The following is a 72,089-nucleotide window of genomic DNA, read 5'->3' as shown; positions in this document are numbered from 1 at the left end:
AGATGGTGTAGTTAAGCCAGTTCATATTGTAAAATGGAACGTGGCTGAGATTTTGCCCGACGTCCTTACATATGAAATTCTTTGAACCGCAGTAATTAGGCATAATCCGTAAAGGAGCTTGTCAAATGCCATCATAAAGTTGACATAATACGGAGTAATGAAATTCTTGGGTCCGTCTGAAATCTGCCACCCTTATGGCATCAATACGGATGACAGTTTTACGAATTTTTGCCTTGGCTTGCAGTGTACAGCAATCCACAATAGAGAGTAGCGTTCTATAGCACGAGAGCAAAGGGCCCATACTTCCTGAATGACGACACCAACAGACTTGTATTGTAGATATCCTATATTGAGTATCCTCGGAATACGATACAATTTTACCGGCTGCTGCTCATAATGAAATGCGACGCCTAAAGTACAATTATCAGTAAAAAAAAAGACGGGTACAACGTCAACATCCAAAAGCCGCCCGCACGAGGAATCAGAAAGGTAAAAGCGATCAAATAGACTGCTAGATGTGGTAGTAAAACAAATGCACCGGACATGTGTAGGACACAGACGTAGTTGCGAGAAGTGTACCATGTCATCGAGGGACTGATCCAGTGTCCGGAGAACACAATTAAAATCACCACCCAATATAATCTTTGTGAGTGATGTACGAAGTAGATAAGGGGTTTCCTCTTTGTAGAAACGCGTAAGCTCCATAGAACAGTCAGAAGCAGAAGGGGACTCGAAATCAAGTAAAGCTCAAGAAGGAACATCCTGTACCCCTACCATCTTGGAAAACTTCGAAATGGAATTCCTTCCCCACATAAGAAGTCAGTGCCAATAGAAAGTTCGGAAGCCACATTAAAAAAAGGCCGATAACCCAGAAAGTGACAACCGGTCAAATAATGCTTCCTGTAAAAATATTATGTCTGCACCAGAGTCATATGAAAACTGTCGCAAAGCGGCAAAGTGGAGTTGTGAACCATTCCTGTTAATGTTAAAAGTGGGGAAAGTATATGCTAGCATTGGACAACTGACCTGTAACAAAAAGTATAAAATTAATAAACCATCACCTAACATAGCAACGTATGTGCCAGTATCCATGGCAGTATCAATGGAGGAAACGGAGAGAAAAGAACTGTGAATATCTTTCCATCTTCCAACTGTATTCTCTTTTCTTCCGGAATGCGATTCCCTCAAGCCAGAAACACTGCCTACTGCGGCTTCTCGGAATTGCGCTATCACATATTGGCGGTGGGGGGGGGGGGGGGGCGGGGAGGGGGGAGGTGGTGTGACGCATAAATTCCTTTTTGGACTGAGAGGAAGAAGCCTCTACAGCCCACTCATATCAAAGGACAGGTGCTCGCATACGGGGATTCGATTAATAACAACGGGGTCCTCCTGCCCCTAGTAATCAAACGGGTTATGTACATCTAAAGGTTGTGACATGGAGGACGCGGCAGAAGCCACAGTAGTCTGGGAAGCTGATACAACCGGAGAGGTGTCTGAAAGACACGGGAGAGACAAGTGATGTTCCGAAACAGATTCCTCTACAGGTAGCGCCGACGAGGTGGTCTGTATGATGGAAGAATCGCCATATGACTTCAGATACCACCTGATCAGGTGCTGAAGCACCCAGGGCTCCCTCGTCCACAAACTCAGGGCAGAGAAGAGGGTCCTTCAACTGAAGGCTATCCGAAGGGCGAGCCAAGCGGAAAATGCTCCTCAACTGTATCAGTCCACAGCTCGTGGTCTAGTGGCTAGTGTTACTGCCTCTGGATCACGGGGTCCCGGGTTCGATTCCTGGAAGAGTTGGGGATTTTCTCTGCCAGGGGACTGGGTGTTTGTGTTGTTCTCATCATTTCACCATCATCATCATCATTTGAGACAGTGGCTACATTGGATTGTGAAAAAAATTTGACTGTGTACAAACTGTGAGTTTGTACAGGTGCTGATGACTGTGTATTTGAGCGCCCCACAAACCAAACCATGCATCAACTGTATCATCTTCTTGTGTTCTGCTACGTTTGTTTAGAATAACAGGGGACGGCACCGTAAAAGTAACGGCGTTGACGTCCCTACGTGTTATCAGTTGGAGAAAAGCTCACAATGATTGTCTCTCAGAGATACACTATGGTCCTTAGTAACCAGGGTTGGGTCAGCTGCAGAGCCTTGTGGGAGAAGATTCGCTAAAGTAATTTTTTACGCTGTTCATGGACGTGTCTTAATACCACTACACAACGCGGACAATTTATATGGAGGTGGCCTCTCTGAACACAAATAAAGCAGGTGCTTTCGTCGTGGCCGGCGTAAGTAACGTGAAGCCGATAGCCACATACCCGCAAGTGAGAGGAAATATTAATTTTAATCACCATTTCAGCCTACCGTAACCACTATGGACCAGCGTTCCCTTCGAACACGTCGTATATCTCATAAGGAGCATGATAGACCACAAAAACGGTCTTCTACCTCTGGTAGAAGATTAACAACCCGAAACTTTGTATAGCATATACGTGATTTCGCCAAAGTAGCCATGCTAGTGGAACCATCAGGATAAGTAAAGCGGACCTGAGTACCATGACGTAATAATATCTTGCCAACCTGAAGGCGGTCAAGAAGATTAACAGAAAACACATGTAATTCCGAATCAGAGTCCTCACATTGATCTTCTCCACAAACCAGTCGTGTATCTCTAAAGTGTCTGGCTCACGTACCGTGTGAGTTTATTGAAACTGAAGCTGACGGTACCTGTACGCGGGACTGACGTGGGAAGCGTGTTGGACATCACAGAGCGAGACAACGCCACCTTAGGAAGGGCTGCACGAACACCAGACACTAGACTACAAACAGCAATGCAATGCGCACGAGCTCTCACACGACAGTGCACGCAAACAGAGATGGAACTAGAGCAACCTTCAACCCCCAACTCGTGATGCATGAATCAACCCCCTACAACACAATTACAGAACCGTCTGAGACTCTAAGTCAGACCCTTCACTCGGATATGTACCAAAAGACCACAATCGGTTCCGTCGACGATGCTACAGACTGCGAGCTTCATATCAGAATCAAGACTCGCAGTGCTTCCCGTTACGGCTAGGCGCTTGAAAAAAGAGAGATTCTCTTCCATTTCAAATCAACAAACATTGTTAGTACCGTCATGAGCCACCACCCGCAGTTGGAGTTACCTTGTGCTCTTCACGGCAACTGGAAGCTATCTTTCCACAACTAGACTGACTCCATTCGGTATGAACAAAGAGTGCATGCTAGATCTGGCGATCTTCCTGACCATGAGAGTAACTCAGTGTCATCTAGACAGTTCACACAAACAAGTGCCAAGTGTTGACATGCATGGTCCTGTTGAAAAATGGCACAGTGGTACTCTTGCATAACAGGAAACACTTGAAGATCATGTGATGTAACGTTGTACCATCAGATTTCCCTCAATTACTATCAGGCATGTTGTGAAGTCATATCAGTTTCTTCCCAGACTAGCCAGGAGTGATACTGCTGTGTCTCTGCAAAACGTAAGAAAACTGGGACGTCTTCCCAGGTCGACGTGATACTCGCTGACAGTAGTCATCTGGGGTAGGCCAGCAAAGCGATTCGTTGCTGGATACAGCTCAACACAATTCGTCAACACTCCATACTTGCCCGTCACGACACGACGCTAAACACAGCCGTTCGTGTTGTGGTGCTAACGGCAGACTACTCATGGGAGAGTAGTCCGGCTGTTGCTCTTCTCCTGGAAATCGAGTGTGGGAAAGTGTCCATTATTTGATCTCGAATGGCTGACACAAATGTCAACGAGTACCGATGTGCTTGGCACAAAAATGCTAATCCTTCCTTGTTGTTAGATGTGGTCGACCGTAACCTGGACGACGAGTATGACTGCCCTCAGGCCGGGTCAGTATGGTTTCCATAAGGAAAGGAAGACTGGGCTCAACGTGCCATGCAGTCCAGTATCAGGTCACTGAATTCGTATACCGCAGGATTCGACAAGTAACGTCATCCACACCTGAAGTTGCATTCCTGTCCCAGTTTGAGGCGTTGCAAACGACCCTCACACCCCCCCCCTCCACCCGCCCATCAATAAAACGACGCCCTCTGGAGAAACTACTCGACGGCTGTCGACATTGGACGCTCATGGAGCGATGTCGAGGTCATTAGAAACGGAGCACAAGTGTGGCTGTGTAAAAGATGGGGAAGGCAACCGGCCGTGCCCTTTCAAAGGAACCGTCCCCGACATTTGCGTGGTGTGATTTAGGCCTGGATGGCTGGACGCGCCGGCCGCTGTGGTCTAGCGGTTCTAGGCGCTCAATCCGGAGCCGCGCGACTGCTACGGTCGCAGGTTCGAATCCTGCCTCGGGCATGGATGTGTGTGATGTCCTTAGGTTAGTTAGGTTTAAGTAGTTCTACGTTCTAGGGGACTGATGACCATAGATGTTAAGTCCCATAGTGCTCAGAGCCATTTGAACCATTTTTTTGGCTGGACGCTGGTTTGAACCGTCGTCCTTCCGAATGCGAGTCCAGTGAGCTGACCACTAGCCGCATCGCTCTGTAATATTGCAGATTCTGATTCATTTATTTTATGATGATTCCTGGTTCTGAGAACAAAGGGGATCGACGACAGGTGGACTTAAGGTCCTAGGACGAGGGCTACGGTTACCCAGCAGTTACCATGCTGCAAGGTATCATTGTTGCTAAGGGTAAAGTTAGGTACTCCACCACAGAACACCGTTGGACCATGCAGAACGACTTGTGCACGGCTTGGTAACGGCTGGGTAACCGCCCTCGTCCATGAACCTAAAGTCCTGCTGATGCAGTAGCAGTACGATAGCAAACGGCAGTCGTTTGTATAAACCGTTTGTTGTGGGCTGAATTCGAGAATGTAAGTGGGTGGGAGACTTTTTCAGGCAACCTTGGTGAACATTTCCAATCATTTGCCGTAAGTGAGAACCCACAGCCAAGAACTTCATAAATTTAGGTTGATGTCAGTGATAAATGTTGTATGCAGCTTTGCAGACTATTATCGATAACACATTGATAACCTACTGCATATTTCTACATTTCTAAATGGCATGTGACACCGTTCTCACAAGCGGCTAATAAGCAAGTAGGGTGCCTACGGAGTAACATCTCTGTTGTGTGAATCGATTCGTGATTTCCTGTTGGAAAGATCAAACTTTATAGTAATTGAAGGAAAGTCATAGAGTGAAACAAAAGTGATACCTAGCATTTGTCAAGGAAGCACTGTAGGCCCTCTTCCTAATTCACTCAGAGAATTTGAGAGAAAATCTGAGAAGCGAACTTAGACTGTTTACATATGATGCTGTCATTTACCATTTAGTAGGGTCATCATAAGATCAGCATCAATTGCTAAAGGATTTAGGCAAGGTATCTCCACGGTGTGAAAAATAACAGTTGACCCTTGTAATGAAAGTGTGAGGTCATCTACATGAGAACTTAAATAAATCCGTTACATTTATTTCACATGATAAAACGTCAAATCAAATAAATACCTAGGAATCACAGTTACGAACAGTTTAAATTGGGACTAGGGCAAAGATAACTTGGCGAGGAAAGCAAACCAAAGACAGCGTTTTATTGGCATAAGAGTTACAAATGTGGTAGACCTACTAAAGAGAGTGACCATAGTATGCTTGTCCGTCCCTTGCTAGATTACTGCTGTGCAGTGTGGGATCCTTAGCAGATTCGATTCACGGAGAACATCAAAAAAGTTCAATGATGGGACGCTAATTATGTATTATCGTGAAGTAGAGGAGAGAGTAACACGGATATGATACGAGAGTTGGGGCGGCAATCGTTAAAACAAAGGCGGTTTTCGTTGCGATAAGATATTTTCACAAAGTTTCAATCTCCAACGATCTCCTCCGAATACGAAAGTATTTCGTTGCCACCAACATACATAGGGAGACATGATCACTGCAATTAAATAAGAGAAATCAGGGCTCGCACGGAAAGATTGAAATGTTCGTTTTTCCCGCACGCTGCCAGTCACTTAAGTGTGAATTGCAGAGTAGGTAAGTAGATGTATATGTAGATGCACATTGTGTCGTGTGTTCAGTGTAGACTCAGGCGTTGGCGATAATTAAATATACTGCCTGCTAATTACCCATTGTATTACTACAGTTGCGTAGGAAGAGGATGGCCGTGATAGATTAGTTAGCAGAGATCTATAATCCCGACGTGGACGTCCTGGGTTCAATGCAGGACGATCAAAGTCCATTCAGCCTACGATGGAATTGAGTAGTGTGGCTCATTCCCTGGAGGGACGAGGGGACGTTGGAAAGATGACTGGGACTGCAGTGGCGCTGAAAACTCGCTACCATTTTCCTCATTGTAATGGCGAACGAAAGGCTACACTCTAAATGCATTCAGGCCTAAAGCCCGTTCACAAGCTTGAGCACCAGAGGAATTACCTTTTTCGAAAAGACAGTACAACAACGTAAGCGTTGGTCCGTTGTCCCTGAAAGTCAACTCTTAGGGCTCAACAAGGAAAACACTGTTTTGCAGTCGATAATAAAATACAACTTTGTGCTATATAGAATTAAACGGCATTTTTGTTTCAGATATGATCGTAACTGTTTATTCTCAATCCTGGAGTAATTGTTCTTAGCTAAAGTTAGCGTTTAAATGTGTATTTGGATGGTTTGTTTAATGAATAAGTCATTAGTCCCTCCTACACGGAACAGGAAAGTCAACAAAGCTACATACCAAAGAAGGGTCTTGAAGGAAAGGAAACCCAGAGGTCTACGGAAGGTCAACACAGCATGCAGAAAGGAACAAGGGAAAAGGTAAGTGGGGAAAGAAAGAAATGTGTGCAACGTATGACATCCGAAAGGCAGCTGGAAGCCGCCATTGGCAGAAAGTGACGTATCGCTCGCCAAGTACTACAGAAATCCCATCCAATAATACCCAGAAAAGGCTAGTGACATGGACAGGGCGAAAGAAGCACAAGAAGACAGTGGAAGAACACCAAATCTATCAGAACACGACAGAAGAGGGAGCCGATGCCTGTTTGAGGCAGAGAAGGCTATAGGGTACCCAGTCCACCCCTCAGTAGGCGGACAAGGCTCTTATGAGCCTTCCCCCCTCCCTTATAGAGAATTTTAGAAAACCCCCATCACAAACGAACTTAAAACTAGGTGAGCTACTGAGGCATCATCAGCTAACACCAGGGGTAGCAAGTTAGGAAGAGTCCGCCACAGGGCAGCTGGGTTATGAACAGTCCAGGGAAATGTGATCCAAGACAACGACAGCGGAGTGGATCTTTGTGACAGAGAAGAGGGCCATGCGGAACTAGCGGAGCATGATGGAGTGCTCACAAGCGCCCACATGGAATATCTCCTTTATCGCCCATAGTTTGTTCAGTAAAGTGAGAGTATACCATTTTGTATTTCAGATGCTTAAAATTGATGACATAATACAGATTCCCGAATACCGATCTCGATAGACAGCCTGCTGGTAGGCAATTTAGCCAGTCTGTCCATTTCCTGTGTCCAACGTGACCCAGGATACAGACAATACACACTAAGTGGCCACATTGTCTGAGGGCAAAAAGGGAATACTGGATAATCAGAAGCAATGGATGGCGAGGGTAATACTGGTTAAGAACTTATAAACTGTTCAAAGAATGGCTACACTGCAGGAATGGATATGCTCAAGAGCACGAGGAACAGCTACCAGCTCTGCACTGATAACACTGCAGCCATCCAACAAGAGGCAGAGTTCATTACACCCTGCATGAATGTAAGGAAAGCGAGTGTGACTGGCAAGCATTCAATCATCAGTATAGATTACTTATGAACTCCAAAACGCGTTGAGAGCGAAGAATAATTGGTGGTGAGGGGCCGTAGGTTGAGTTGTCTTTGAGCCCTTGTGATAAGTGGAGAGAGAGCTGTGGAAAAGAGATACATTATAGAGGTGTATGTGAGCACGCCTGGAGAGGAAGTGTTAGAGGGAAAACCTGAGTCCAGAAGAAAGGGTCTGGACGCAGAGGGTGATTGTAAACCCCAGACCTGGGTTGCCACTGCAGAAGGTGGATCTCCATATCTGGAAACACGAGATGGTAGTTCAGGGACTCTGCGTAGCAGTGGATATGTAATGCATAAGCAATCAACTGTTGGTGATGTAGAACCTGAAAGGTGGAATCCTTGCCTCTAGTGGGGGGCTAATCACAGGGCTAGTCCAAAAGGCACCAGTTGGCAGTAATACCCCAAATGGTTTATTTGGTCCCGCATCCGTAATATCGGAATTAATACTGAGCTGTATGTAAGACCCGTATAATCTAGATAGGACTGGTCCAGTGCTGTGTATAGCCATGTCAGAGTAGAGCAGTCCATATTGCAGTTGCTCTAGGTTACTTATTGAGGTGTTACCAACATGTCTGCTTTAGATAGGCATCAAATACGAGTCCCAGAAAAGGATGAGAGTTCACCACATTGAGAGACTGACCATGAAGGTACCGATCCCGATTTGGTGAACTGTACGGGGAGAAAAAAATGCTTAATGAAGGTCTTGGCAGCCGAAAAATGAAATCTATGAGTGACAGCCCAAGACAACGCCCAGTGTATTCCGTCCCTGAAGTCTGCATTCAGCAACACTCATCAAGGACAAACAAAAATAAATCAAAAAATCATCAGCAAAATAATAAGGGCATACTGTAGGACCCACAGCTGTCACCGGCCCTTGATAGCCACTAAAAAGGAGAGTCACACAAAACAGAACCTTGCAGAACCCCTTACTTCTGCAGGAGTGAGGTGCTGCAGGAGGCGCCATGCTTTCTCTTAAAAGTGCAATATGAATGTAAGTTCTTGACAAATATCAGGAACAGGTCATGGGGGCTCCACTCGTTTAAGGTGGCAAGGAAGTGGTGAGACCATGTGGTACCACAAGCTTTATGCAGACTGAATTTCAACAAGGTGTTGACACCCTGCAAAAGCCACTAGCATAGCTGACTCCAGGTGGACTAAATTATCTGCAGCAGAGAATTCTCGGTGAAATTCACCCTGGGTCGAAGCCAAAAGATCCTGGGAGTCAAGTACACTACAAACCCTCCAACTCACCACATATTCAAGTAATTCGCAGAGGACATTGGTTAAACTGAGAGGGCGTTAGCTGTCTGTCGGAAGAGGCAACTTACCCAATTTCAAAACTGGAACAACGGCTCTTTCTCGCCATTGGGAACTAAATTCCCCCTCGCTCCAGAGATGATTGAAATGGGAAACTGTATGGCATTGGCTAGCTGGCTCTGAGCACCATGGGACTTAACAGCTATGGTCATCAGTCCCCTAGAACTCAGAACTACTTAAACCTAACTAACCTAAGGACATCACACAACACCCAGCCATCACGAGGCAGAGAAAATCCCTGACCCCGCCGGGAATCGAAACCGGAAACCCGGGCGTGGGAAGCGAGAACACTACCGCACGACCGCATTGGCTAGCCTCCGACAACTGTTGAAGCATTTAGTAGTGCAACTTGTCTTCCCCAGGAGCCGTGTCAGAGCAGAGATGAGGACGTTGACGAGTACAAACTCACCAAATGGGGCGTTGTACGGCTCCAGGTCATGGGGAGTGAAAGATACAGGAAGTTGTTCCAGACAGTATATGAGAAGACAGAATGTGGGCACATTGTGGAAAGATACTCAGTCCTGGACAGAATGCCGAGCAAAATACTGAGAGATAGAATCCGAGCTGGTGAGGATAACACCATTCAGGGAAATTTCCAGGAGGATGGCCAGTTGATCTTTACCCATAGCTGCAAGGAGAAAGTAAACAGCCGTATGGTAGCTATATATTGTTCTTAACATATTAACTTCTGGCGTTCAAGAAGGTAACAAGCCAGGGCAATACACCATAGCAAAAGGCAAGAAGAAGTGCCAGAAAATCAAACCTGTAATTCTTTCAGAGAGTACAGGCTTCCACTTAGATATACACTCCTGGCCAGTATCTCAAGTGTGTCCAAAACTGGCAAACCACCGTTCAGTAAGTTGTGCACCAATGGCCAACACCAAGCAGATAAGATGGGCGTCCAAACACAGGGAGAGCCATTGGCGGCAAACAACACTAAATTCAACATACATGTACAGCACGACTTTAAGAACCTGAATAATTCCCACAGTTTGATTCTGTTGAGTATCCGGTAGCAGGCTGATACACTCCCAAGGCACTTTCACAGATTCATGTTGTTGAGCACCACAAACGAGACCATAGCCCTCTCACTAGACGCAATATACAATCGCGGCCGCATGCATGTCTCCGTCCACAGCCCCACTGCTCACGTGACAGAAAGAGGAAGAGCAATGCTGAAAGAGCAACCGCCGACAACCAGGCTGCACATCGGAGCGCCAACCTACCGACCTAATACCAGCCATCTCCCCACAGCGACAGGCGCTTAAATAGTCGAAAAGCGACCAAAGAGGGAATCCACGGCCACCCGATGCAGCGTCGATTGCAGAGATCTTGCATCATTACAGAGAAGCGACTGGCAAACAATGTCCTTGTGAATCAATCCACAGATTCCACTGGATTTCACAAAGGACCGGCCCAGTTCGATAAAAGGCTTGGAAACCACAAAGAGTCGGCGAGTAATTATCCACAAAACGAGATTCAATCAATACAAGACAGTAGAGAGAAAGGAGAGACTGCATTCTTACAGATGACTACAATAACTGTTACAGTTCCTTTGGAGGAAAGTAGTACAAGAAGCTAGATGGACTTTTAAAAGGCCAGAATCAGTCACTGTGCCAGATCAGTGTCTGTCACCAGCAAGAGTGGAGTGATGTCCATGAAAGTAAGATTGGACCCCGACTGAGAGGATGGAGGTCACTCCTCCTGTGGTGTCAAGAGGACATCATCCCAAGATTTACATCTCTTCTTCTTCTCCCTCGAAGGGCAGGAGGAGTTACAGAACAAGTTACAGCAATTTCAGCACCCAAAAGAGAATGAGCAGCACTGAGGCCCGCAGAGAATGGGTCCTGTGTCCAACTCAAACTAACAGGATTCTTCTCCTGGAGACGCCACGTAGGGGGGGGGGGGGGGGGGGGGGTTCCTAGACGAAGCCCCATCCTCAGTGGGTTGCAGAGGTTTCTTCTCAGGCTAAGAAGAAGGGGGGGGTTCTTTGAAGGGAGGGCATGGAAACTGCTAGAAAGGAGGAAAGGAAGGTGGCCATAATGGAGGTAAGGAGGAAGAAGGAGGAGGAAGGGATGCAACAGAAACACATCTTAAAGACATCTGTTGCAGGTGGTAAAATCCATGTCGGACATCAGAGTAGGACTGTCGAGAGTTTTGAATTCCTTGGTCTTCATTTCCTTTTCACAGATCCAGCACTATACTGATCAAGGAGAATGTGGACCACAACAGTTCATACATGTGGGTGGTGGTACACAACTACTCGCCATATTGAGAGGGAAGCTGCAGTCATTGCAAATAGTATTCGCCTCAAATTGTGAAGATATGTAACCGAAAAAAAGGACAGCGGAAACACCAGACATGGCCGAAGAGAAATACTGGAACCAAGGGAATAGCCTCGTCATCAAAGAAAAAAAAAAGAAATACTGGAACCAAGGGAATAGCCTCGTCATCAAAGACGGAAACACTGGGCGAGTAAGAGGTGGTCTGACTGGAGACGTGGAGGTAGGACAGAAAGGAGAGGGTAAGGGAGATATTAATGCAGCCCAGGAGAGAAGAAACGCTGCAAAACTCGGGTCTCCATGCATGCCACACATGTACTCACAGAAGAGCTGTGGGCGACCCGCAGGGCAGACGCCTGTGCGAACGATTGTTCACTGTTTTTCAGATTTTACTGTTCCTCTAGCATCCAAATATGGCTAGTTTAATCTTTCATATGGTATAAGTATTCCACTTTCTCTTCAAAGAATGCACACTTCTTTAGACTGCGCTTAAATCGATTTCGTCGTAGCATCTGGAAAAGTAGTAGGACTTCACAAGATATTGCTACCTTGTAATCTAGATACTTAAATGTATTTGGAAACTTTTGAATCATTTACTCCAAGAACCACTGGAAAATTGCTGGTGGACTAGCAATCGCGAATGGAAACATGTTATATAGGCTGGGCCAATGAAAGTTGCCCAGAAAAGAGGATACCATTTGTAGCAGCAGTAACGGAGGAGGAAAAGACCGACAGTTACTTTCTGCAGGATGGTGCAACTGCCCATACAGCAGGCCAATCCTTGGAGCACATTTACGCAATGTTCATACTTGACAGGGTTGTTAGCAGTGGTCAGTCTGCTCACATCCCTAGCTGACCACTCAGATCACAAGTCTGAGGTATATTGTAACAACCCTCATAGACTTCAAGAACTGCAGCAGAACATTCCGGACGGTACTCCAGCAATTCCAGCAATCCAGATTCGATTCGCCTTCAGCAACGTGCTGACCGGGTCCCGGAAGTTCCAAAATATGAGTGATGGTTACTTTTAACATGTGCTATAGTCAGTTACGACTGTATTTCCTATCCTCTACTGTGTTTCTTTGTACCCTGGAAGTCTATTCCCAGGGCCATTTTAACTTCCCACAGCCTGTGTTTATGTTAATAGAATATTAACAACAATGAATAGTCGTCAGTATTTTTCTAGCAAAAATTGTAAATAGGGGATGGATGATTTTGAGAGAAGTACTGGCCACCGGATAGCTTCGTCATGAACTTTTCTGGCCACGGAATGGGATAAACGTCAATATTAGAATATTAGATTGTGAATTCTCCGTTGCTCTGAAGTCACAGCAAACACAGAATGAACTATTTGGTTCAACGGTGTGTAGCCCACTGATGTCATGTGTGGGAAGACGGATAGATTCACCAAATGATCTGATTCTGTGCTGAGATCATCCCGAAATACTACTGCCACAGATCTAGCTCTAAAGTAAAGCGTTACTGCAGAACACTAACTAAATGTGGTGTACGTAACCATCAGCACACTCGAAGTCTGGTGCAAACAGATCTGAAAATTCAGTACACAGCGATTAAAGATAACTGAAAGTTAATTGCTTGATTATGACATTGATGTCATCTACTGTCTCTGACCTGCAGGATGTAAATGTGTCCAGTCCAAAGATGTTTCGTGCCTGAGTGATGGCACCTCTAGAAACGTAATCGAATGGTGGAATTTCTCGCGAAACTATACGGTTCTTGTTGAAACTTTAGCCTCTATAATGTCAGCTCAAGAGACGGAGATCCTGTATGGGAATAACGTAAGAATGCAGAGTCTGGTTGCAGCAATAATGAATAAAATGGTCTTTGAATGTGAGTCGCGTTATGTGAACTTTAGATCAAGTACTCTTTAGACATTGTCACGTCGAATGACTGCTGAAGGGGCTCTTGTGCACCCTTATGTACTCCAGGCGCCAGCTGTGATCCCATATATGGGCATACCTGACTCCATCTCCGATGCGCCATTCAACCTCGCAATAGCTGGATATCACGGCACACTGGACGGCAGACCACCCTCTCTATTAAAGTATTTTTAAGAATTGTATTGAAATGACTTCTTTAACTACATTGTCCCAGAAGACGTTAGTGCAAGTCACGACACAATTTTCTTCTCCGATCCGATGACCGTTTTCTAGAGCATGCTCAGCTACAGTGGATTTTTCGGCTTAATGTAGGCGATAAAATCTTTCATGCCCCTTTCTGCGTGGATCAATAGTACGGACTGTACGTCAGACGAATGATTTACTACTCTTACATGGCAAGGTGCTCTGAGCCTTGCTGCGTTTTTAACTGGTTTCAGTATTTGCCGGAGTTAACGTGACTGGAAGTCCTTCTAGAATTCATTCAGTGTTACCGGCGTAAGACTGATTCCTTACATTATCTACCGCTACAAGGAGGAAAAGGTGCCCAGAAGTAAAGATATTGGGACGTTTCTCGTCAAGAAGACTAATTTACTGAGTGCACTGTCCTTCCCAATACGCTGCGCGTGATGAGAAGATTCCACGCTATACTAGGACACACTTTACCAGGAGAGGCTGGAGTGTCTGCAACTACGAAGGAAGTTCACAGTCTTGGACTAAGACTGGGGCAGCTAGATAAAGTTTCCCAACAAATAACATCACAGAAATCAACTGAAGAGAAGCGGAAAAGGACAAACAGCAGCGTTTTGCAACAACGATGCAGTATTGACCACTGATTCTTAGAACGCACTGTCATCGGCAGCGAGACAGATGGGTGCCATGTAAGAACTAGAGAAGGTCTCACTTCGCACCTTCACTGCAGGGTATTCCTGTCTTTGGAATAATAATTTGGATCGGACAGGCGGCCAGAAAGTTCGCCAGTGAAAGTGCAGACGATACACGGTGTGGAACTTCCCGCTTCCCCGTGGAAGCAAAACCATTAACACCAAACATGAAAAATGGTGTCGGTTGATAGTAATTGTCTTGTGCACTACGCAGTGATGAAAGTAATGTGGTACTTCCTGCCGAGAAGGATTGCAGTTATATAACCTAAGACCAGGAGGACTACGATACGATCCCCGCGCTGCTGGACGAAAATATTTATCAAAACGTTCCACGCCACCCTGCTCGAAGAATCACAAAAAAAACCTTCGGAGCTTCTTAAGAGCTGAGTACTGGAAGAAGGTATGGTCAAGAATCGTTCAACTTTCACCTAAACCGCCAGCTGTTTATGCTCTACCGAAGATCACAACGATAGGACATCCTTCCGTCTTTTTTCATCCACCATTTATTTGTCCGCATTCAAGCTGGCGAAGTATTTGACCAACATCATCACACCATATATGGGTTACTGTGCACATCATACTGAAACAGCCAGTTTTATTAGCCGAATAAATCGTCTTAGACTGACAGAGCTGGTCATAATAGTCGCTTTCGATGTGATTACGTTGTCTATAATGTGACTATCAAAGACTCTTCCAACTTGACCCCAGTTCTTTGCAGTGGCAAAGTAGAACTATTTAGGCCCAAACATTTATTTATTTTTTAGAGTCATCAGTCTTCTGAAAGGTCTGATGTGGCCCGCCACGAATTCCTTTCCTGTGGCAACCTCTTTATCTCAGAGTAGCATTTGCTGGATGTATTGCAGTCTCTGTCCCCCTCTATAGGCCTTATCCTTTACAGCTTCCTCTAGTTCCATAGAAATTATTTCCTAAGGTCTTAACCGGTGTCCTATTATCCTGTTCCTTCTCCCTCTCAGAGTTTTCCGCATATTCCTTTACTATCCCAGTCTGTGCAGAACCTCCTCATTCCTTACCTTATTAATCCACCTAATTTTCAACGTTCGTCCGTAGCACCATAACTCAAACGCATCGATTCTCTTACCTTCTGGTTTTCCAACAGTCCATGATTTTCTACCATAGAATGCTGTGCTCCAAACATCCGTTCCCAGAATTTTCTTCCTCAAAATAAGCACTGTGTTTGATAATAGCAGATTTCTCTTGCGCAGGAATTACCTTCTTCCCAGTGCTACTCTGCTTTTGATGTCCCCCTTACTCCTTCTGACATTGGTTTTTTGTAGACTACATAGTAGAATTCCTTATCTTTATCTACTTTGTCACGGCCAATCTTGATACTGAGTTTCTCGCAGCTATCGTTCCTGCTTCTTCTAGTTGCTTCCGTCTTTCCGTCATATTCTGTGCTCAGACTGTTCTTTTTATTCAGCACATCATACAGTTCTTTTTCACTTTAGCTGAGGATAGCAATATCATCGATATCCTTTCACCTTGAATTTTGATTCCACTCCTGAACCTTACTTCTATTTCCATCATTGCTCCTTCAGTGTAAAGATTGAACAGTAGAGGCAAAAGACTTCATCTCTGTCTTGGACCCTTTTAAATCCGAGCACTTCATTCTTGGTCTTCCACTTATATTATTCCCTCTTGTCCCTTGCACATGTTGTATATCACCCACCTCTCCCTATAACTTACTCCTATTTTCCTGAGAATGTAGAACATCTTTCACCATTTAATACTGTCGAACGCTTTTCCAGATCGATAAATCGTGTCACGGTGTCCTGATTTTTCTTTAGTCTTGCTTCCAGTATCAACCATGAAGTCTAATTGCCCCTCTGGTGCCTTTACCATTCCTAATGCCAAACTGATCGACATTTAATAAATACTCAGTTTTCTTTTCCGATCTTCTGTATCTTATTCCCGTCAGCAACTAAAATGCATAAGCTGTTAATCAGATTGTACGATAATCCTCGCACTTGTCGGCTCTTGCAGTCTTCGAAATTGCGTGGATGACATTTTTCCGTAAATCAGATGGTATCTCATCAGAGTTATAGATTCTATATACCAACGTTAACAGTCGTTTTGTTGCCACTTCCCCCAATGATTTTAGAAATTCTAACGGAATGTTATCCATTCCTTGTGCCTTCAAGACTTCCATAGCTTTTTTAAATTCAGATTCTAATATTTGACCCTCTATCTCTTCTAAATCTACATATGTCTCTTCTTCCATCATATAAGACAAATCTTCTCCCTCATAGAGATCTTCAGTGTAATATTTCCACCCATCGTCTCTCTTCTCTGCATTTAACAGTGTAATTCCCGATGCACTCTTTGTTTTCAGTCTTTGAGACAATCATTTCCTTTCCGATTTAATCACAGATTTCATTCACCCGTTTTAGGCTCACTCATACACTATTTTATTTCCTGTACAACGGGCAGAATTATGGCCATAAGCACGGCGTTGCGATGGGGAGCCCGTTAGTTCCAGCTGTTGCAAACTTGTCTATGGAAAGTTTCGAGACAATTGCCTTAGACCCGGCCTGAGTTGTTTCTCCCGATTCATTGACCATACGTTTGTCTTTGGGCCTCATGAAAGGAAAATACTTTACGTGTAGCTGGTGTTCTCAGCACCATTAATAGTAACGTACAGTTCGCTATAGAAGTAGGAAATGACAGATCCTTGCCTTTCCTAGACGTCCTCATCTGTTGCTCACGGAATGTATTCCTTGTTTACAAAAAAACTTGCGCATACCGATCTGTAGACGAACACCATCGACCGTTATCTCCTGGCACAGAAGATCTACATCTACATCTACATGGATACTCTGCGAATCACATTTAAGTGCCTGGCAGAGGGTTCATCGAACCACCTTCACAATTCGCTGTAATTCCAACCTCGTATAGCGCGCGGAAGGAGTGAACATCTATATCTTTCCGTACGAGCTCTGATTTCGTTTATTTTATCGTGAAGATCGTTCCGCCCTATGTGGGTCGGTGTCAACAAAATATTTTCGCATTCGGAGGAGAATGAGAATATTCCGTCGCAACGAAAAACGCCTTTCTTTTAATGATTTCCAGCCCAAATCCTATATTTCTGTGACACTCTCTCGCATATTTCGCGATAATACAAAACGTGCTGCCTTTCTTTGAACTTTTTCTATGTACTCCGTCAGTCCTACCTTGTAAGGATCCCACACCGAGCAGCAGTATTCTAAAAGAGGACGGACAAGCTAGTGTAGGCTATCTCCTTAGTAGGTCTTTTACATATTCTAAGTGCCCTGCCAATAAAACGCAGTCTGTCATTAGCCTTCCCCACAACATTTTGTATGTGTTCCTTCCAATTTAAGTTGTTCGTAATTGTAATACCTAGGTATTTAGTTGAATTTACGGCTTTTAGATTAGACTGATTTATGGTGTAACCGAAGCTTAACGAGTTCCTTTTAGCACTCATGTGGATGACCTGACACTTTTCGTTATTTAGGGCCAACTGCCACTTTTCACACCATTTAGATATCTTTTCTAATACGTTTTGCAGTTTGTTTTGATCTTCTGATGACTTTAGTAGTCGATAAACGACAGCGTCATCTGCAAACGACCTAAGACAGCTGTTCAGATTGTCTCCCAAATCTTTTATATAGATAAAGAACAGCAAAGGGCCTATAACACTGCTTTGGGGATCACCTGAAATCACTTCTGTTTTTCTCGATGACTTTCCGTCAGTTACTACGAACTGTGGCCTCTCTGACAGGAAATCGCAAATCCAGTCACATAACTGAGACGATATTCCGTCAGCATGCAATTTTACTACGAGCCGCATGTGTGGTACAGTGTCAAAAGCCTTCTTTAAATCCAGGAATAGGAAATCGATCTGAAATCCCTTGTCAATAGCACTTAGCACTTCATGTGAATAAAGAGCTAGTTGTGTTTTCGCAGGAACGATGTTTTCTAAACCCATGTTGACTATGTGTCAATAGACCGTTTCCATCGAGGTAACTCATAATGTTCGAACATAATACATGTTCTAAAATCCTGCTGCATATCGACGTTAACGATATGGGCCTGTAATTTAGTGGATTACTCCTACGACCTTTCTTGAATATTGGTGTGACGTGTGCAGCTTTCCAGTCTTTGTGTGCGGATCTTTCGTCGAGCGAACGGTTGTATATGATTGTTAAGTATGGAGCTAATGCATCAGCATACTCCGAAAGGAACCTAATTGGTATACAGTCTGGACGAGAAGACTTGCCTTTATTAAGTGATTTGAGTTGCTTCACTACTCCGAGGATATCTACTTCTACGCTACTCACGTTGGCAACCGTTCTAGATTCGAATTCTGGAATATTTACTTCGTCTTCTTTTGTGAAGGCATTTCTGAAGGCTGTGTTTAGTAAATCTGCTTTAGCAGCACTGTCTTCGATAGTATCTTAATTGTTATCGCCCAGAGAAGGCACTGATTGTTTCTTGCCGCTAACATACTTCACATACGACCAGAATCTCTTTTGATTTTCTGCCAGGTTTCGAGACACAGTTACGTTGTGGAAACTATTATAGGCGTCTCGCATTGAACTCCGCACAAAGTTTCGAACTTCTGTAAAGGATCGCCAATCTTGGGGATTCTGCGTATGTTTAAATTTGGCATGGTTGTTTCGTTGTTTCTGCGACAGTGTTGTAACCCGTTTTGTGTACCAACGGGGATCAGCTCCGTGGTTTGTTAGTTTATTTGGTATAAACCTCTCAATTGATCCCGATACTATTTCTTGGAATTTAAGACACATCTGGTCACCATTTATATTATTAATTGGGAATGAGTGAAGATTGTCTCTCAGGAAGGCGTCAAGTGAATTTTTATCTGCTTTTTTGAATAGGTATATTTTTCGCTTATTTTTCGTGGATTTGGGGAGTACAATATTCAGTCCCGCTACGACAACCCTGTATTCAATTATCCTTATATCGGTTTTGATGCTCATTATTAACTCAAAAAATAGTTCAAATGGCTCTGAGCACTATGGGACTTAACTTCTGAGATCATCAGTCCCCTAGAACTTAGAACTACTTAAACCTAACTAACCTAAGGACATCACACACATCCATGCCCGAAGCAGGATTCGAACCTGCGATCGTTGCGGTCGCTCAGTTCCAGACTGTAGCGCCTAGAACCGCTCGGCCACTCCGGCCGGCATTATTAACTCAGGATTATTTGTTGCTAAGAGGTTAAATATGTTTTCACAACCGCTTACCATTCGCGTGGGCTCATGAACTAACTGCTCGAAGTAATATACGGAGAATGTGTTTAGCACAATTTCGGATTTTATTTTATGCGTACCTTCGCAATTAAACATGTATTTTTGCCAACATATCGAGGGTAAATTAAAGTCACCACCTACTATTACCGTCTGAGTCGGGTACGTGTTTGAAATCAAACTCAAGTTTTCTTTGAAGCTTTCAGCAACTGTATCATGTGAACTGGGAGGTCGGTAATAGGATCCAATTATTATCATATTCCGGTTGCCAGCAATGACTTCTCCCCATAGTAACAGCCTATCTTTTCGGAACACTGTTCGGTTCTTCGCAAAAATTTCGGCTGAGCCTATATCCGGCTTTAGCTAGCTTTCAGTGGCTATAACGATTTGAGCATCAGTGCTTTCTACTAGCGCTTGGAGGTCTGGCACTTTCCCAACACAACTACGACAATTTACAACTTTTATACCAATGGTTCCTGTATCTATGTTCTTCCTGTGTTCAGCCTGCACCCTTTGTGACTGAAGCCCATCTTGTGTTACAAATATTGACACATCATGCATGCTACCGATGAACTGAGCTACACATTAATGCAGCTCTTCAGGGCAAGGGCAACAACGCTCACCGTACCAATGAAGCTATCTCTAGAAAGGATCGCAATAAGATCAGCGGAGAGGAGCAGGAAAATAAGCGTGTTTTTTAGCCGTTCTGTGGTTCCGTGTCGTGCAAGATGATATGCCTGCCGGCGAGACACAAAATCAAATCGATCTGATGACCTCCGTCAAACATCTGGCTGTTTTTTGAGATCAGTTAAAGGTGCAGTATATATGAAGGCTCCTAGTGTCTACAAAATACCGTGAGAGTGAGGTCAATCGTAAGTCGGACAAACAGTGCGTTCTCGAGAGAGACGTACGAAGGAGCATGAGAAGTTTTACCGTCGACGCTACTGCGAAAAACACGATATTGCTTGGCATGTTCTAGAAAATGGTCAAGGGGCCAAATTTGACGAAACCCGTCGTGGGTTTCACAAACTGTTTTTTATACTGCGTAATTTGGGAAGCTACTGCAATAAAATCACTGACGGCAGTTCTCACCTTCAGACTGCTATGTGGGGTCCACCTGGACCCCAGAGTTAAAAATTTTAGTGTTTATGAGTGAAATATCTAATTTGGTTAGAATTTTGAAAATTTTTTATTTGGTACAAATTTAATTAGCTTTATTGCCATAAAAGAGCTACGTCAAGTGATCAGTAAATACAACTGTGAAAAACAAAATATAGCTTTGGGCTCACTCGACCTCTCATAGCAAATCATGTCTCATAAAATTTTCTTCATATCGAGAGATTTTTGTTGGATGCTTTGTGTTTTTTACTTATTCTGACATGCAAGGTTGGCTACCTCCTGTTATTTTTGTTTATTGTAGTATGTGTTGTTAGTTTGAAATGGTGCAGTACTAAGGTTTACTCATGGCGAAACTGATCGGTGGAACTTTTGATTTAGATAATCCTAGGGATTTAGAGGAAGTTATACAAATAGTAAATGATAGCACTGATGACTATGGTATGAAATAAGAGTTGAAAGTTCGGATTCATAAAATGAATTATAACACATATAATCGCCAGATTTACGTATATTCCATGTTCGCTAGCATATCTGCATAGCCAAGATTTTTGGCTGTGTAAATTCATAATAATTATGTTAATTGTTTTGGCGTTTTTAGGATTTATATTGTAACTGTACTTCTGGCTTTATGTGTAATTCTCGCTGAATTCAATAACTTGTAAAAACTCTGCATATTTTACTGTTCAATAAGTAGGGAGGTTAAATGTAAAACCTGTAGTAAAACCCCGTCGCTGCGGAAGTAGTTCGTGGGACTGGAATAGGTGCACTTCGCGCGCAAGGCGCTTGATTTCTTTGTGGAAAGCGGCAACTCGAGTTCTGACTGTGATACTAAGTGGTCAATGGCAATCTAGGTAAGCTATTGTGGTTAATTTGGGTGTATAATTTGAGACAGGAGGAGCCTGCGAGCATGTAAATTAGCTTCGGATGGAATAGAAAGTGGACTATCGACAATGGTATCATTATTGGCCCTGTCTGGTTAATTTTACGACAGTGCGTGACTAACATCAAGAGCCATGGCTGCTTTACCGTTAATTTTGTAGCCACTGTAATTTGCCACAGGCCCCACTTACGTTTTCTCACTTGTGATTATTCCCAGTTGCATTCCTAGACGGAATCCTTTCCAAGAGGATTAATTCCGAGTATCCTGTTTTTATTAAGCTGACAATTTTATCAGTAAAACGTTTTGCAGTTTTTATTACCTTTGAGATGTATGAAGTTTGGGAAGTGTTCTGTGCAGTAGTATATGATTTACTACACACAATTTTTCATCCTATAGTTTCATAAAGCGTGTTCATAGAGAAAGTTTTTCATTAAATAAGAATCTGCCACTAAAAAAATCAATGATAGAAGTACGAGGGGATGGAGAGGTCTTCTGAACAGAACGTTGCAATCATTCCAGATATATTCAATAATGTTCATGTATGGGGAAGTTGGTGGCCAGAGGAAGTGTTTAAACTCAGAAGAGGGTTCCTAGAGCCACTCTGTAGGAATTCTGGACGTGTGCTGTGTCGCATTGTCCTGCTGGAATTGTCCAAGTCCGTAGGAATGCACATTGTACGTGAATGGATGCAGGTGATCAGAAAGGATGCTTACGTACATGTCACCTGTCAAACAGGGATTCCATATCACTCCTACTGCACACGCCCCACACCATTACCGAGCCTCCACCAGTTTCAACAGTCAACAGTCAACCTGCATGTTAGCAGGGACCATGGATTCATAAGGTTGTCTCCATACCTGTACATCTCTACCCACTCGATGCAATTTGAAACGAGACTCGTCCAACCAGGCAACATGTTTCCAGTCATCAAAGGTCGAATGTCTGTGTTCCGCGCAATCGTCACGGTTACACGAGATGGACTTTGGCTCCGAAAGCCCATATCGATAATTTTTCGTTGCACTTTTGTCTCTTTGAGTGATTCTCTTCAGTCGTCGATGGTCCCGCTATTGCAGCATCTTTTTCCGGCTGCAGCGATGTCGGAAATTCGATGTTCTACAGGACACCTGATATTCACGGTACATACGTCAAACGGTCGTACGGGAAAATCCCCACTTTATTGCTACCTCGGAGATGCTGTGCTCCACCGCTCGTGCGCCGACTATAACACGACTTTTAAACTCGCTTAACTCTTGATAACCTGCCTTTGTAGCAGCAGTAACTGATCTAACAACTGCGCCAGACACTTGTTCCCTTATATAGGCGTTGCCGACCACAGTACCACATTCTGCCTGTTTACATGTCTCTGTATTTGAATACGTATGAATGTGCCAGTTTCTTTGGCGCTTCAGTGTACTAGAGAGTGCTAGGAAGGAAAACATGGAGAACCTTGTTCACCAACGTGGAAGGTAATGGAAGCCCAGGCAGGGCGCTTCAGGAAACTACTCCGGTATCATCTTAAATACCACCTGGTCTACTGCGTACTGAACCATTAGCAACGTAGCTACGAACCTTACTGAATGCGAGCTCGGAGATGAATTTAACAGTCAGCAACCTCGCGAGCGAAACAGTCCGTGATGGAAAATTGTGTGGTAGCAAACTGTGCACAAGGCACGATCACTGCTGCTAAGATAGTGACTAGTTCCGATCTCATGACTGTCGTAACTGCACATCTCCTTTCAGCTCGATCAGTTAATCACAACTGGCACTGTCATAGTGTCTCTCAACACTTTTTGTGGCCGACAAGTCCTCGACACAGTAGACTTCGGCGTTACCTCTCATGTCCAGCAGGCAGAATCCACGTCCAAGGTATTGGGATTGGTGCAGAGGAGGCAGCTTTCGCGAAAACGGTGGGCACTCTCATGTCTTTCCGCGGCACGTATCCGTGGCCTGAATCGGAAACTGACGGCTGCTTACCCTCTGCCTGTATATGTCATCATGAACACATAGGCCGCTGGCTAGGCAAGCCGAAGGTGATCTCATACCATCGGGGAAAATTAGTCTAATTGCAAATAATTAAATATTAACTGTGATTTCTTTTGAAATACCAAATTTTTTGGAGATGCTTTCCCAATGAAGAGTAACTTTCTGAATAACCTTAACTCGATGTCTAGAGTTTCGATTTAATTTACGTAATGCACTCTCCCTTTGCCTCTAAGCTGGACGATACACAGGAGAGATCTGTGGCAGGCCTTGTGGCCAGTGCACGAAAAGTCTGCTCTCTACAGTATGGTATGGTTGGCTGACCCGCCAAAGAAAACCCAACGGACTTTGCGCATTAAAATTGCAATACCGCCTGGTTTCACCATCTCTCTTGAGGTTTTCAGTCGTTGAGCGAAGTTTTCAAACAGTTCATCGATTAACATGTGGTACAAATTATAACGAGTCCCACTAATAAAAAGGCCTAATGTTGTTTGATGAATAGGACGGAAAAGTACCCGAATAAATACTAAAAATACATATGAAATATATGCCGTTGAGGCAATCTCCTCACAATGCGATCCTTAAAAGCTAAAAGAGAGTCTACACAATTTCTGTGGAAAACAGATCTTCTCTATAAGAGACACATTTTTCTCGCCAAAATATCTAGAATTAGTTTTCAACAGTTATTTATTAGATTTTATGGTACATGTACAAGAGCCGAACGAAAAGGAACTGACAAACTGGCAGAATTGTAGTTACTTTTGAACTTTTTGGCACCCATTACAAATCGAGCTATAATTCTGATTCCATGGACGCTTTCTTCAGAGAACGCTATTCCATTACAATGTATATGAAGCCGAAGCCGCTAAAATATGCCGGAAAAGTGGGAAATTCCACTGAAAAGAATGACGGATAACGAGTTGCGCTCGACCTAACGAACTATCTTCAATAGTATCACGGTCATTCGACGGACAACTTTTCTTCTGTTCCTTTGCACAAGAACTTTATAACATGTATCCGACCCTCTGTGATATCGATAAAGGCAGATATTCCTATAGTTATGCTTCATAATGCATCCATACCAGTGGAGTTCTGTAACTTGTCTACAAAGATGAACTAACAGTGGTATCCTACAAATCACCCCCCACCCCCCAAAAAAATAAACGAAACAAAAGTAAGTTGTAATTTCGATAAGTGCTGAGCACCAGGACAACAGACTTGCAAATGAAAGTCAAAACCATAAACCAGGTATTATTCTACATTATAGTGAAACAAAACACGGTGTGGAAGTAATTGCTAACCAGATCTGTGAATAGTCCACAAATCGAACAACAACAAAATGGCTGTGTTTCTGTTCATGAGCCTGACTGACATAGGATCACCAAATACGTTCATATTATGGAAGACGAAAACGCCTACGAAGAAAGCAAATGCTTCAGACTATAGATGATATCATCTTCTAGAACTAGTAAAGGAGCAGATAATTCCACACACGAAGAAGAGGATACAAACTCGAGTTGCTATTGATGCCGTTACAAATCTGATCCCAGAAGAGAAAAATGTAGAAATTACGGGAGGGCCACTGAAACTGAAAGGTTGATGTCAGTCATGTGGAAAAAAAAGATAGATATATTAGGACTAAGAGCGACAGTTAGCAAGAAATTCATTTGCGATACTCAGTGTAAGGAGGAAGTATACCTTGGATGTTACACGTAGTGAACGTGAGTTGTAAGACTCCATGTACAAAAACTTAAACCGTATTCGTAATACCTTATGAAAGTGCAAAAGTGTGGTTATGAATCCCAATGAAAAACAAAATAAAACAAATTATTTCTTCACTGCCATAGCACTGAAAAATTATAGTAATATTGTAGTCTGCAATTCGGTTGTTTGTTTGATAATGCTAGTTTTCAGATACATTGTTGATAAAAAATTCTGGAAAATAAAAATCGTTGTTTTAAGATGCTTATTTTTGTTCTACGTAGAACATTTTATATCGCGTTAATTCGAATTTCACGATTTGGATCAATTTGGACCACTCTCATTGCTTTAAGAAGGCTCAATAGCGTAGCAGTCTGAAGGTTAACACAGACGGCAGTTCGCAGATTAGTGCGGCGTGGGATCCAGCAATCGTGAGGTTCACGTGGGCGCATCGAACGCGGATCGACGTATGCGCATGTATGACAGTGCCTTGAGCACCAGAGATGTTGCAACTGGCAGCTAGAGTATATAAGGGCATACTAGAAGCCCACTGGCAGTGGCCAAGGAGTGCTTAGTCCCAATCACTTGACGTGGCTGGAAGCTCGGAAACATTTTATATTATCTGGAAGGCTGTTCCTTCTTTATGACAGGGACTGGTGAGCCGGTATCAACAATGAGTCCTATTTATTGACTATCGATCATCACATAAAGATAAAACTTTTGTGGTCCTGATGTCAGAGGGTTGAGCTGTGGCCGAAGAGTAGTTACGCTAAGACGATATCGTCAGAAGTTGGCTGGTTGTAGAGATGCCTTACGGCTCACACAAACTTCCGCACTATCTCCATGTTTACAACATCGCTTTCTACTATGTACATCTAACAACGTACTTAGTTTATTCACTAGTAAATTGTTTCGTAAGCTCGTTTCTAAATACAAGTAGCAAATATCTTCTATTAGTACATTTTGACTTTCTTCTGATCGTTCTAACAGAAGTATCTAAGTAAATAGGACATATCTGAATATTGTGTTCCGCCAATATTGCAAGATCCCCCCTTTAAGTTTTTTGGACTTATTATTTCACAGCACTTAACTATTATATTACAACAATGGTTTTTTTGCCTCAAAATAAAAATTTTGGTTCCCATTTTACGTCAGGAGCACTTCGTGCAATAGGCACAGTCCAAGGCGCCTTGCCACGGTTCGCGCTGCTCTCCCCAGTCGGAGGTTCGAGTTCTCCCTTGGGCATGGGTGTGTGTTGTCCCTAGTGTAAGTTAGTTTAAGCTAGATTAAGTAGTGGAAGTCGTGTGTAAGCCTAAGGACCTTAGCAGTTTGGTCCCATAGAACTTATCACAAATTTTTGCACTGGCCTTTGTAACTTTTAACCCAAGACATTTTGGTGACACTTCTGTTGTGTGGTAGTATGTGAGGGATAATTAAATGAAATTATTAAGCGTCTTGTTCAGATTCATCGAAATTTCCAAAATACCAAAGAAATAGAAAAAAGAAGTGTTCGCGTCCTTCGAAGCTTTGCTTCGTCGCAAAGATGATGGCACCTAGGAACAAACAATTCGCCACGTGCCGAAATACATGGGCTCGTATCTTCATATAGTCGGCACCACCCTTCCCATACCAATTATAAGGAGTAAGGTCTGTAGAATGGGCGTACGCACGTAAAAAGAGGTATGGAAGTAACTGGATATCCCCCAAAACCGTTCGTGAAGTGTTGCGAATACAACGAGGAATGCGACGTACAAGCATTACGTTTACGCGTTCCTGTCATACGTAGTGGATTAAAACAGGGGGAAAGTGTTCTCTCGCCTTCATTAGGAGGGCAGTGCTTCTTCGTCCCGTAAAGCGTCATTAGATGCTATGAAAATTGTGATTTAAGAGTGCTAAGAAAGAGAAGTCTGTTATATATTGGGCAGATGACGTGAAAGTTTCCCATGTGTTAGGAACTTCTTTCCCGACTTGTCAATTTTTTCTCGGTTCTTACGGCTTTGCTTTTCTACTGAGAATGTATAGGATTATTTGTCGCAGTAGGTGATGTGGCATCCGTACTTTCAGAAGCATGTCGTCGTTTATTCTGGTTTGCAGTTAAGTAAAATAATTTGTTTTCAGTCTTTATTTCTTCACAGATCTCAGTCACATTTCGTAATAACCGTCGCACCGTTGTATCACCTATTTAAAGCCACGTTCTTATTCCCGCATAATGTTATAATTGTAGTGTGATTTCCAGTACATAACAATCAGACTGATAAAAACTTATACATTCACAGTTCTCGAATATTTACTTCTATATATATGTTAAATAAAAGTATTATTCTTTTATTGTCATCGTATAAGCGTACAATATGTTTATCGTTAAGTACTGGAAGATCTATCTAGATAGAGGTTAGTGTGTTGCTGTTCACATCACGTCACTGCCTACGTACCCCTAGATGCATCATGTTTTCACAGGAATTGCAGACTGCTTACACAAGCTCCTGTGTTCTACAAAATGTTAGTTCAAATTATTAGAAAAGGTGTGTGTATATGAGATTGCTGTGAGACACTATTCAGGAAATAAATCATTACATAGCCTAATCTCACAAGAACAGCTATAATAAATCGTATTCTGAAATGCGAGCATAGAACGTTCCTGTTGCGGCTGTGCCAAAATCTTGTGACTCTGAGATGCCCCTCACTTTATTTGCAGTCGTCATTCATGGGCAATGAACAACATCGTAAATTTTTGAGACCCATATCTTGTGATCCACAATCACTTCTTAAAGTAAAACCATAACACCAGTACCATTTTTATACTGTTACTGCTTCATGTTTACCCTTATCCCGTACGTCATATTGCGTATCACATCATGGGCGACTCCTGCTGAGTTTTATACTGTGTGCCTGTTATCGCTGCGCAGAAAGAGCCAGGAGCAGAATAAAGTTCCAGAACATCTGAGTAAAGCACACGCAATCTGGCCATTCTCTCGAGGGTTGTAGTCCACTCATTTCGGCAGATAAAACGATGTAGGTGTCGTAAGCAAGGACCACTCCACTTCCCTTTTATCTGCACCTCCTCGAGCGCAGATAGGCCCAGACATTCAAAGGCTGTTGCAGTTTCCATTTCTCCTGCAAAATGAAGACAGGAAGTCTGCTAATTTTGTTGTAAAAATTTACGCTGATAACAGAGAAGTGCCGGAGCTGCTTCATTAAAAAGATTTTATTTACTTTACAAAACTCATGTCACAATGTGCCTAACAATGATAGCATAACATTAGTAACAATAATAGGCATGTATACATAAGCCGGCCGGTGTGGCCGTGCGGTTCTAGGCGCTTCAGTCTGGAACCGCGTGACCGCTACGGTCGCAGGTTCGAATCCTGCCTCGGGCATGGATGTGTGTGATGTCCTTAGGTTAGTTAGGTTTAAGTAGTTCTAAGTTCTGGGGGACTGATGACCACAGACGTTAAGTCCCATAGTGCTCAGAACCATTTGAACCATTTTGAAGCATGTATACATAACTATCGTCAGTCAAACAAAATAAATGAGCACTATCATATTGTAGGCATTCGAGAAAGATGTAGGTACAGCTTACATGTCGGCAAAACTTTGCAATTCCCCCAACTTCAGTTTGGAAATCGCCAATAGCTACGGCGCTATGGAGACTGTAGAAAAGCAAAGACAAAAGCATTAAGGCAATCCAACAAGTTCATAAACCATTTTGTAGTATTTGGCGCTAAGTGTAAGACGGGGTAGGTTTAAAATAATCGATAATGGTATATTGGTCTCGTCAGGGAATATCTGAAATGGTACAGAAATATTTGGGTGATGGTTATTTGGTAAACATTATTTTCAATCTAAGAGAATACTTAACTGTGATACAGGCTCTTTTGGGAATGACGTTGTGTATGGTGTCTCACATGAAACCCGTACGGCTCATATCCGAGTTTCAGATAACAATGAACTAACTAAAAGACACTAGATAATAAATGTAAATGTCGTGTGACTAGGGTCTCCCCTCGGGTAGACCGTTCGCCGGTTGCAAGTCTTTCGATTTGACGCCACTTCGACGAATTGCGCGTCGATGGGGATGAAATGATGACGATTAGAACAACACAACACCCAGTTCCTGAACGGAGAAAATCTCCGACACAGCAGGGAACCGAAGCCGAGCCCTTAGGATTGACATTCTGTCGCGCTGACCACTCAGCTCCTTAACGTTGAAAAACATGTAGTTACCTGTTTATAAGAGATTCTGGGCATTCAGTCGTCGCTGTTGAAGTGTGTTGACGTTACCATCAACTCGCGCTAATTCTGCAGGTGTTATGTTATTTTTTCTAGTAATGCTCACTTTAAGATCGTCCATTGTGCGGGAGTTTTCAGCGTACACTTTGCGTTTTAATATGTCCAATAAAAATCAGACGATGTTAAGTCCAGCGATCTTGGGGGCCGGAAGCACAAACTGACAAGTCTGTCTTCAGGAAACACATTGGCTATGTTGGCCATTCCTTGGTTGGAAGTTGCCACTATTTAAAGTGTAACTGAAAAACAAAAAATATGGTGACAGTAATGCGCATGCCGGACACCGCACAACAAACACCAATCTTCTCTGAGAGCAGAGGTTCTTCAAGCATCATTTGCAATTCTGGAGGTTTACATAACCTGACGAATGAAACCAAGTCTCATCTGATATGAAGTAAGACAAGGGGCCCAAGTATCCCTTAGAAATTGATGTTAACAGCCAATTACAATAATGACCCCTTTTCCTGATCCTCAAATTTCAACTCTTCCAACAAATTCACACGATAGGCTTACAATTTATCTTTTAGTAGACGATGACATGGTGTACGAGATACACTAGCCTACGGCGATAAACTCCTTAGGAAGACTTCTATTAATGGCCATGAGAATTCTGTTCGTAGTTTCAGGGGTCCTCAGTGTCTGTCGCGTATTTCTCTGCACGTTCTGAATGGATCATAGAGCTTTCCGCTTCTAGTACTGATCTTTAATAGTGCTATTCGTGGGGAGTTACCTACCAGGATACTCTCTTTGAAACATTTCTTTACATTCATTGACAGACACTTCACAAAATCAATTCTCTATTCTAATGCAACTGCCCCATTTCTCTAACGACTCAACAATACGAGCTTCTCACATCAACGGACGCGTGAACACACAGTTGCATTCAAATTTCCCATAAAATGTGTTGTAGCCAACTTTCAAGACATTGTTGCCACTTCAAAACAGTTCGACTAGAGGTCATTAACCAGTACGTGAGGCGAACCGGTTTTATGTGAGACAAATGTGTGGTGATGGTAAGTGGTACAGGCAGTAGTTTCGTATTCAATCGCAGTTACACAACAAAGCATGACATCAGCACAATGACGAGCATGCTGCTCACACTAGTACGAAAGTCGTGTCAGTTTCTAAGCTTGTGAAAGAAGAGTTGGGAGAACTTCCCAGAAGAGAAGGTGCTTCATAGTTCGATGGGATCGAAGCACAACCTCTCACTTGACTGCATTTTACGCGGTATTGTTTACATTTTAACACTCCTGGGAAAATCTGCTTCATCGGTTAAATACCAAAAGCATCCAGTCTGACCATATAAAGCATTCTTCTAAGAAACAAAAAGAGTGTAGAGCATTATTAAACAAGAAACAAAATTTTTGATGTGAGTAGATGGCTCTGGCAGAAATGTGAAAACACTGAAATCATTTATTACTTTAGCATGAAGGGAAGAACCATTCACTTTCTAATAAAATTGTACATATTACTTAGATTTAGCCTGAGAGACAAGCTTGTTCACATGAAGATAAACGAGTTCTGAAAGGGGTCCGGGAAGCTGGGAAGCAAGCTCGTCCGGCCAACTCACACACAGCACATGGGCGGTGCAAAAAGCCGCACTGACCTCATGCAGTGTTGGCAACACACTTGCGTTCACATACAATTTGTGCTCCTAGTGGCGTTGACAGTACCATTTGTTAGCCGCCGCCATAACAACTGTCAGCTACTACGTATTGGTCGTTTATCAAAGTAACAACTGAGGCAAGGGAGTAATAACAGCTTAAAGGATTCGTGAAATCGAAATTGACAGTCTCTTGTTGAATAATGGTTCTTTTTGCTATTAATTCCGTATCAGTTCTCAAACAACATTTCAAATTTAAAAGAACCATTAGTATAATTTACATTGTGGCAATAAAAAGAGGACTAAATTTTGAACTTCTATTCACGTATCTAATGCTGAATTTTGTGTACGCATAAATAACTCATTATCAGTGTCATTAAACTCATAATCTGATCGTGATTGATGATCGTCCATACTGTCTGATTCTGCAACGCCTACATCATTATCCTTCTGTCCACATTTACGCACTGTCATATTACTATCTATCCAAGTTTCATCCACATAGAATATTTCTGTGACTGAAGCACTAATACGTTTCATTTCTGGAATGAGATGCAACCTCCTGTCAATAACGTCTCCACACTCTAGCTTTAAAGATGCCTTATTCTGCACCTTTTTCCGTGTGAACCCCATGGACAACAAAATGTTCCGCAGAGATGTAACACCACAAAATCCATCCGATCGTTATCTCGAGTATTCGTCGAAGATTTCGCAGACTGGAAGCGATCAACTGCATCACGTATAGGTCATCGATTTCTTGTCTCAAGACACCACCGTAGTTATCCAACTGCATATTCCTAGCCGATCTTGACCTACGAGGAAGAGAATTAAAAACATTGACTACATTCTTTGTAGACTGTGTGTTACAAACGATAAGCGCCCCCCCCCCCTCCTCTCCCCCTCGATGTGTCCAGGGGAAGGATCGACTTTTTGAAACTATCTATACTGTATTTTAGCTGTAGGGATGGTCCCGGGTATCACACTATATAGACGCAATTAGTTGAATAACAATAATAATGAGTCATTTCTATAACGACGTGAAAAATCTGACATGTAACGGGACTCGTGCATACTACTTTCAGCCCAATTTTTTAACCACTGCAGTACGCGCAGGTTTCTGAAAAACACCACTTCGTTATTCGACCTTTAGCCACCTACTGACTGACAGAAATTCATTTACACACAGAAATAAAACGGCCAAGTCAGAGTAATTCAGACCAAGGGTAAGGCAGTTTCAGAGCACTGTCGAAAGGAGAAATCTGAACAGTATTTACCTCTATTTGACTGGAGTTTCTGGAGATGCGTTAGAATTCTCCTTAAAAAGTCTGCGAATTCTTCTAACACGGCGGAAGCTTGTCCCTTTGTTTGTGTCGACGCTATTTCTCTTTTTCTCACAACATTCAGTGACATTAATAATTATTTTTCTTCCTCCACTCTGTAATGTACTACCCCTGACGTTGTCCGAAGAGTGGAAGGAGTATCTGTCATTGCCCTTGATGGGCCAGGGACCAATTTGTCACTCAAGAATTGTATTACCTTGCTACGCAACGCAACGCGACACAAAATCACTTCACAATGGCTACATACGCAAGATCCTGTAATAGGTCTCTGAAATTGGCACTGGCCGGGCGCTAAAGGTGAACAGGCCGAAGTCCACCGACTTCCATCGACCTCTGCCGATTCAGAACTAGGAAGCCCTTGTGAACAGACTGTACCACCACCAACAAGCTTATGTACTGCTGGTAGTTAAGACTGGTTGTGCTTGGTTAAGCTGTAAGTGAATTTATGCTGTCAACATTGCACTTAACCCCTCGTAAAATATAAGTTTGAGAAAACTCTACTAAAATTTTGAAACAATCGCCTGAATAGCCAAAATAATAAACGGTATTTTCGGGGAGGAATACCCTTCCTCAATAGAAGTAAGCCTTTACTAGCAAATAACAGAAGCCCAAAATGATTAGGCAAGCCCGAAAAATATATAAAAGCAATAATAACCAAAAAATTAAAAACAATAAATTCACTCTTTTGCACTCAACAAAAACGAAAGCACAGAGGCAAACAAAATTACACTTTACAAAAAACCCAAATTACAGGATAGTCAGCTTTAATTATGGAGCCCAAGGTCCTAATAAATTACACACTGCGAAATAATTTTAATTACTGTGATGCATGACACCGTATAGTACACAGATGGATATGTGTCAGCATGACCAACAGAGTTTGATTCAGTGAGTCATAAACTGACAGTTTACCTTAAACCCTGAACCTAAAAACTGGTGTCATCGGTCAGTCATATATTCATTTGACAGCTTTGCAAATTAAAATGGTCAAACACATACACAGAGCGATTGCATATACAAGGGCCATACAGAACTACCATCTGCTTCCTGCAAATACGATGTCATCCATGCAGCAGGGACACTTACAACCTCTGCCAGAGCATGGAGAGAGCTGCATGCAAAACAGAGATGGACACACCGCAGTGACTAACCCCCTAGTCCACACAATCCAGTAGGCCTACACGATGACTGCTTGTTTGACAGCTCTGGTGGTCAGCGTTCTTTCCGGTCGTGCCCTTTGTTCTGCGTTTAACCACTCCATGCTTGCCTATTAAGCAGTGAGGCAAGTTGCGGCACATTATCAGCAGAAAGGACAGGTTGCCTTACTCTCATCCTAGCCAAGCTATGCCCAAACCAAGCAGGCTGAAGGAGTGTTGCTTGCCTTCTCGTCTTCTCGCTGTGCTATCCTACGTAGCAGGTTGTCCTGTAAGATTTACTGTAGTGTCGTGAGCAAGGTTGATGGGCTGCCGCTGTGGCCGAGCGGCTCTAGGAGCTTCAGTCCGTAACCGCGCTGCTGCTACGGTCACAGGTTCGAATCCTGCCTCGGGCATGGACGTGTGTGAAGTCCTTAGGTTAATTAGGTTTAAGTAGTTCTAAGTCTAGGGGACTGATGACCTCAGAGGTTGATTCCCATAGTGCTTAGAGCCATTTGAACCATTTTTTTCTAAGTTGATGATAAGTCTTTTCTTTTACTCGAGTATCACACAACGGGAGTATGTAAAATACATATTTATTATGGGTGACTATATGCCAGGAAATAGTCGTTTTCACTTGTACGTTTTTTTCACTTTCGTTGTCTTTCGGGCTCGTTTATTTTTATCGATAAGAACGGTTTTCTCAACAGCTTCACCCTCTTTCCAATGGAACTAGTTGTTCTCAACTCCTGCCTTCATTAGATCACCTCTAATACATGTTTTCTGTAGTAAGCATAACCATTTTTGAAAGTTGAGATTCTTCGCACTTAAGAACATGAAGATGTCTACTATGATGCTACGGCTATTATAGTAAGGTTTTGGAAACCTAATTTGTGTAATCTTAATGTGACCCCAGCTACAACAATTTTAATAACTTTTTCCGGGATGTGTACTTCGGGGTCGCGAAATTCATTCTAAGCGACCAAAATGATTCATTCTAAATTTCCTAAACTCAACTTGTCAAATACGATATTCGTTTCTCGTATTATGTTAATCTAGAAAGTACAACTTTGAAACAAGAAACGTTTCTATCATGCTAACATTTCTTCGCATTGTAGTTTCTAGTATCCATTCAGCCGTATCCTTTTTATCATTCACTCTATGTTTGTCCTAAATTTAGATAGCGTATATACTGCCGAATGACCTCAAGACCTTAGCACACATTTCCACACACTTGTCAGCCATTAAGTCTTCCTATTCTTTCAAAATATTTACGGAGAGAGGGAACTGCTGGTCAAATTTACAAACATGTGGCAACATAGTCGAAATTACCGAATGAGTATTTTGTAACTTTTTCACAATTTGCGTTGCAAAACACATACACATTTATCTCAATTTGCCCATAAGCACACGGTAACTTATCTCCTGCTGGACTTCGGCTCTGTTTCCTGATGTACATATTCCTCAGTTTTTAATTTATTCTCTGTCTCCTTTAAGTTTGGTTTGTTCATTTGCTGCTCTCGCCTTTATGATAAATTAGCTGCAGTGAAGTTAGCTACGCAAACATATATCTGGCTAGTCACGTTGGATAAATAGTGCAACCTGTTTTCAGATGTAGCAGGCTTTACGGGTCCAGTGAAACTCGCCGTGTTTGCGGAAACCCAAGTTGGCGTGCTTTGACCACTGTGTTTCAGTACACATGTACCCTTGTGTGCCCGTTGCCACAGGTTGAACCGCAGGGCAGCAGGGTACAGGGAGAATTTGTATTCTCGCTTTCTCTTCTTCCATTACATTGGCTCCGGACGGCGCTGGTGTAGCAGCCCTCCCGCTGCTATTGCCCACGTGGGGCAGCGATGGCGTAGCTCCACCAGTTTTCGCACGGCATTTCACATTTCCGAGGATCTGTGCTGTATGGTGACGGCACATCCTAACCGCCAGGATACTTCAAGTTGAGCTTGAAGGACTGACGCTGGGAAACTGCAACATACCCGTTAACAAACATGAAAGGCTTTCAGATTATGTAAAACAGTTTGCTGACTTGGGATGCCGTCCTAATTATAACGCTGAGCTAATTTTAATGATTCATTAGCCTACTTCCACATCTCTTGGATTTGTGCCGTGTCGTCTTCCTCTGCCAATATAGCGTTCAAAAACCACATTTTCAAGACATGCGAATTACTTTTGAATGAAAACGTGAGACCGGAGTATACTTGTGTGCTTGTTGGACCCCAGTGTCAAACACACATTTCAACCAACACAATGACATGCCTCTTATTCATGCTGTAAAGGTCTCACACCAGGAACCGTCGAATCGAACACTTCATTCTCAACCGTCGAATCGAACACTTCATTCTCAACATCACCCCACAAAGAAAGAAGACAGAGAGGTTATACTTGGTGAACGTGATGGCCATGATGTTGCGTCGTCTTTACCGGTTCATCTGTCTCGAAAGGTTCTATCTATCATCTGGTGAACAAATAATCCCAGAGTGGCGGTGCGTCATCTTGTTAGAATCCACCTCGTTGTGGAAATTCCTGTAACTAAGCTGTCATAGCACACTCATTAGTGTATGCAGAAATACTTCATGAGCTGAGCTACCATTTGCAAGAAACTGGATCGCTGCATCTAGCATAGTTCACTACGAACAAATTGTGGAGATTAAGGAATGAATTTAACCTCACCCTCTATAATACAGCCGTTTAAATTTACTGAATGGCTTTGCCAAACATGTAGGTACAGTCGTGGACAAAACGAGCGAAACCCCTCGCCTTTTCGATATGCTGATCCGCACAGCTTTAGAGTCTGCTACACTGCATAACAGGCAAGGCGACGAAATGCTACCAACATACTATGCACAGGCGTGAAGTTGACAAACTATCCGAACTCTGTCAGACTGTTTTCAATCATGTGTATGACTATATTAATGCTGATTAGTGTGTTAAACACAACCCGTAAATACAAGATGTAAATGAAAGAAGAAACGCTAATTAGTATTAACTGTACTAATAACAATGAATTTCAATTTATCGAGATAACATAACTGTTTTAGTAAGACAAAGTACCCCAGATCGTTACGAATTAGCAAAATATAATGCGTATTTGGCTGCAAAACGGTCTGTGTCAACGTTCAGAGCAGTCATACTGGATTACCGTTGCTGACCTACCATGAAAATGTCCAAATTTAGCAATGCGTGAAGATTCATAACGAAATTCAGTTAAAAATCATTCACTGCCACACATAAGTCAATTCAGTTATTAACAGAAGCGGAAAAAGTAATCAGTAAGAGGTATGTAACTCTACAAGATCTTCATATTTACATCCACAGGGCGCCGGTACAGAATAAAGGTAGCAATAAAACATATTGAGGGCACTACAATTTCTTAAAATTGCTTTACTGCAAGTCTATATGCGTCCATAGAGATTAGAACCGAAAAACAAACCAGACCTCCCTTGCAGTAGCAAACACCTTTGACTACGCTAGCAGACAACCCAGGCAAACAGCTCTCTACTATTACCCCAGACTGCAATAAGCCGGCAATTTCGCAATGAAAATGGCAAAATGATCTGCAGTTTCTGTTGCATAGAGATTTCTGGACTCAAAAACAAGAATTTTCTACCTTTATATCACCGTTTATGTGTCAATCATTCGGGATGTTTATTGAAATAACAAAATACTGTTATTAGCGAGTAAATTTAGTAGGATAATTCTGTACCAACCCAGGAATAAAACGGCTACGTAGCTGCCAAACGTATTCTACAATGTTGATAATTCTCCATTAGACTCACCACAGCCAGAAAACGTTCATTAGCCGAAGTGTTTCTTACGCTACCTATCAATGGGAATGCTCGCACTTCTAAAACGCGGTGGCATTGGTACTGGGATCAGAATTACCACGTGTATATGCAAATCGATTTTAGTTGCATTCCTGTAAACGTGATTTGGATCTAAGGCATAGCTACCAGTAATACGCTGATGTATCCACTGCAACTAGAACATTTCCAATAAAGAGTAGGGGGAATTGTTTATGCAGCCCTCATCTTCAGTAACTGTTGTAGCTATTTTCCTTGTTAGGGTTTTTTCATCTAAATCGGTAAAAATGGAACCTTGGTAGTCTCACTTTCCTGACCGTCTACCTGTCTACCCAGCCCTTAAATCCGGTTTTGCTAATTCGTAACGATCTGGGATACTTTGTCTTACTAAAACAGTTATGTTATCTCGATAAGCTGAAATTCATTTTCATTAGTACAGTTCATACTAATTATCGTTTCTTCTTTCATTTATATCTTATATTTACGTGTTGTATTTAACACACTAATCAGCATTAATATAGTCATACTCATGATTGAAAACAGTCTGAGAAAATTCGGATAGTTTGTCAATTTCACGCCTGTGCATAGTATGTTGGTAGCACTTCGTCGCCTTGCCTGTTATGCTGTGTAGCAGATTTTAAAATTGTGAGGATCAGCATAACGAAAAGGAGAGGGGTTTCGCTCGTTTTGTCCAGGACTGTACCTACTAACATGAAAGAGTTTCTCACAAATATCAGCACTCACTTGCTGATTTACCACGAAGGAGTTCTGTTCTACCCGCGCCGCTGTAGGACGACGCAGCGGTGACAGAGTGCAACCGCGCGGCCAGTCACGCCACACACAATGCCGCCACCGGCCAGCGTCAGCTATGTTTGCGCTGCTGACGCAGAAGGCAGCCGAATTTCGGGGCACGCGTACGCACTCCAACAATTCGCATCGCGGCAGTAGGGGAGGGCGCCGGCAATTACGTAAACTGCGCTGAGCAGCGCGGGTCAAGCAGCAGCTGCCCGCCGCGCCCGCAGCCGCGCGCTGCTGCGCAATTGGCGCTGAGCCCGCAATTAGTCAAAGTGCTGAGGCCGACCGCGCAGCGCCGCGCCTTGGGTTCCACCTGCGCTACCTCGCTTGAATGGCCGGGGTCTCTGAAGCGCCGTGCGATACCGGCAGTGTTCCCACGAGAACGCTCGAGATAAAAGTAGAGGAGCCAGTTCCACTACTCAAAAGCTTCACCACACTGCTGCGGAGGGAATCCACTTTTCATGCTGCTATCTTTTCACAAGGATCTCTGCTCCTCTCCCTCTAGTTGCTATCTTGTTCTTTCTTTGTTGTTATTTCTACTCCCCACCAACAGGCTGACAGCGCTCACGACCAGTCTTGAACCGAAGATTCGGATATTTTACAAAACGGAAAAAAACGTCCTAAAATCAGTAAAACATTTTGTATATAACTTTTTTGTGGAATTACATTTGTTTTGATCTTAAATCAAGATCAGAATATTGTTAGCCCTTGACTTACAAGGTTACGTTTCCGTAAAGTATATTACAATAGGTGGTCTCTGGGAGCCCTATGATTAAACCGAGAATGAAGATTCAAATTATTTGAAACTTTTAATTTACCATCAGGTGAGCAAGATGTATGAGACTGGCTACATACTCTCAGAATTCAAGAAGAATATAATAATTCCAATCTAAAAGAAATCGGGTGTTGAATGATGTGAAAATTACCGAACTATCTGTTTAAAAAGTCACGGCTCCAAAATACTAACGCGAGTTCTTTATAGACGAATGGAAAAACTGGTAGAAGCCTACCTCGGGGAAAATCAGCTTCGATTCCGTAGAAATGTTGGAATATGTGAGGCAATACTGACTCAACGACTTATCTTAGAAGAAAGATTAAGGAAAGGCAAACCTACGTTTCTATAGTTTTTAGACATAGAGAAAGTTTTTGACAATGTTGAGCGGAATTCACTCTTTCAAATTCTAAAGGTGGCAGGGATAAAATACAGGGAGCGAAATGCTATTTACAATTTGTACAGAAACCAGATGGGAGTTATAAGAGTCGAAGGGCATGAAAGGGAAGCAGTGGTTGGGAAGGGAGTGAGACAGGGTTGTCGCCTCTCCCCGATGTTATTCAATTTGTATACTGAGCAAGCAGTAAAGGAAACAAAAAGAAAGTTCGGAGTAGGTATTAAAGTCCATGGAGAAGAAATAAAAACTTTGAGGTTCGCCGATGACATTGTAATTCTGTCAGAGACAGCAAAGGACTTGGAAGAGCAGTTGAACGGAATGGACACTGTCTTGAAAGGAGGATATAAGATGAACATCAACAGAAGCATAACGAGGATAATGGAACGTAGTCGAATTAAGTCAGGTGATCCTGACGGAATTAGATTAGGTAATGAGACATTTAAAGTAGTAAATGAGTTTTGCTATTTGGGGAGCAAAGTAACTGATGATGGTCGAAATACAGAGGTTAGAAAATGTAGACTGGCAATGGCAAGGAAAGCGGTACTGAAGAATAGAAATTTGTTAACATCGCTTATAGATTTAAGTGTCAGTAAGTCGTTTCTGAAAGTATTTGTATAGAGTGTAGCCATGTATGGAAATGAAACATCGACGATAAATAGTTTGGACAAGAAGAGAATAGAAGCTTTCGAAATGTGTCGCTACAGAATAATGCTAAAGATTGGATGGGTAGATCACATAAGTAATAAGGAGCTACTGAATACAACTGGGGAGAAGAGAAATTTGTGGCACTACTTAACTAGAAGAAGCGATCAGTTGGTAGGACATGTTCTGAGGCATCAAGGGATCACCAATTTAGTATTCGAGGGTAGCGTGGAGGGTAAAAATCGTAGAGGGAGACCAAGAGATGAATACACTTAGCAGATTCAGAAGGATGTAGGTTGCGGTAGGTACTGGGAGATGAAGAAGCTTGCACAGGATAGAGCAGCACGGAGAGCTGCATCATCCAGTCTCTGGACTGAAGACCACAACAAAAGAATTTAAGTTTTATAAGATTTATTTTTGGAATGACTTAAGTGTTGTATAAACACTACTTGATTTCATTACACTTAATATATCCCGTAGGGTTTTACTTTTTATCATACAAAATCACATAGCTTTGTGTAGTTTTCAAATAGTACACATAAATGAACTGTTAGAAAACTAAGTATTACTTTCAGAAAAATTATATTACCTGTGTAGCAAGTAAATGTTCATGTAAACATAAATTCTATGGTTCAGACATAAAGGCAAAAGTTGCCCTCCACTGGTACATAAGCAGTCTGTAAAATTGGCATTAGTTGTTGGGATCTACATTTTTCGATATCACTGCTCAGAACGCATTTTAACTGACACTTTAAATATTTTATTGTAGAAACTGAACGTTCCGAGTCACATGGGTTCTGAAACTCTTCCTCTGAATGATACTGTGCTAGTAGAACTGAGATGACTCGCTATGGTAAAATATTTTTTTCTTTTTTATTACTTGATCTCCTTCACTGACGTCATCCTCCATCCACCGACAAACAGTTTCATCAAATTCAGGTTCATTAAAACTGACGGGTTCCTGCAAACACCTTTTGTGCTATACTGAAGAAAACACGTACGTAATTCGCGACGCACGGTGTAGAACATCACAACATGTGTGAGTAACGTGTCAACAACACTAAAGGAAGGTGATCATGAACAGACAACAAAACATTGTAGAATTGTTGATTTAAGCAAGGTAAGGGGGTGGGGGGGGGTGGGTGGGGGGGGGGGGGGGATAAAACCATTCCGCCAGAATTTTCTTGGAAGAGCAAGTTCGAAAATTTTCATCCGGTCTGAGGGACCACACCTCGTGAATTGAGGGTTAGCAGAACTGAAATGTGGCAACAGTATATGTGGATCCAGGATTGGAAACTACTGAGCCTATAGAATCAAAAGCAATAACAAATTTCATTTTTCAGGCCAATTACAGTTTACATGTTAGCAATAAGTACTCTCGAACGTGTAAAGATAAAACAGCATACATCTGAGAGGAAACAAGAAGTCGTAATAAGCTTTAAGACTCTACATCCTGGTATGAAAACACATGTATTAATCAATTAACCCTTTTTGAAAAACGATATTTACAGTCACAAAATCGCAGGTCTTATTCACAAAATTTCGAACACAAAGAGCACCATCGGCGAACTCATTAATGTCTCATGAACAAAGAAGGAGAATACAATAAACAATTTAAAAAATACAACAAAATCAAATACGCATTGGCCCAGCAACCGGCCGACACTAATGAGACTCAGGTGGCCCAGATTACGCCTCAGTAGGACCCACTGTGGAAACAGGCCGTCGCCCCATAGGACGGGCACGTAACAAGAAGGAAATACTCTGTCTATAACAGGGAAACGCAAATTAGTTTCAAGGCTGACAAAACTCTTAACAGGCACTAGGCTAACCCACAGGAATATATCTCCTACAATCTTCTCTTTTAACCAAAAACTGAAGTTAACATGATCCTTTATTGCAGGGTGAAAATTACTACACTGCAGCATTTACTTACGGCCGGCACTTTGCCTTTGCCTTGAATGACTACATTAATTACAGAAGTACAACTACTGAGTTCACGAAAAGAAAAGCTTCGCAGTTAATTCTGGTTGCGGTGCGCCTCTTACCTTTCAAAATCAAGATTATTGATTCCCCAACAAACACAATCATTCAAGGCACGAGAGGTACTGGTGAGAAGCGTTGCGTCTTTAACAACTTAAAGGAACAACACCAGTGAATGGACGTCTAGAAAGAACCGCCTTCAGAAATCTGAACATTTAGCTCCAGAAAGACCAAGGAATTTTCCACAACACGTACTGCCAAAGTGGGAGGAGGGCTATTTTGTGCACACCCTAAAGAAATTTTAAAACATTGTTCAAATGTGTGTGAAATCTTATGCGACTTAACTGCTAAGGTCATCAGTCCCTAAGCTTACACACTACTTATCCTGAAGTATCCTAAGGACAAACACACACACCCATGCATGAGGGAGGACTTGAACCCCCGGGGGCCAGCCGAGAAATTAAAAATTTAATTGTTGTTTAATTATATTACTACATACATTGTTGATATGAGCAGTGTCCAGAACCTGAAGATAGCTTTAAGCACACTCTTAGCAGTGGCAGTACACTGTCAATGACATGTACGCCGACTTCATGACCACCAAAAACATATATATAAAAAACGCGAATCTCGATCTTTGTTTTTCAATTTTGCTGTGAACATACTTTTTAAAGAAAAGTGAACGTTTTACTAAGGCCATGAACCTGGTTAATACGGAATAGGACTGTCATTGGTAAAAATGACATTACTATTGAGACTTAAATTTTTGGGTTAAGTTTAACTGAAAAACTTGAGATTTATATTGCAACCTGTTATAACGATTCATTAAAAACCATAAATATTTTATTCATAATTTTAAAATGAGAGATTACATCATTTTCAAATGGTGGGCTTAATGGAACCCACCCTTCCCCTACGGTATTAAGAGAGTTAATTATCCGCAATGGTTCGTAATCCCAGCTCAGGACACTTTAACTACTAGCAAGAATGGAATGATGGCAAGGTCAGTTGACATAACGGCTCGCAACTACGCTTCACTGATGATCAGGTACCATAGTGTCAAGATATTGGGAGCACAATTTAACAAGGATGCTCACTGTTTCTGAAAGTGAAGTACATATGAGTTGGTGCATCCATATGTGAGCAACAGGGAATAGCCAGGCGCACACACACACACACACTTGCTCGATCGTGCCCGAACACACCACCGTCGGCGACAGTCCTAGTGTGTTCTTCTAGCATGGCTTCCCCGTACATCGAACACCATGCCATTCTCCACACGTTGCTCTGTCCTGCCAGGTGACTTCACACGACGTCCTTCCACTAGCGTCTTTGTCCGCAGCATCACACTCCCCATCCAGCGCATGCGCTGGTCCTTTCATTTCCTCACTAGTACACAAGGCGTCCTCCCGTCAAAGAACCCGGTGCTCAGTGCTGCTTAAAGAGACTCTCTGAACGCGAGTATCGATACAGCAGTATTAGTAACTTGGGAGAACTAGCATACCGTCAGTTTGAGAACTTACCCACACATGTTTTTGGCGATAATAATATACCGCAGAATGGAAAAGAAGACTGAGGATTTCTAGGATGGTGATCAGCTCGCTTAGAAACTTATATTGCTCTTGAGAATGGAAGCTAGCCGTAAGAAAAGGCAAGAAACACCCGCTCTGAGCGTAACAGTGATATGAGGAAGAGACACTCAGGCGGCTTCCTGGATTGCGAACCATTGTTACCACGGTTGCGGGCGGCAGCAAACCTTTGGGCTTGTCGGATCCGTACCATAGTCCTGGCAAATTAGGAAAAATGTGGGAAAAATTTATAAATTTTCGAAACTTTCGGAAAACACTCTTAGGGGATGTAGAAGCAAAGAACAGTAAAGTTCCCTCTCCCATCCGGGGAGCCTCTGCCTCCCCCAACCCTCAACGCATTTTATTTTCCTGTTCTCAAACTTTTCGAAAAACAGTTTGTTTAACGAATTTATCTATATGGCAGAAAATATTTCTGGTGAAATTCTATTCAATTTCAAATACACCCCTGGAAATGGAAAAAAGAACACATTGACACCGGTGTGTCAGACCCACCATACTTGCTCCGGACACTGCGAGAGGGCTGTACAAGCAATGATCACACGCACGGCACAGCGGACACACCAGGAACCGCGGTGTTGGCCGTCGAATGGCGCTAGCTGCGCAGCATTTGTGCACCGCCGCCGTCAGTGTCAGCCAGTTTGCCGTGGCATACGGAGCTCCATCGCAGTCTTTAACACTGGTAGCATGCCGCGAGAGCGTGGACGTGAACCGTATGTGCAGTTGACGGACTTTGAGCGAGGGCGTATAGTGGGCATGCGGGAGGCCGGGTGGACGTACCGCCGAATTGCTCAACACGTGGGGCGTGAGGTCTCCACAGTACATCGATGTTGTCGCCAGTGGTCGGCGGAAGGTGCACGTGCCCGTCGACCTGGGACTGGACCGCAGCGACGCACGGATGCACGCCAAGACCGTAGGATCCTACGCAGTGCCGTAGGGGACCGCACCGCCACTTCCCAGCAAATTAGGGACACTCTTGCTCCTGGGGTATCGGCGAGGACCATTCGCAACCGTCTCCATGAAGCTGGTCTACGGTCCAGCACACCGTTAGGCCGTCTTCCGCTCACGCCCCAACATCGTGCAGCCCGCCTCCAGTGGTGTCGCGACAGGCGTGAATGGAGGGACGAATGGAGACGTGTCGTCTTCAGCGATGAGAGTCGCTTCTGCCTTGGTGCCAATGATGGTCGTATGCGTGTTTGGCGCCGTGCAGGTGAGCGCCACAATCAGGACTGCATACGACCGAGGCACACAGGGCCAACACCCGGCATCATGGCGTGGGGAGCGATCTCCTACACTGGCCGTACACCACTGGTGATCGTCGAGGGGACACTGAATAGTGCACGGTACATCCAAACAATCATCGAACCCATCGTTCTACCATTCCTTGACCGGCAAGGGAACTTGCTGTTCCAACAGGACAATGCACGTCCGCATGTATCCCGTGCCACCCAACGTGCTCTAGAAGGTGTAAGTCAACTACCCTGGCCAGCTAGATCTCCGGATCTGTCCCCCATTGTGCATGTTTGGGACTGGATGAAGCGTCGTCTCACGCGGTCTGCACGTCCAGCACGAACGCTGGTCCAACTGAGGCGCCAGGTGGAAATGGCATGGCAAGCCGTTCCACAGGACTACATCCAGCATCTCTACGATCGTCCCCATGGGAGAATAGCAGCCTGCATTGCTGCGAGAGGTGGATATACACTGTACTAGTGCCGACATTGTGCATGCTCTGTTGCCTGTGTCTATGTGCCTGTGGTTCTGTCAGTGTGATCATGTGATGTATCTGACCCCAGGAATGTGTCAATAAAGTTTCCCCTTCCTGGGACAATGAATTCACGGTGTTCTTATTTCAATTTCCAGGAGTGTACATGTTTAAGCGAGGTAATTAGCATATGAGAGGTAAAATTTGAAGATTAAAAAAGTGAATTTTCTTTTAAAGCAGATTGTTATCAATATGTAAAATTTTGCTATATAATTTTTAATTTAGGTTTATGCAAGTTAAATTATTGGAATGAAGCCGGCCTGAGTGGCCGAGCGGTTCTACGCGCTACAGTATGGACCCGCATGGCCGCTACAGTCGCAGGTTCGAATTCTGCCTCGGGCATGGATGTGTGTGATATCATTAGGTTAGTTAGGTTTAAGTAGTTCTAAGTTATAGGGACTGAGGACCTCAGAAGTTAAGTCCCATAGTGCTCAGAGCCATTTGAACCATTTGATTTATTGGAATGAAAATAATTTTTCATAAAAATTAAGAATTACTGTAAAACTAATAAAGAATTACTTTTGTTGTAATATATTTGCAATCATATGTACAGCATTTAAACAATGAAAATACCACAATATCCATCAACAAATTTTTTTACATGGAAACTTCATCCAAATCGTCTGTCTGCGAGGCACATTATTGCAGCTTTGTCCACGACAGTTTTTGCACATTGTAGGTCAGCCTTCACACATCCACACTTTTCCGCAGCCTTGAGTGCAGCCGCATGACATCTGTAGCAGTATTTTCTCTGGAGCACGTGGTCGTTTCATGTGAATCAGGGACAGGGATGTGTTCGATTCCCCTCAGACCCTATTTCTGGCATCCAAGTTGAACGCCAGCCATTGCTGGACTTTTAGGTAAACTCGGTAAGAGTGGAATCGTCAAGCATCAGTAGTGGGTGGCAAACGAGAGTTTGCCTGACCCAAAAGTCCATGGAAAAATTTAAATCGTATGGCATTGTAGTTGTCATTATCAGGACTCTCTATTGTTTTTGTGTACAGAAAGAGTATAAATTTCCATCCTGGTTTTGCAATGGTATGAGGAAATGAAGCAGAATCGTTGAACATACGTGGAATACAAGGTTGAAGTGCTGTTCGCAATTACTTACTGTATGAAGAAACTAGTGAATTCTTTCATTCAAGAGTGAGTGAGGAGTTACGTATATCATTAGAACTGTAACACTTTGTTTTGATGCTACCTTTATCTTCCTTCATCAGGACTATGTCTGTGTCGTCTGGAGCCACAGCGATAAGTAACGCCAAAAGATCTACCTCTTGACCTTCTATAATCACTTGCTGGTAAAATTTTGAGGCATTTATTCCTTTTGCAACAAGTTCAACATCTACATCGTCATCCGCAATCCCGGTTTCAATACCAAAACTGTCTAGTTTTTGCACAAGCTGTGTGATAAACATAGCCTTATTGCTGAGGTTACTAAGAAAGAACGTCTCATCATTAAAGAAAATTTCTCTTGAGGTCAGCTTCATCGGTCGCCTTTGGCGTTCAGTAGTTTTTATGTTCAGAGAACTTTCTGAATATCCGTCAAATACAACAGCAACATCATCTTTATAATGTCTCTGAATTTAAGCGATTAAGGTTAAGATTCATTCTCGGGCCACATTACATGGTGGATTAGAAACTCTCCATCTATATCAAAGAACTTCGATTCGTTATTGTCAATATTCCTTTCAGGTACAGTGACGACTTTTTTGGTTTTCTCATCAGTCAACTACTGTGAAATAGAGACATTGGTACACTCGGTAATTCGTAGATGAAGCAATCCTTCAAAGCATAAGGTGAACAAAAAGTGCACAGTATTCTCTGAAATAACTGCGTTCTATCTACCAAGCCTAACAGTTCGCATACATATTGTCATAACCATGCTGGATCGCTTAAGCTTCAGAGGACCGGATTTTGGAGAGATAGTAGCTATTGTTCGCAGAGCTTCTTCACGAACAGACACAGCTTTGTAGCAGTTTACTTTCTGAGAAGCTGCTAATCCAGATCCCTATGAATATAGTTGTTGCATATAAACAAATGGAGTTTGCTGTTGCACCCTTAGCTGAAATGTTCTGCAAATTTTCTCCTTAGTTTCTATCCTCCCACCTGTAAACTTACCCTCCCACACATCACTATTGACATTCTCTGTCTTGGCACATAATTTGAAATCTTCGAGAGGCGTAAGAAAACAAAAGAATAACTTTTTGCTTATCTTCATTATCTCGTTGTTGTTGTCGATGGCTCAAAGTCTTGTCCAGGGGTATATTCTCGCTGCTGTAGGTTCTTGGTGACTAAATAACTGATGAAGATTTGCCGGTATTATTCCTGAATTTTATTCTTTGTCACATCTTTCTACATTACACTGTTTTTACATTTTCCACATTCAAAAATACCAATAATTACATTGTTGGTGACGAACTTCTAAAACGTCTACTTCCATTAGCGGTATGCCCAAAAGTACTTAAATTCTGCGGTACTCACATTATTCCAAAGAGTTTACAAAGCAAAAGGGTATACAAAATTTCTTTACCAAAGAAGAATCTTCACCAAATTGTATCATTTTGTAAATAAATCCAGAGATAAATTTATTAATTAGAGTTAGATTGTACAATTAATAATATGAATTTTAAGTATACCAGAAATTTCGTAATTCCAATTATTTTTTAAAATAAAAGTAACTTTAACTGTTAATAAATATCGATTGTAACAAATTAATTTCTTTTTTATACATTTTAGCCTGACATATAATACATCATATACAAAATCATATGCAGTAATCGATAGTATGCATGGTATCTGTTATCTCTATAATAAAAGGTAATATTGGAGGGGGTGATTCATTATACACTCCGCAGCTCAACATGTTGGTCACTCGAAACCGAATGTAAATTGCAGACATGTTCCATATCTTCACATATGTGATGGTATACCGCAAATCCCTCGGTTCGACACTTTTTCGGTGAATCCTCTTCCACGTGAAACACCTCGAACACCAACACTCTTCAGGTACTTAATAAGCGTTTGTTCTATCTTCATGTCGGTCCATACTCCACAACAATACTTATCAGAGTGTCGAACCGTGAAAAAGCTGTCCTTGGTGAGATTATCCAACTCCGCCGGTTTTACGGTTTCTTTCAGTTTTTACATGTCCTGGAGGTACAAATGACACGCCTTAGCATAAGGAAAGTGTCCAGTTGCATGGAATATTAGGAGCATAGTTCTCACACATTCTATACGGAGCTCCGAATTTACCACACGGTCTGCCTAGATGAAATGCAATTGAAAGGTAACAAGCTCAGTGAATTCTATCCGTAAGTGGGATATTTTCGCTCTTTGCTTAATATCATCCACTGTGTTGACAAATTTATTTTTCAGCTTTTCAATCACTTTATCTTTTTCCCAAACGCCGAAAGATGCACCGTTTCCATTCAAATCAGAAATACCGTCTTTTAATATGTTACTTCTCCTCCTCCATCACTGCCATTTCCTCCAGTATTATGATGGAAAGAACACGCATGACTGTAGAGTGAGCCTGAATCTCCCTCGTGTATGCACTATCAGAAAGTACACTATGTGATCAAAAGTATCCGGACACCTGGCTGAAAATGGCTTACAACTTCGTGGCGCCCTCCATGCGTAATGTGGGAATTTAGTATGCTGTTGGCCCACTCTTACCCTTGATGACAGCTTCCACTCTCGCAGGCATACGTTCAAACTGGTGCTGGAAGGTTTCTTGGGGAATGGCAGCCCATTCTTCACGGAAGACTGCAGTGAGGAGAGGTATCGATGTCGGTCAGTGAGGCCTGGAACGAAGTCTGCGTTCCAAAACATACCGAGGGTCAGGACTCTGTGCAGGCCAGTCCATTAGAGGAAAGTTATTGTCGTGTAACCACTCCTCCACAGGTCGTGCATTATGAGCAGGTGCTCGATCGTGTTGAGAGATCCAATCACTATCCCCTAATCGTTCTTCTACCGTGGAAAGCAAGATGGTGATTAAAACATCAATGGAGGCCTGTGCTGTGATGGTGCCATGCAAAACAACAAGGGGTGTTACCCCTCTCCATAAAAAAACACGACTGCCCCATAACACCACCGGCTCTGAACTATACTGTTGGCACTACGCACGCTGGTAGATGATGTTCATCGGCCATTCGCCGTACCCACACCCTGCCATTGGATCGCCACATTGTGTACCGTGATTCGTCACTCCACACAACGTGTTTCCACTATTCAACCGTCCAATGTTTACGCTCCTTACACCAAGCGAGGCGCAATTTGGCATTTGCCGGCGTGATGTGTGGCTTATGAGCAGCATTCGACAATGAAATCCAAGTTTTCTCACCTTCCGCCTAACTGTCATAGTACTTGCAGTGGATCCTGATGCAGTATGGAATTTCTGTGTGATGGTCTGGATAGATGTCTGCCTATTATACACACGATCCTCTTCAACTGTTGACGGTCTCTTGTCAGTCAGCAAACGTGGTCTGTCTGTACGCTTTTAAGCTGCACGTCTTCCTTCACGCTTCCACTTCAGTATCACATCGGAGACAGGGGACCTAAGGGTGTTTAGGAGTGTGGAAATCTCGTGTACAGACGTATGACGTGACACCCAATCATCTGACCAAGTTGGAAGTTCGTGAGTTACGCGAAGCGCCCCATTCTGCTCTCTCAAGATGTCTAATGACTATCGAGGTCGCTTATATGGAGTAACTGGCATTAAGTGGCAGCACAATGTACCTAATTTGAAAAACGTATGTTTTTGATGGTGTCCGGATACTTTTGATCACATAGTGTGCTTGGGGAACGGAAGCTGCAGCATATATAGTCTCCAAAAGTTGAAAGAGCCCACTGTCCCTCATTAGGAGTCCTATTGCTCATAGAAAAGATATTATCAAGTGGATGCTTCCCAGTCGAATAACTGCATTAGTGAATAGCTCATTCCCTCCATTAACCTCCCCTGCAACTATATCTTTATCTTTTATGATGAGTGGTTTATCAAACGTCCGATACATGTTTGCTGTTTCATACTTTCCGTGATGGCATAAGATAAAGGAGTTAAAATAATGCTATAATCTGTGGGCGGGTTGTTCATGAATGGAAGCGCTAATACATTTGATTGCGTATCAGGTTCTCCAGTTGTGATTTTCTTCATAAAACCTTGCCATGCAGGAACAGAAAGATGTAAAAAGTTTCCCATCATTCAAGTAAAATCGTGATTGGTAGGCGCTATTGCTTTAGTTTATGATTGTTCTGAGTAGACATTTTTCAGAACAATTTCTTCAGTTCCAACTCTATTCTGCTTTCGGAATGATAGCAGAGTTATTTTTCGTGTACCTCCGGTTTCAGTAGAGCTCGACATGACAGAGAATTCCGTTACTTTCTGATGTTCTTTCGCTCTCCCAGGAGTCACAAACCTGATTCCACCCATAGCGTGGAGTGTAGCTTTTGCCCGTCATTTTTGTTATACTGAAGTTAGCATTAACTGCGAGAATGAATCATTTGAAATAGTTGGTTTCCAGAACTGAACAGCAGAAGCCTCAAATAAAGCCGCAGTGCTATATGAAGAGCAGAAAACCATATTCAAGACAACTTCAACAATGTTTTTTGATCTCACTTTGTGAGAAAAGTACACTGCAAGACCAAGCTGCAATGTGAGATAAATGAACGAAGGCTAGTAGCTAACACATTCGCATGGGATACTGCTGTACACTTTTTTAGAAGGGACTCTTCACTACCTTTCTTTTTTGACAAAACTATACCCTTAAAAAATTCGTGTAAAATGTCAGGAACCATAACTTCACCATTCTCTGTGAGTCATTGATATCTGGATAATGGGCAACACTGTAAGGAGTCATTCTTATATGCTTAAGGATGATAGCTGCGGCTGCTTCTACTCTCTTTCTTTCATCTTTTTCATTAACAGCTCGTTCATTGTGCCACACATTCAAAAATTTGTGGCCGCTGCCACGAATACATACAAGTGGGGGGGGGGGGGGGAGTTTTTTGGCATTGGGGAAACAAGACCCCCCCACACCGAAGTGTGCAATTTGGTCTTTAGAGTCTTTATAGTCAATGTCTCTCCTTCTGGGAGACATTTATTAACTTTCTGCAACAAATCGAGCAATGAAAATTGACATTCCTCTGAAGTTTCTTTAAATTTGCATAGTTCTTGATAAGCGGCATCAAAGTAGGTATTTTGAGGGCGGCCTCTTTTTCGAACAGTTGAGGGGTTCGACATTTATTTTGCATTGCAATCTTGGTGATGACGGGCTTCTGGAGCTACTAAACACAGAACACTGTTAATTCGTTAGACAACCTTTTTACCGAAATCATCATCGCTTTACTTTGGTTTCTCCAGCAGCGTACGTTTCACATTTAAATAAGGAACTTCAAACAATCCACGGCGTTTATGGAGTGTTTTGTTTGTTTCCGCCTCTATGTCACATTTTACAGCAGATATGAAACAGCCTTTTTTGAAATTGAATCGATAAGAGGAAGAGGATCTCAGACTTTTAACATCTGCTTGTGCTACTTTCTAATTAATTAGTTTCCTTATATTATGTCCCTTAATGTATTAACGTCGTCATACTTTATGTACTTCAATCAGTCCAGCGTTCTATATAAGATTATGAGACCCATCCTTTGTAAGGAGTATGCTTCGCCGGCGGTGGGCGAAGCATGACAGAATCTCTGACCAGAGAGTAGTTTATTGTTAGTTGTTGCTTGTCGCGAGTCTGCGCTAGTCTGCGCGAGTCGACAGTGGTAGTCAGCCTGCAGTAGTAGTCGTTCGGATACAGTAGCGAGTGGACAGTAGTAGTCTGCGGGAGTCGGCATGCATCGGCTGTGTGCTCTGCGCGCGACTCTGGTCAGGGTTCTGGAGGATGAGTATTGTTGTAGAAGGTAATGAAGCAGCATTGCGCATATCTAATAATGTATGTGAATTGTAATTAATTTGTTCAAAAAATGCCCCAATAATAATTTTTTTATATAAAGTAACTCTTTTAAAGAAAAACATTCATTTCAATTTAAAGAATATTTCCTGTGCATTCCCTCCAAGAATCAAAAAAATTTTAAATATATAAAAAAAGGGAGACACTGAAATGTCGTAATAATATTCCATGCTATCATTTTGGTAGTACACTAGGTACACCAAACAGTGGGACCATAATAACATCTCCATCGCTCAAGGTGGTGGACAGCATGTCTTGTAAAGTAGACCAACGTAGAATTAGTGCAAAAACCAAATATAGTGCTCCATGATCATGAGGATAGACAGGACAAATGGATATTGCAGTAATTTCTGGTAATTAGGTCAGAAGGTAAACGACATTAAGTCACATAGTAGTCTTCATTGAGAATTACACTAGTCTAACAACTGATTCGAGTAATTGGTGGCACTCATCGCCCAGTTACTGAACATTTCTGTACCATGTATGTAGTATCACAGAATAATGTTCATAAATTATCTGAATATAGTAATTATTGGCACTCATTGCCCAGTTACAAACCATCAGAAGTCATCATTCAAAACAGAAGCTAATGAATGGCATAGTATTAACATAATTCACTTAATTATAGTAATCATTGGCATAATCAGTGGCATTCATTGGCCAGCTACAAAGCTTTTTTTTTGTATTTTTCAGAAGTCATTATTCAAAATGAGTTAATTATTGGCATACCATTTATACATAATTAATCTAATTATAGTAATCATTGGCATCATAGGTCATCTTATTACAATAAACAGTGGCATTCATTGGCCAGTTACAAAGCATTTGTTTTTTTTGTATTCTTCAGAAGTCATTAGTCAAAATGAGTTAATTAGTGGCGTAGCATTTATACACAATTAATCTAATTATAGTAATCATTGGCATCATAGGTCATCTTATTACAATAATCAATGGCATTCATTGGCCAGTTACAAAGCATTTTTTTTGTATGTATTATTCAGAAGTCATTATTGAAGTGACATACTACTCAGAGCTGATCAGTATTACTCAGAACACTCTTAAACTAGCAGCATTATTTGGGACTGGCAATTACTTTGTTTGCTTTTGAGTTATTGCTGCAAATGAAGATGTGTAACCTCATTCGTCATGAGTCAGCTGTAGCAAGGTTATGAAACAAGTAGAGTATATGTGATCACATTCATAAACGACATAGGTTTAAGAAACAACTATTTATACCACATTAATTTCATGAATAATTTCTCCTGCAAAAATTACGAAATGGATCATGAAACTGAAAGAAGAAACGGATATTATGCTGAAAGTAGTGAACTTCGAATTAACAGGTAATGAAATGTGTATAAAAATATATATGTTCTCTAGCTGTCCTTTCCAAAACCTTCGGTCATCATACCATGCGGTATAAGACATACTGTCAAAACGAACTGCAACAAATACTTAAATAACTACATAGCATCTCTTAACTAAAAGCAAATATATAAACTTCGTCATTATTTTCATCTGCAAAGAAAAACTTCATTATCCATTCATCATAACTCCATTGTTATCATCACCTGTAAAGAAAAACTTCATTATCCATAGCAGCACATTCTTCATCATTATTCATCACCATTCATTATCATCTGCAAAAAAGTCACTTCATTATTCATTACACAACTATTCCTTATTTCTAGCATATTTCATCACTAAAACTAAGATGTGTAGTTCTGTCTGACAGCCTGCATCAATAGCCTCGTATTCTGAAAGAAAAAATTAGTTAAGACTGCTATCATACGATCTGTATAGTATATTCTTGTTAATGCTTGTTAATTCTGATCCATTTACTCTTCATCACGAGGTATTGCATCCTCTTTCGTTCATTCCGAAGGTGAAATTCCCATTTCTGTTTAATTTATTTCGTTTACACGTTATTTCTTTCTGAAAATGATGAACAAAGATTAATGTCTTGCATTTAATTCATATACCCATTAGATAAAAACTGGTTTATAGTAACATAATTGAGCATACAGCATAGCATGACAGAAAACGTAATATGTCAAAAACATCGACAGTGTTCAGAAGCAAAAATGTACATAGTGTATCACAATGTAGCAGCAAAAAAAAGAAAAAGTAAAGTAGTCACTATGTTGAGATATCATAAGGCAAAATGTTAAAGTCAACTGGTGTTTGTTATATCTTAAATATTTCATAGTACATACAAACAAAACAGGAAAACAATCATACATACATAAAAAATGGAAAATATGCACGGTCTGACGTGTAACGACAACAAAAGCAACCTGCCAACCTTACCTTGCCGGGCACTTGCCAAGAAAAAAATACGACAAGCATCAGTAAGTAGTCACATAAATATAATTCCATAAGTGGTCATAAAATGTGTAAGTTCATCTGGAAAAATATGCACGGTCTGATGTGTAACGACAAGAAAAGCGACCTGCTAACCTTACCTTGCCGGGCACTTGCCAAGAAAAAATTACGATAATCATCAGTAGGTGTTCATGTGAATATAATTGCATAAGCGGTCATAAAAAATTAGGAAATGGCATTACAGTGTGATAAAACATAAAGTATCTTCATTCAATAAAAGGTTTGATGTTGGATACGTGGTGGTTCCCTTTGGTTTTTCTGGTTCTCAAAGTTTCGACGTGTGCTACATTGAGGAATGCTGCGAATCCGATATGGACCTGCGTATAGAAGCTCAAATTTACTGCATCTACTCTTTCCTTTGTAGGATAAATAGTGTGTACGTACTAATATCTTCTGTCCAATGTGAAAGTCACGGCGTGTACAAACCTGTTGTTGCTGTCTTCTCCGGCGCTCTGCGGCACGTTTGATGTTGTTCAGCGCAATGTCAATTATTTCATGGTGTCGTAGTCGACGAGATGTAGGAAATGTTACTAATTCTTTAATTTTGTTAGGTGGTTCAACATTTTTCAGTATAACAGACGGAGATAGCATAGTAGATTCATTTGGTATGGAATTAATTACATCTTGGAGTGAGAGTATGTGTGTGTCCCAATCAATTTGTTTTTAATGGCAGTAAATTCTACACAGTTTACCAATTTCTTTCATTAATCGTTCACAAGGGTTTGAAGAAGCATGGTACCTGGATATATAGACTGGAGAAATGTTTCTAGCCCGTAACATACGTGTCCATATAGCAGATCGAAACTGTGGTCCATCGTCGGAAATTACTTTCAATACATGCCCTACATGAAACAGAAAATGTTTTACAAATGCTTTCGAAACAGTTTTAGCAGTAGCTTTGCGTAATGGAGTGAAGGTAACAAATTTTGCACGAAGCTGTGTCGAAGAATGTATAATTAAGAGCAGATATAGATGCAGTTTTTATTGAGGTAAGAATTATTGATTTTTATTCAGAATACAGGGCCGAAGGTCAGCGCTGCTGCCCTTATAAAATTTACCAGATATTATTATTTCTGTTGAGAGGTTACATTTGGTTCATGGTTCATTATTTAATTATTATTATTGTGGGTTCATGGTCAATTATCATTTTTTTTAAATTTCTGTTAGGAGGTTACGCTTGGCTCCATTTTGCATTTTTATTTAACAAATAATTTCTGTGGGGAGGTTACACTTGGCACTATTCCAAATTTTCATCATTTAATAATTTTTGTGGGGAGGTTACACCTTCCGTTCCTTACTGACGCGTATCGGAGTTTCCAAGCCCTCCGTCACTATTGATGTTTCTTCTTCCGAAACAGATTTACTACAAATAAAACAAGTAGTAAGGTCCAGCATTATTGTTTTCTCAGTCCATACAAAAGAAATGAGACTAAGAAAAAGCAATCCATAACACCACAAACTGATAAATACTGTCACAGAAACAGAACTCTCTCGCACTACTTTGACAGTTCACAACATTAACTCAACTGAGCTGGACACTGGGTAGGGAGATATGGCAGGGGCAATAATGGTACGGGAGCACTGAGTGAATGGGAAGGGGAATTTGACGTTTTGATCGTTGGCACGTGTTCCTGATTTAAAGAATACTGATCGCATAAGAAATGTCATGAAGTAGTTTTATAGGCTACAAAATATTTCGGTATACTTCCTTAACCTTATCAATTAAATACTTTGCTAAGTAACAAAAACTGCAAACTATTACGTTAACTGAATTCTATTCCAATTCTTATACCTCAAATACCAATCGTATAAATGAAAAGATGCACATCTTTTTCGTGTGCAATTTTGCGAGGAATATATTTACTAATAAGAGCTCTGTTCGAAAAATGAGCCATTTTTGAGTATAAATTTAAAGTGTGGTACAAATTGACTTTTGGAGGGAATAAAATAGGGATGCACCCCCTTACGCAGGAGAACTTTTCTGTTTCTTATTATATGAGTATTTTACCGAATTTTCAAAACTTTATGCATTTTTCCCCCGTTTGCTGATTTTCTTGCTAATAAGCCTGCGGTAAGGAGATTGTTTCGTGCTTCAGCGACCGACCGGATCTCGAGGCGGCCGGCAGACCGCCCCTGTGTTGAAGTTGTGTGTCAGCTCCACGCTGTCCTTCCTGGATCGTTTTACCGGTATCCCTGGTGATATTCCGACTGGGTTTATGGGATACAAGTGAGTCGAGCGTCGGCAGTAACCGTAGCTATAATTGCCATTTCCTGTACCAGTACTTTGTTTTGTTCGTTAATTTGTCGAGGTTCACGTCCGGTTCCATATCATACTTCTAGTTATTCATCCCGTTTCTGTCTCTAGGCAGTTAAGTTGCGTGTGCACCACTGAACTTGTTGCTTTATGTAATGCTCCTATATGAGTGTTACTTGCTAAGGTCGGTCTCAACTTCCTAGTTGGCTGCTGTAATGAGTCGGATTTGTGGTGGCGTGCATTTATATATTAAGTGGGTTCATTTCATGTACCACGCCCTACAAGTACTATTACTGGAGCGCACAATTTGATTTACTGTCTTATTGGGTGTTTATACTACTCTTTATTTTAATTGTTAAGTCTGTCTCACTGTTTTTCACTACTCTCTTATTCGCGGTCTTATAGTTATTCAAAAGTATATGTTCTATCTGCTGTTAGTCAAGAGTTCGTTAGCCATCGCAACGCGATAACTGTGTTTGGAACTGTGCTTAGATTTTGGCGTCCTTACTAGTTTCATCCATTTGTCTCCGTTAACTCTTTCAAAACTTATTTACTTGTTTCTATTTTTTCGTAATTCTGACTTCCGTGCGGTGGCGTTTGGTCTGTAATAGACGCCTTGCCCAATTCCTGTACTAAATTCTATATTCCCCTTTTAATTAGGCTACCATTTCTGTTTCTTATTGTGGGACTTGTGTGAGATCTGCCTTGTTGATAGAGCAGGCGTAACGTCCGAAAGCGGAGCCAGGTTTGCACTCAACCTAATGGCCAGCCGAGACCACTACACCTTGCCGAGACAGGTTTGGATAGCACGCCGACGTATATATTTGTGTGTTAATCATTGCACGACTACTGCAGCTCTCCCTTTAGTTTACAAGGTGCGGCTAGAAAAAAACCGGACTGATGCTGGAAAAAAGATTTATTTACAATTATTTACCATTTCATGTTATCTCCTCCAATGTACTCTCCTCCTCGGTCTCTACACCGCTCCATACGAATTTTCCACTGTTCATAGCAATGCTGCAGATCATCTTCGGTAAGTCCATACATTACTTCCGTCGCTTTTTCTTTTACTGCTTCAACAGTCTCAAATCTTGTTCCTTTCAAAGCTGACTTGACTTTAGAGAAAAGAAAAAAGTCACAGGGGGCCAAATCAGGTGAGTAGGGTGGATGATCTAAGATGGGAATGTTGTGTTTTGCCAAAAACGTCTTCACTGACAACGCACTGTGAGCTGGGGCATTGTCTTGGTGAAGGATCCATGACTTTTTTCTCCACAAATCGTTCCGTTTTCTCCGTACTCGCTCACGTAGGGTGGCCAGGACGCTAATGTAGTAACGCTGATTCACTGTTTGTCCCTCTGGTACCCAATCAATGTGCACAATCCCTTTGATGTCAAAAAAAAAAAAACAATCATCATTGCCTTGAATTTCGATTTTGACATTCGTGCTTTTTTTTGTCGTGGAGAACCAGGAGTTTTCCAATGCATCGATTGGCGTTTAGTTTCGGGATCGTAAGTAAAAAACCACGATTCATCGCAAGTAATAACATTTTGTAAGAAGGTGGGATCACTTTCAATGTTTTCCAGGATGTCAGAACAAATCATTCTTCGGAGTTCCTTCTGTTCAATTGTGAGACACTTTGGAACCATTTTTGAACACACTTTGTTCATGTTGAAACTTTCATGAAGAATCTGCCTAAGATTTTCCTTGTCAACTCCTGTTAACTCAGACACTGCTCTGATTGTTAAATGGCGATCTTGTCGAACAAGTTTACCGATTTTTTCAATGTTTGCATCAGTTTTTGCTGACAATGGTCTGCCAGTGCGAGTGTCATCACTGGTGTCTTCGCGGCCATCTTTAAATCGTTTAAACCACTCAAACACTTGTGTTCGCGATAAACAATCATCGCCGTACACTTGTTGTAACATTACAAACGTTTCACTTGCAGATTTTCCTAGTTTGAAACAAAATTTGATGTTAACACGCTGTTCTTTCTGTACACTCAACATTTTCCGACGCACAGACAAAACGTCAACTACTTAAAACAGACACCACGGGCAGACTGAGTGCAGGAGGCAGATGAAACTCGAGCAGTAGGCGGAGCGAGAGTCACGTGACAGACCACGCGACTTTCAGCCTTATTGCATTCGTTTTATTGTTTCACCAGAATTAGTCCGGTTTTTTTCTAGCCACACCTCGTATTTCTGGCTCATGTCAGTTTTTTAAGTATTAGTCACCTTATTTGCCAGTTGACTAATTACTAGACTTGTTTACTTAAATGTGCTGATACAAGTGTGCTTACACCTTGTATACACTGTTGGTTTTTGAACTGGCCACAAACTAGCAGATTTAAGATCTGTTAATTTGATGAAGACTCTCACTGACTATATGTACCATTCAGGACGCAAATATTTGACATCTATTTCGTTTAGTTATTTCTCTTGCGTGCCTTTCGCACCTCTGCTAACCGGCGGTATAGTAATTTTCTTATATGGTGTTTATTTGTTCAGTACACTTCACTTTGGATTGTAAATCTTAAAGTTTCTTTCAAAAAAGAATTTTTAGCACTTTTATTCTGCTGCTACTGTTTTCATCACTGTATTTAATCCACTTGCTATTAATAAATCTGGTACAGTTTCCTACCACAGACAGCCTAACGTTAGAATTGTGTAGCAGTACTCAGATTACAAAGAATGTAATAAAGGCCTGCAGCCTCTAATGACATCATACAGAGGATGTCCACGTCGAGACTGGTATCAGAGACCAAGAGGCATTTGTAGCAGTAATGATTATCAAAGTACAAAGTGCAACTAAAACAAAGTAGATAAAAAATCAGTGCTATTATATCTCAATGAGGAACTTGAAACTTTCAGCAGAAGACAGGAGCTGTAGTGGGATTACGGTTCATTTTTAAAAGAAGAATTTACCAGGCGTTAGATAGAATGTACGCAGTAGAACAGTTCGCAGTGGGGAGGGCTCTCCTTGGTAGACAATCACGGTACTAAATTTCTGAAGAAACAGACTTTTCCCTATAGTAATTTAAAACAGAGCATAGGAATTATAGAGAAACTGCTGAATAAAACGCGTTTGGCTTTCCAGAGAACAGCGGGTGAAGCTCTCAGTGCCTAACATATTGTCAAATGATGTTCCACAAAACCTAAATAAATTCTGGTCTTATGTAAAAGCTGTTAGTGGCACCAAAGTAGGCGTCCAGTCACCCAATGGTGAGACAGGAAGTTAAATCTAGAATAGCAAAACAAAAGCAAGGACGCTTAACTCTGGTTTGAAATGGCCTTTACGAAGGATAACCCAGGGGAGTGGCCCAAATTTAATCCTCATACCACTGAAAGGATGAGTAAAGTGTTAGTGGTGCTGAGAAATAGCTGAAATCTTTAAAACTGAGCAAAGCTCCAGGGCCCGATGGAATCCTATCAGCTTCTATGACGAATTTGCGGCTGAGTCATCATCCCGCCTGTTAGCCATAATCTGTAGTAGATAGGTCGAAAACAAAAAAAGAAGTAAGTGGCCAGTAGTCGGAAGAAAGTACAGGTCACGCCGTTTTTAAGAATGATAGTACTTCCTATCCAACATCGTTGACATAGATTTGTTGTATAAACTTAGAAAATATTCTGAACGCAAACATAAGAGGCATCCCGAACAGAATGACCTACTCCACACCAGCGAACGTATGCTGAGAGAAACGATCATGTTAAACTCAACTCGAATTTACAAATGCACGAGGAAAATGGGGAGAGAGGAAGGGAGGTGGGGGGGGGATGCCTTATGATAAGTCGCTTGTGAGGAAATGTTTTCTCGGAACGGCCCTGAGAATCAACACATTTAACACAACGAATTACGACAGTAAACAACAAGTTACTAAGAAGAAATTATCCCGTACAACAATGAAGAGTTTAGCGCATGACTGCCACCATTTCTCATTGTCAGCCAAACAATTCGGTGTTTAAGCTTTCACAAGGAAGGCAACACTACTTTCAGAGCAATTCGGACTCATTCTGTACGTCATCAGAAGACGAAATGAAATTGAAATTAGGATGACCGACTAAGTCATATTTAGCCACAAGAATAGTACTGTTTAAAGTAGTAGTCTGTTTTAACAATTACAATATGCCAATTCTCAAATGAAGTTTCTGATACCCTAGAAGCTTCGCTAGTATGAAAAATCAGGAACTAATGGTAAAGGAAACGACGCCAATTGCAAAGCGATGCGTAGAAACGTCATCTCAAACTCATACTGATGGAGCCGTTACTGATATTTTGGTTTCCTTCCAACTGAAATGCTCTGCATGTTTACACGGCCATTCGTCAGATGCATTGCGCTTTCCCTGACAAAGCAATAATACCAATTATATAGCAATTATAAAGGTAAATGATAATATTCGTTATTTTAATTACTGCAGTTAGAATGGCAGTATCTCTTAATGAAGACATAGTTCACGCAACAGAGACAGTACTATCAGCGCTTTATGTTTCCCCCTTTGTGTTAGCAGGAGCACAGCTGGGATATGCTCCGCAAGCACTCACCTAGCCGATTTCTTTGCGAGTTTCTGAGCCCACTTCGCTTGATTTGAAACCTTATGTCATGCCAATGAAAGCATTCTTAAGCGAAATTGTAAGTGCATCGTGATAGGACGAAGAAAATGTCACGTCTCTTCATAATATTTATAGGATAACCACGGGAGATGCTGGAAAATTAAAAGAAGTGAAACGCGTCTGGCGAATGAGTTGCTCAGTTAGGCGAAGAAAAATATTATCGCAGCGTCTGAAGAGGAAGACCATCTAAATAATTCCCCCTGCTCTTTATTTATGGCGTCTGAGGTATAGTTGATGAGTCTGGATACGATTCGTAACTACTTTTTAGATCGGTTTCAGAGTTTCGGCTGCCAGTAGACGCTGTAGCAGTCAGTGTCGCCGCGTTTTCGAAAGGTGAGCTACACAACTGCTAGTCAGCCAAGCTCGTCGGCTGAGCAAACGTATTCCTCCGGTCGGTACTCCAATTGAGAAATGGAAACATTGTACACACATCAAAAAAAGTTTTCCATCACCCCAGTTCCCAGAACCTTTGACTGTCCAGAGATCACTAAATACGCCCAAAGATGTAAACAACCATCCATGAGCAGCGCCCGGAGGAGGTTCGACAGCCTATCAGTTCTAGTCATTCCAACAGGAAGGAGATACACGGCTCGTGTTGCATGTAGTTCAAGCATACCTAGATGGTCAATGCTACGAATCAGTAGCGTCAGTATTGCCAGGAAAGGTTCTCAACAAGGGAAGTGTCCATGTGTCTCGGAGTGAACCAAAGCGATGTTGTTAGGACATGCAGGAGATACAGAGTGACAGGAACTGTCGATGACATGCCTCGCTCAGGCCGCCCACGGGCTACTACTGCAGTGGATGACCGCTACCTACGGCTTATGGCTGAGAACCACCCTGAAAGGAACGCCACTATGTTGAATAATGCTTTTTGTGCAGCCACAGAACGTCATGTTACATCTCGGACTGTTCTCAAGAGACTGCATGATGCGCAACTTCACTCCCGACGTTCATGGCGAAGTCCATCTTTGCAACCACGGCACCATGCAGCGTGGTACAGATAGGCCCAACAACAAGCCGAATGGACCGTCCAGGATAGGCATCACGTTATCTTCATCGACGAGCGTCGCATGTGCCTTCAACCAGACAATCGTCGGAGACTTGTCTGGAGGCAACCCGGTCTGGCTGCACGCCTTAGACACACTGTCCAGCGAGTGCAGCAAGTGGAGATTCCCTGCTGTTTTGCGGTGGCATTATGTGAGGCCGACCTACGCCGCTGGTGGCCATGTAAGGCGCCGTAACACCTGTACTATACGTGAATGCCATCCTCCGATCGATAGTGCAACAGTAACGACAACATATTGACGAGGCATTAGTCTTCGTGGACGACAATTCGCACCCCGTCGCGCACATCTTCAGGGTAACATCGCTCGACTAGAGTGGCCAGCACCTTCTCCAGACATGAACCCTATCGAACATGCTTGAGATAGGTTGAAAATGGACGACGTTACCCACCAACCACTCTGAAAGGTCTGGGCCGAATCGCTGTTGAGCAGTGGGACAATGTGGACCAACAGTGCCTTGATGAACTTGTGGATAGTATGCCAAGACGAATACAGGCATGCATTAATGCAACAGGACGTGCTACTGGGTATTAGAGGGACCGGCGTGTACAGAAATCTGGACCACCACCTCTGAAGGTCTCGCTGTTTGGTGGTACAACACGCAATGTGTGGTTTTCATGACAATAAAAATGGCGGAAATGATGTTTATGTTGATCTGTATTCCAATCTTCTGTACAGGTTCCTGAACTCTCGGAACCGAGGTGATGCAAAGCTGGTGTTGATGTGTGTAGAACACGTTTAGCGTCTAAGTGATCGTCGATTTACTTCTCAGTGTGGTTCTGGCAAATTTACTTCACATTTCCAATGAATAAAGGATTCTGCGTTATGTTGTAACAAATTGGCTGCCAAATTTATTATTTGATTCCAGGAGGGCCATTCCACACAGAATCAATAACTAATCTCATATTTAACATTACTAATTCTCTCTTTTAGTCAATAAAACCACAGCGAGATAGGTTCTAACAGGAATGGATCGCTAATTCAGTGGTAACGTGGCTCTAATCTCGCAAGGGGCCGAAACATATTTTGGCCTTTTTACCTTTACTGTTACCAAGCTATAAACTTCTAGATCGGAAATCATTAGGGATATCTTAATTTCACCACTTTAAAAGTGATCGCAGAAGAAGAAGTACAACAAGATTGGCTTTCCAGCCCATCTCTTGAACGGGTTCCTTTGAGGAATCAGCACAGTGTCGACAGGCGTTCTCGCGTAGCGGCAACACTAGTGGCCGTTTCCTGGGTCACTTTCCGCATGTTCCCACTGCAAGGCGCCTCAGTTGTTGAAACAGATGCCAACTGCGATGGACACATCTCTGGGATGCAGTTATTAACACAAATAACTTGTTTGTTCCACTAGATGCATGCTGTTATATTTTAATGACTCACACTGGCGTACGTATTTTAAGGCCAACCGTTGTTTTCTGTTTACGAAGTTATTCCGCAGTGGTTCAAATCCCCGACCAACCATACTGATGATTATGTGGTTTTTCTGTTATTTCCTTATATCAGCTTTCTTGAAATTAGTTGTTGGTCTGTCTGTCCGTCTGTTAAGATCTCTTTTTCTCAGGGATATACTGAGATACTCAGTTGAAATTTATTTTAAAGACTAATGTCTAAGATCTCTTGGCTATGTAAACAATTTAGTCCTAGTTTAGTGGAAAAAGATAGGCCACCTACAAAGCTTCATTTTATTCAAGAACGGGTAGATGTATCAAGTTGAAATTAATGTCAGATACTAAGGTCTACGGACCCTTCGGTGTGTAAATAATTTAAGTCAATGCAGTCAGAATGTTGGGCTATATATGTCACATATACTGAAACTCGCCAAGTCTCATGTTTTATAGATGAAGAATGTGCAGCCTCGTTAGTCCTGGCAGTCTAGCGGTGAAGCGCGTACTTGGAAGATAGGAAGGGCTTGATTCTCGGTCGGAACGCCGATTTTTGAGAAATTGTTTTGAGTTGGCCATCACCTCTCAATGATGTAAGGAGTCCACTTTAAACTGCAGAGCCCCCCTTGCCTGGCAGGGTAATTGGGGTAAGTTAGAGAGACGCAAGTCTCCAAAGTGGCGTCCAATAGAAAGGCTAGCACTAGGACTTTGAGCCACATGAAATAATAATAACAATTATTATTATTGTCTATGAACATAATTAAGTTTGCATGGAACCCTCAGAGCGAAAGTACTATTCACACTTCTGTGGTATTATAGGTAAACTTTGCCCTGGTGGATTATATACATCAATACACTTCACATTATACGCTGCTTGACAAATGATCACTACGCCACTACCTACGTAATTATCTCAAACGAAAAACGGTTTAAGAACGTAAAGATGAGAGTGTGATCAACATCTGGGCTTCGCGTTTACACTACGCTATATTTATGAATAAACAATAAATACATACATCAACACAATATCAAAATTGGAAAGCAAAACATCCATCACAATTGCCCACAACCTACGGCATGCAGATGAGTGTTATGTCATTTCGTTTCAGTGATTTAAAAACCGACGGACACTTACACGGAAATGAATGTATAGAGGAGGCTTTAGTCAGCCTCCAGAGAGTGTGGAGCATTCTTCTTTACAAAGCAATCATAAACCAATCCTCTGTGTACGGTGGTAATCTGTTGGATTGTTCTAAATGGGTATGCCTAAGGTCCGCGTTCGATTCACACAGCAGGCAACCATTTTTGACAAATACAAAAATACCTTCTTCACCTCCGGTACCTCGAGGTAAACAATGAATGGTTCTAATCCACATTAAACATGTCCTTTCGCTTCCTACTTTAGGAGAACGATGAAGCTTGGGGCATGAAAAAGGTGGTAGTTACACCAAGTAGAAATTACATCACAAGTTTGCTTTCTTACATGAATTTCTACTTATATTATTAATGAGCGAATAGTCATGTGAGGTCAACGGTCACGTATTTCCTATTGTATCTTAACTTTAGATGCTAGACTGAGATTCGACTCAGATCTCTCTTTTTGCTGGGTTTGACGCGTTTGAGACGATGAAGTTCCATCGTTTCATAGTTTCGCCTAGATTCCGATCTCGTCAACGTTTCCATGAAGAACATGTCTCAGTTCGAAACCTGATGTGACACAAAAGTTTACATTGCGTCATTTGAAGTAGTAGCATGTGCACACCAAACTACAGGTGAAAAATACTTCAGATTTTTAACACCGCTCCCTGCGTTTTCTGCAGTAGTGGTTAGTACCGGTTTCGACTCCCAGCCAGATACGGATTTTTCGTCATATCATTACAAATTCAGATGTGCCACTCTTAGTTACTAGTAAAAGGAACTCCGTATCTCTTCGTGTGTAATCAACGACGATGACAACTCCAGAATTCGACTCCCAGGCAGCCAAGAATTTCAAGTCGTGTTATTTCCAATTCAGACACGTGTACATCTCACTACTGGTGAAATAAATTGATTTTCATTATATATTGCTGACAGGAAGACAATTACGATAGGTACTAGATTCGAATGCCGCTAGATGGAAGCTTTTTCGTCTAGTCATTTCAGTTTCTGACAGTTAGCTATTAGTGAAAAATTACGATTTGTAACATTTGAGTGATGGTACCAACACAAAGCTGTATGCCTTGTCATTTCAAGTTTAAACCTGCCCACACTTTATTACTTGTGACTGAAGAGAAATTTGAAATCTTTCGTAGATAGTTATCAGATACAATAGTTACTCGATTATACTTGGAGATTACAGTCCAATGGAAAAATTATTCTAATGCAATGAGCCGTGCTGTTGCTCGCCTTGATGTTGTTTGTAGGTTTCCGCCCTCTGTTGGAGATCAGACTCTATCGTTTAGTTGGCATGGTAGCGGTTGTTTGTCTTCTTCTCGTGTTGACTGACGCCAATCGGTTTTGCAAGCGTTGCCTGTCCGTTAGTGGCAGCTGCGGAGGTTATCGATATGTAGCAACTGTTGCCCTATCTTTGGGGCGACGTTGTTGCTTTTCCGGGTCAGGTGAGTAGGCCAGTTCGGTTGGGGTCTCAGGAGGACCCAGGTCTGCGCAGTGAGAGAACATATCGGGACCGCTGGAGGCACGCATGGACTGCCAGATGGAAGGGCTGTGGTCACGAGGGTGCACGACCGCGTCGTAAACCAGATCCAGCAAGCTATGAGATGAGTGCAATTCAATCCAAGTAGAGAAACCTCCACCACTGTTATATCTCGCGATTCTCCAGTGACTTCGTGTTGCTGCTCACAGTGTCGCCGAGGCGAAAAGCAGCGAGTGGAGAGCTTGGGGAAGGCTGGTCTGATTAGCTTCTCTCGACTTCTTATTACTCTTTACTGCGTTCAACTTGTTACAAATTGCTAAGTTCAACCAGCGGTAGTTTTTCTTGCCTGGTGGCCGCTAAAGCCCCAATTACTTGCCCTGCGGGTTAGTGTATGTAACGGCAGTGTAAGTTTCTTCGCCTTGCTGTTGGTGTCCGATAAGGAGTGTAGTTTTGACAGCTTTCTTGATTGTACGCCGGTTGGCGATTCTTCTACTCTGGTGGTGATGGTTCCTTTCTCGTTCCGGGGGCTCTAAACACAGTATTCTGGACGTAGTGCAGACCGCCAGTTCCGACTTTGGGGTATTCTTCCATCGTTGAAATCGTTGCATTTGGTTTATCGGATGTCAGGTAGCTTCAGCAAGATTATCATTAGTCATTCGTTAGACTGACACTAGTCTGAGTTACCATCTTGTGAAGTGAATGCAACTCTTGGCTGCCTGTCTCATCGTTCGCGAAAGTGTTTGTTGCCGGACCTTCTTAGAGGTCGATTCCTGGAGCACCATCTGTGGCCGCCTGGTTCTTGCAACACATGTAGGTTCTAACAGGAGGCCCGATGGCCAGTAGTTCAGTGTAACGCTCCTTCACCCCTCGCCTTCTGCGGGTATAATCTGCCTCAGTACCCTTTAAGGAACTTATGCACTGATTCTTGTGTATCGTATAAGTTAGTACAATATCTTGTAATGTATACATTAAAGTTTATATATGTCTAGTTAATAGTTCTGGTCGCCTTCTGTAATAAATCTAGCAGTGTAGTGTTCAGTGGATGTTAAGGGTTGTCTTACGAAGTTTACTATCATCTTATTTCATCCATTTGGTGATCATTTGCTTGTTTTTTAATTAACCTTTGATATTGTATTTACTGTTTTGTAGCAGGTTTCTACATTTTTTTATATTATTTCCGTTCCTGGCGTTTAAGGCCTTCAGCCGTGATTGTGGTCATTTGCCTTAAAATTCTAATTTGGTATTTGTGTTTTAGCAGTAAGCATTAAAACCTTATTTTCTGCCATTCCTGGTGTCTGATGCCTTCTGCTGTGTTTTTGACGACTTGCCTTTAATATTTCAATACCTGTAAGTTGTAAATTGCGGCAAGTTTTAAACATGTAAGATGGCTATAATTTTGCACCTTACAAGCACCCATCTACATACTTTGCCGTGATCTGCAAACACAAATAGGTATCATGTGATAGGTTGTACATCGTATATATGAATATATAAAGGGGACTGACATTGTCGCGTACGACTTGTAAATAATTGTTAACACTTATTGCATGAAAGCTGACGGAGTGTCTTTATTATCACACTAGTGGAGGTTGGAACACCAGTGGAGATGAAACGGCAGGCAGAACTCAAGCTATGAGTGGGAGGCCCGCACAGGTGTTGTTCCTGCTTAAATAGAGGAAGTAGCTAGACGGACGTCGTGGCACCTGAGCTCTGGAGCATGGCGGCCGCCATTGTAGTAGGGCCGGAAGGATAACCGGATAATACTTCCGAACTCTGCAAATTTGGACGTAGGTAAGAGGAATGAAGAAGTGTGGCACCTCAGAAACCACGCAGGCCGAGGTATTTACAAGGATTTTTACTCAGAAGCGTACCATTGTAAGAGTATAGGTTTTTCCTCGCAAACTTTCCGCGCTAGACGACAAAGCACTAAAATATGGTTGGTCGGCGTTTGGAAGAATCTGTAGAGAGGGAGAATATTCCGTGGTTTCGGGAGTCTGATTTGTTTCCGGAATTACGAGGGTGAGGAACCGAGCCTTGCTGGGAAGCCAGCGGTGGAGAGACGGGGTCTTCTGTCGTGAGCACCCGTGTGTGACGGTCGCTCGATATCAGTTTTGTTGGTACAGACGGACTTTATTTGTTCTCAGGCGAGTTTATAGTTAGAACAGTTAGGCACTCTACTGTTGCCTATATGATTCTGGACTTCACTCCCGGGTTGGCAGTCGTCGTTGAGTATCAGTAATTGAGAGCACTTCATCTGCCAATACTTACGTTGAGACGTTAACTGAACTCCTACCTTGTGGCTGGGAGTTTGCGTCTCTCGTCTGTAGAACACAGATAGAAGAAGACAGTATTGCAGTATATTAGTCAGAGGACCGCCTTCTGCCGTCCTGCTGTTTGAAAGAGTTTATTTGTGGCTGGAGTTCTTCCATCGACGCAGAAGAGTACGAGAACCATCACTTTGACGCACCGGACGCAATACATACGGTGCTATCGCAAATTGCTTCGGCTTGTTAGAGATATAAAAGCTAAACATGTGTGATCACGTTAGTTTATTTCTACTGAGGTTCCACACCACTGTAGATCATCTTTGAAAGTAGTGTCTTCTAGTGTTTGGTACGTAGATGATGTCAGTAATTTCACGTTATTGATATTACATCGCGCAGTCATAATAATCGGCAGAGTTTGGCGATTGATTAGTAATTTTACTTAGGAAATGTAAACTTCGTTATATAAAGGCTTTTTTTAATCTAAAATAAATATATAAGTAGGAACAACGTTTATCATTTAGTAGGATTAGTTGCCTTCAACATTAATTTATGTTTAGATTGTAATTTATAGAATTAAGAGATCCTATGATCTGCTTCAAGGGGTAGTCAGACAGGGCCAAATCTTCATTTTAGCGTTTATTATTTTCCGTTGCGCACATTCATTTTACACACGCCTGGAGTAGCATCTTGGAAACAATTAATAATTTGTTGCATTTCCTTGCGTGTAAGGCCTGCAGCCAAGATCGCAGCGGCTTGATTTTAAAATATTATCTGCTGAATCAGTATTTAATGGTGATTTGCTAAATTGTAACTCACTGAAAACACTATTATTTACACAGTTGTTTATTCCTTTATTAAAAAGTTGCAATATTTTTATTTATTGTTGAGCCTGGAATTACTAGTTTAAAATAAATTGTGTGTAACTGTAAAAGGCAACCAATAGTAACTGATTACGGCCCCGTCCACAATCGCAGCCGAATCCTGCCTTCTCTTGACTACCAGGTTTTAGGTAATTTCAATTAGAACTTGCTTTTCGAAATGTCATTTACTATAATAAATTGGAGCTTACAGGTGTAATCATTGTCTCATCTCTAAAATAACATGTTTTATGTGATTTGCAGTATCGTGATATTCATTTCCATCTGGAGTGATGGACGTACAGTGCAATTATATCTTGTGGTCTCTTGAAGTAACCGTTTTGTATTGACGAACGACTGTACCGAAAAGACAGCAGAGGACAGTTATGTAATGTGAGTTGCGTACAAATGAGGCTGAGCGCAATTTAGGTCGTTCGGATGCTTTTGAGCAAGATAGTACATGTAGCGCGGAGAGACAGGCCTCATCTGTTCTAGATGGTAGTTTCTCACAGTAGTCGTCCGACATCAGTTGTATTACAAAATGGTAGCATATCTAGTCTCGAAATACTTTACCTAGTGCGGTATTAATGAAGTATAATGCCTCATTTGCTTTTAAAGATTAAGAACGGAATGAGCCAGAACAAAATAGTCATATTATCATAGTGGGAAAAACTTGACAATTCATTCATAATTTTGAGTAATAATAAATAGTAGAAGTAATATCGCTTTTGGAAATGGACGAATTAACATGGAAAAACGTAGGTCTTCAAAATCAGTTTTCACGTTTAGCATTCATTATTTGTAATGCTAAAATGGTATTTGAGCAGAATTTCAAATAATTAGAATCAGTAGGAACATGTGATTTTTCGTAATATTCAGCCACTTATCACTCTTAGAGGAATGTAATGAACGATGGACAGATTAAGTTTTATTTCTTTTGCGTGTTTAACTTAATAATTTTATTCCATTTATCTTCCAACTGATGGAAACAAATTTTTTAGTTTTTTTCTGTTTCTACGTTTAGTAAAGAACATAATGGGAATGAAAAACGGAAAATATATTATTTCAGTAACCCGTATTTTCAACGGTTTTTACACTTAACTGGGGTTGAAAAAAAAACATACAGCCCTAAATTGGTTTTCGAGCGATAGCTCGGCACAAATCAGTAAGAAGACTGGTAACTCAAAAGAAAGAAACAGAATCGTAATTGACTACACAGCGTAATTATAATCGTCACCATCATTATTTATTACATTAACGCCTTTAAAGCCTATAACAGAAAGTGACAGAATTAACGACCCAACAAATGAAGAAAAAGCAGCTCTGCATAAAGTATTACAAACGGACACCTTACGAAAAGCACAACAACGAAGAAGTTAGTCAGAGGAGATACGGCGTCTACTGCCGATGGAATTCCATCTTTGCCGGTCTCCAGCTTCATCTTCCACCGCTGTCGCCTCCACTTCCTTAAGGATTAATAACACTCGATCCTTTCATCGCGTCCTTGATCGTCTCCTTCGAATGGAGGAGTCGATGTAGAAGGGATCTATCTGGTCGAAGGGTGTGGCCAAACCACTGTAGCCTCTTGTGCCCTAATATTCGGGCCATGTCTGTCGTTTCATACTGGTGATACAGATCTTCATTCTTCTTTCGCATTTACCTTTCATGATATTGTAGATGGGTACATAAGTCTTTCAAAGTACCTTCCTCTCGAAGGCACAGACTGCTTCTACAATTGATGCTCAGGTTTCGCAACCACATAAAAGTACCGCCTCTAATAGTGTCAAGCACGGCTGGATCTTATTCTTCTGTGATACGAGTTGTGATTTGAATAAACTGTTGAGACTAAAGAATATGCAACTAGCGTTTATTATTCGTTGATGCGCCTCCCACCTCACTTCACTTTTGCTAGTCAGCAGCGAGACCAGGCACTTCAATTCTTGAACACTTTAAAAGGAATGATCGTCAACAAGAATGGAAGAAAGGAGATGCCGGCCGTGTGATACATGAAATATTTGATTTTATCGTCACTCACCACCAGCCAAGTTTTGTTCGCATAGTGGAGAAGTCGGAAAGTATCAGTGCATACAACGTCAGCAAATGCTACAATTATGACTGCTCCAATCATCTCCGTTTCTCTGATTCGATCAGCGTCAGGACTTACATTTTACAACTCCTAGTCGAATAATATTGGCGCCAATGGATATCCTTGTCTCAATCCATTTCGAATACTGTGCGAGGGCGATAGGTGGTTAACGAAACGTACTCGACAATTTGATACAGAGTAGCAATGGGGTCAGAATTTTTTCTAACATTTTCCATAACGCGAGAGCTGAATGCTGTCGAACCCTTGTCTAAAATCAATGAAGATAATTACGATAGTCCAGTATCTGTGGTATTTCGAATAACGATGCAATGTGCCTTCGGACTTGC

Source organism: Schistocerca serialis, chromosome 7 (genome assembly GCF_023864345.2).
Source record: "Schistocerca serialis cubense isolate TAMUIC-IGC-003099 chromosome 7, iqSchSeri2.2, whole genome shotgun sequence".
Classification (NCBI taxonomy): Eukaryota; Metazoa; Arthropoda; class Insecta; order Orthoptera; family Acrididae; genus Schistocerca; species Schistocerca serialis.
The sequence above is the reverse complement of the archived record's forward strand: the minus strand, read 5'-3'. Positions refer to the sequence as shown.